This window comes from Anarhichas minor, unplaced genomic scaffold (assembly GCF_050575085.1).
Source record: "Anarhichas minor isolate MPS153535 unplaced genomic scaffold, ASM5057508v1 ptg000026l, whole genome shotgun sequence".
Classification (NCBI taxonomy): Eukaryota; Metazoa; Chordata; class Actinopteri; order Perciformes; family Anarhichadidae; genus Anarhichas; species Anarhichas minor.
The window spans coordinates 12100130-12155740 of record NW_027466472.1 but is presented as its reverse complement, the minus strand read 5'-3'; the positions used below and the strand labels follow the sequence as shown (position 1 = coordinate 12155740).

The following is a 55611-nucleotide window of genomic DNA, read 5'->3' as shown; positions in this document are numbered from 1 at the left end:
TTATTGTATTTCATCACTAATGAATACATGTAAGAGCATTTTAATGTTGTAGTTCATGAACCAGTTTTAGACGCATTATACTGGGTAGATTAGTAGTGTAGTACTGCATTACATCACATAAGCATATCATACGTTTACCTCTTTATGTAAAAAGAAAGTAACTATAAGTGTCAAATAAATGTAGGGGAGTAAAGAGTGCAGTATTTCCTTTTGAAATGTTGTAGAGATATACGTAGCATTCAATGGAAATACTCAAGCACAAGTACCTCAAAACTGTACTTAAGTACAATACTTGAGTAAACGTATTAAATTCCATTCCACCACTAATTGTACCTCAATATGTTATATTTTAACTCTATTCTGTGTCAGAAATGTGTATGTTTACTGTTTTAATGTTTAAAAATGAATCTACAATCTGTCACTGTCAACCCTCTGCCTCCGTTTGCATGAACGAAACAAAAAAGGACAACGCAATTCCAGAGTCCAGGAGTCCATTGATGTTGAGGCTATCATCATGAGTGCTCAAATGCCTGGTCAGGATAAGATAAGACAAGATAAGATAAGATAATCCTTTAGTGGTCCCGCAGTGGGGAAATTTACAGGATCACAGCAGCAAAGTGGACAGCGCACACAAGGTACAGAGTAAAAAACAAGAGCAACAAGTAATATAAATAAGTAATAAACAGTAAAGAATATTAACTAAGTAAAAAAGTACAAAAATCCACAAAAACTCAAAATAAAATAATATCTTATAATTTTCTTGATAATTCTCTGACTCTTGTATGTCCCAATATTGTTTGTGTGTATGTGTTTTGTTTCACACAAATTTATACAAACATTGAAAAGGAGACTTCAATCTCATAAAACAGTTTTGGTAAAGAATTTCAACACATTGTCACAATTTACAGGGACAGCGAGATGCGCTAAACATATGTAGTGGACTACAAATAGTTTTCCATTAGGAAAGTAAAAAAAACTATAGTTGTAGTACATTATTAACTTTAAAGTACAAGTCACGTTTAAGTAAAAAGCATGACTTCAAATACATGTGAATTAAATCAGTCTACGTGTAGCTGTTGAACTTTACATTCCAGCAGATGGCGCTATGACCTAAATCAACTGCTGCAAGATCTCAATGCATCTACTTTACTCACATATTGCAGTTGTCAGGTCAAAACCCCGTATCTTCAAATTTTGGTATACAACAGTAACCATGCTTTAGCTAGATGATAATTCATTTTTCAAAATTCTCCGGCGGGGGATCGATCATAAGCTTAGAATAATGGAAAAAGACAAATCATGTCATAAAATCTCTATCTACCTGACAATTATGTCTCCAGTATCTAATTCCCCAAAACATGCACTCTATATCAAATGTTAGGCTCAATGAGACCCACGCATTTATACCCAAACAGAGAATAGCTAACTCAGCCAATGTAATGTCATGATTTTCAAAAATAGAAATTTTGAGAGCTTCTACATTATTTAACCTACAGATAGAGCAGCGGTTTGATAGTTTTGTTACACACATCCAGACTTCCTGGTCTGTAGCTTCCCTCTGTTAAAATCACCTAAAAGGTCCCTAAAGTTGCTTCGGTGTGAGGTGAGGTGTGTTGCTTTGCTGACACCTAGAGGTGAAAGGTCAAAGGTGTGTAAATCGCCCCCAAACACTGTGGCTCACATATCACACATCCACACACACAGATGTACTATGAGCAGTAGTGGTCAGATGGTTGGGAAATTGTGCAGAGATTTAAAATGAGTAATCACACACATACATACAATACACAAATAAAAAGCACCGGCAATTGGTCCCAAAGTAAAAACAGATGGTGTGAGTGATGGAGGAGGCATGCAGGACAGATGCAGTGACACACAGGTTAGTCACCATTAATGACTATACCATACCATATAACATACATTTGCCCCTTGACACTTCTCTTTCACCTTTAAATGTTCACTTGAAACATTGCCTACTACTCAGTATAGACTTCCGCAGTCTGGTTCTCTGTCTGAGTTGGGCAGATGGAAAAAACAGAGTCATGATACTGGAGAGCTGAGACGAATTGAATCAGACACACCTACATGTGTAACACAACTGTGGCTATTGATGGCGTAGTCACTTTTAGCTTGATAATTATGTTATTTTTCAGTTTCTTTCAATAAAACATTTCCCAGAATGGACCAAATTATTGGAAAGTATAAGCAGAGTGATGTATACTATTTACTGTAAAAAAAGAAATCCACAAATAATGTAGTTTGATAGGTCCATGGCTTCCAGTATTACACTTAAAATGTGCTATAGCACTGCGCTAGGGCGGCCAATTGGGCTTGTTTGAGTCGACATGCAAGCCATAACAGAGGAGTTGAATCACAGTGATTTAGATAATCGCTCCCTTGAGACAAGTTGCCATCCTTCCTCTGCGCACGGTACATGGAAAGAATAACTGGACACATTCAACCCCATAACATGCTTTCAATCCTTTCATCATCTCTTTTCTTTACTCACCAGGTTCTAACAACAAATTGCCATCCAGGCAAAATGAAGAAAGTTTAGTGCAGGGTTGCTATAGCTCTCAACTTTATGAACTTTAACAAAAAGCGTATAAATAGATACCAACAGTATGTACAGCATTTCTTAAATTGTTGTAATCTTGGAGGTTAATAATGATCTCCAATATTTTAAGCCAAAACATGATGCAACAGCCAAGCAGGTTTTACAGACACCACTGAGGCTGCTCTGATGAGACTAATGGTTGCTGGCTGCTCTCAGACTCGCTTGGTTTTCCTTTCTTGTTTTGTTTCTGCTCTTTAATCTACTACCTATGTCTTGTAGGTTAAGTGCAGTACAATATGTCAGTTTCCCTCATCTGAAATGCCCCCCAAACTAATCATCAAAAAAGGGGAGGTTTTGTCTTTGCCTCCCTCACGTGAGGGTGGAAACGTGAAAGCTTGCCTTTGCTGTTCATTGCTGTCTTTTGTATCACTACCTGAGATGAACAATATGAGCAGAGAGAGACTGTTTTTGTTCAGTAAGAAATAAGGTCATAGAGAATATCAGGCTGACTCATCTCTCCCTCCTTTTGGACTTCTGTGACTTTTAAATTTAGAGGTTACGGATGATAGAAAAAGACTTGTAAAGCACTCAGATTTGTTGTTGTGACAGAAGTCTTGGCCTGCTCTGAGGACAGAGAGAAACTGGAAGGCCTGCTGGGTCTGAATGAGATAAATTAGCCACATGTTTGATTTTGAGGGCCGTTTGGCATCATCTGAGACATTGAGACCATTACAGTCTCACTGACTGTGTGAGGATGATCTGATTACCAGGTCCTTCATCCACAGAAAATATTTGAGCAGTGTCCGTAAGGACCTTTGCAAGGAGTCTGCACTAAATTAACATCACAGCTTCATTTGTTAGCTGTGAACAGTCTAAATTCAGTTATCATGCTGATGGGATATTTGGTGAGTCGTTATTGGTTTTTCAAGGGCTTTGGGGGCCTTTTCTAAGTTATTTCGGGGGAACAATTAGTTAAAATAGCAACATGATTCAATTGTTTTCACAACTAAACATGGTAATAAATGTCTGTTTGTAATGTATTTCCCCTGTGTTTCTGACTATGAGGAAGTGCTGTGTTGAGTGTGAAGTTGTTTGTATGAGCGGTTCTAAAAAATACAGTATGCAAACATCAATTTCTTGCACATTTGCTGACTGTATTGATATATATCATCATCAAATTTGATTTAGCCTGGCCATCAATAAGAAGAATACAATCCTGCCATTTTGCTGTTACTTTTACCTGCTGCATCATGTGACACACACTCATGTCTGCATATGCGCTGCAGAGGTGGATTCGATTTCCTGGAAACCATTCACTGTTTAGTGCAACAAGAAAGATCAGTCGCATATCTTCTGTCATTCAAGCCTACAATTTATGTTGGTCAGGAAGCCCACATCTTTCTTGTTATTCCATTAGCAATGAAATGATTATCGCAATGTCATTTTTTGCAAAACATTTTTAATGATCTACTTTTACTACTATAGCTTTATTAAATTCTTATTCGTGTTTATGAAATTCTGACACAATCACGTTCTTTATTTCATGCATCTAAGGGAGAGCCGGTTTTCATTCTCCTTCAACAAATGAACTACAGGTGTGTTCAATGTGGTGATTTTATGTATGTGCAGATGAAAGAGAATGGTGATAAACAGAGAGCAGGACTTCCAGCAGGACCTTGATATCCTCTACTGGCTCTAATGGAATGCACTGTTTTTACTGGGGCCATTAGGGCCCAAAGGACCACGAGGCATGGAAATAAATTGGTATAAAGAAAGGCAGCAGGGGACTCTTTTATTTTCACGGTCCTGGGTCACCCAGATCAGAAACACATGTTGTCATGTTTTCTTCGTGTTCAGTCAGTGGCGCCTATGGCTGCAACCTCTGGAATCACTAAACATGACAGGAAGCTGAGAGCACAGCGGTGGGCTGAGTGATTCTGTGACGTACAGAAGCACAGACGCATGGGCGCAGTGCTTCTGTACGTCAGAATCACTGAGCCCTTAACAAAAAGAGGCAGAAAATGTGCACCGCCTTGTCCTGCTCCACCAGCCAGGTCACAAGCCTGCAGGGTATTTGCACTGGGAAATATCTTCATCAAATGATCTTTTTGAATGCAGGTTTCTTTTATTGATGTTAGTGCAATGTATTGTTCAGCCGGTCTTGCTTCGCGATGATGCTAAATTGTACTACTAAACAATGTTTAAAAACAGACTCACTTGCTCTGAGAACGTCAATTTACAGCCAAATTTGACATTTCAGTGATATTTCTATCAGTAGATTTGCAACTTGTAACATTGCATGTCTTTTCAGAGTGTGTGTTGTGGTTGTCTTGGCAGAATTATGACACTGTTGAACAATGTTACCGTGTTAACCCGATCACTGCAATCAGAGGGATAAACAAAACAGTAAACAAATGAGTTTACAACTCCCTAGAATGACACTGTGTTTTCCTGGCATGTTTGTACATACCAAGAGTGAGCTCAGATTCACATGCGCTAAACACGCGCTTGTGCATACAACTGCACCTCAACCGATGGACACAGACACAAATATATATATATATATCCTCTTTCACAAGTCTCAAACAACAACATCAAAATGAATAAAGATGTGACAGACACGGGTAGAAACAATGGTCAGAATCAAAGATAAAGTAAAGCAGGTGAATGGAAAATATGAAAGAGTTGCTGGTCTGTTTTCTTCTCCCTGCAGTAAAAATAAATTGCAGTTGATCAGAAACTGACTCACAAGTTCCAGGCGGCAGTAAAGAAGGGATGCATGAAAAAAGATATGGGGGAAAGAACAAATTGTTACTACGTGGGAGAGTTTGAGCCTTGCACTCCGTCATTGTGTCGTGTTTTGTTGCATGTGGACCGTAAAGAGAGTAGGTTGAGCATGTTAAGCCGGTGCATTTATTTACGAGCTAGATTGAAAGAAGATGTACACAGATCAGCATGCATGCACCAAAAATACACATACAAAGCAGTGGGTGCATTGCCGCTGAGGGCTTAATTGACTTCATATGTTCAACCACATTGTGCACAGAAGTTATAACCTCCCCCTGTCTTTATTGGGAGTTACAGGCTATTTGTGCACACACACAGTACACACAACACAACACAGATTATTTATTGTTTCTCATCATCAGATTACACAGAACAAATTTAGCAGATGTCTCACAACCTGACTGATAATGTGTGACAGATCTGACACCTTCTTGGCATTGACAGAAGAAGAAGAATTTGAATGTCCAACTACAATGTGCCATTTAATAATGCATTTAACATGCCTGAATTATTTGGTTTAGCAAAAACCTCTTCTCACTCTGTCTGGTTTTCCTTTACTCTCTTTGTATTTTCATACACAAAGATCACATTGTCTATATGACACAACCTGGGACAGATCAGACTTAAGGATGGACCTGCTCCAGAGCTGAGGCCAGTCCGTGTGAAACCACAGTGCAGCATTCAATGCCAGTAACCAATATACCAGAGTTACAGACGTTTTTCATTGCACTCAAGAACCATGAAATATTTTGTCATAGTGATGTCACAGTTCAAATGTCAGACTCAGTGCTTCCTCAGAGAGCTTTTGTTCTCGGAGTAGTTCTGGTTTAGCCAGTGAGCTGACAACATGTATGTACTCTGTAGAGTTGTGCAATAGTGCCGAAATATGAAAAGACTGATGGTAGTGAGAATTAATAGCATATCTCCAATCAAATGCACAACCCCATTAAAAAAATGTTGATCTCTCAGTTTATCATTCCAGTGTGGAAATAGTCTAAATCCCACAAACAACGTTGGGCACTTACACCAGTTACATTATAATACATAGACTATGTTTCTCAGGCGTACAAGTAGGAATAACAATCATAGGTCTTACACCTTGGAGGTTTATAAGCAGACTTTATGTGGAAGGCAAAATGATAGTTTAGCAACGCATACCGGGGTAAAAGTATTGTTTACAACTTTCTGTGTTGTTTACAACAGCGTGCTGGATTATTATCTGTCCTGACTGATAAATACACACACATACGTGCAAACTGTAATTAGTCCACTGACTGCTGCTGCCAGTCTACGCTGCAGACTCAGTGCCAGATTAAGGAAGGGTTGGGTGAGGGACATTGGAAACATGGCAAAGTTCAGCACAGTTCAGCAGAGAACTCTTCTGAGGGAGCAAGTAAATTAATTCCCCCCCCCCCCCACACTGAGTAGCAAAACCCTGTTTAATTATTTGATAAGCTCTGTTCTTTTGTATAGTCTTATGGCCAAAATCCAACCATCTGCTTTTGTTTTGTCTTGGTCTTGAAGACTATAATATGCACTGGCCCTCAAACACACACACATTGACATTACAGTCATTAAAATGAGAATATCCCGCTGATCTCAGAGCTGGAAAACAAAGATCCATCATAAACTCATCGAGCAGCCTGCACAGAATCTCCAGCATTTGTTTACTATCGTGAGCATCCTCTGTGTAGCCAAAACTATTTTTCACCATCGCTGTGATTTAAATGCTCACTCACACAGATGACAGTCAGGGATATATTTGTAAATCAGCAATGACTAGGTCAATGCCAAACAGCCATGTGAAACTATGGCTAAGCAGATAGCCCTGAGTTAGACTCAAGCTGTGAAAGGGTAACCATACACACTGCAAGACATACTACAGTATACCATGGCCATTGACTGATGTGTGAGTCCATGATACAAAAGATAGATATGAGACTCATAAAGTAATCCTGCAGCGATGTATTAAGGGGATATATATATATATATATATATATATATATATATATATATATATATATATAGCTGGCGCGTATCTAAGTTGGATGTAGTAGTGGAACTAATTCAAGCAAACAAGTGAGGCATTAAATAGATCCACTCACACACCAACAGAAGGACTTGACCACAGAAATGATCACACATGTTTCTGATCAGAGCATCCGAAGCCAACTGAGAGCAGAGGCTTACGCTCTCTAACAAAAGGTCAGTGTGCTACAGATACAGCAGGTATGGAGGCCTGGTCCAAATAACATTTGTTTGTTTGATTCCAAACTGTCGTATGAAAGCATTTTTTAGATTAAACAGAAGTTCACTTGCTCTGTTGTGAGGGTAACAACCATTGGAAATGAAGGGTAGGTATTTAAAACTCATTCATTCATCAGTACTTTGTTGTGAAATAAGTTCTTATTATATTATATTGTGAGCTTCCAGCCTACCAGTCTCACAATAGTCATGGCATGACCTTAAAAGGCCAAAGGTCACAACAGACTCACGACAAACAGCTGTTAACATGTTTGACTAATGTCACATTGTTCAGACGTGTAAACTGGGCTCCTTTTCATCAGTACTTTTGAGAGTTTATGAAACCTGACTGTGTGCCGGAGTGAAGTCACAGAACTAAATTCCATTAACTAGATTGCTCTAAAACTCACACAACACACACACACACACACACACACACACTACTGATAAAAACAAAGACAAAATATATCTGATTATATTCCAAACATAAACACATGCAGTCCTTTTTTTGTTAATGCAGTGTCATCGAGAGCCATTGCATTAGTTTAGGACTTCATACCCATTTTACCGATTTGACACGTGGCTACAAGCACAAACAACAATCACATGTTTTCATGCTAGTGTGGATTTTTGCATGTTACTTGACCAAATCAGGTATTACATCATCAAATGAAATAGTTACCTTGCTAATGTATAATGCATCGTGTGCAAAACAGGCAAATAAACTTGAATTTAGGATGAAATGGCTGAGGGACCGCTTCCAGCCCAGGCCTGGAATTGTTTACTGAACAGTTAATAAACCAAATTGTTGCTGGCATTTTCTCCTGCATCTTTCGTAGAACGACTTTCATAGTAAAGAAAAAAAAACTACCCAAATGTGGGCTTACAAAACAAATCTTCTAACTCCCTTCATGTACTGTATATACAAAGTTAGTTTGATGCTTGCGTCCCTATCCAAACTGTTAAAGATGTTTTCTCTGTTTGTTTACCACTCTGTGAAACATGCTGCTGACCTAAAACTGATGATTGGATGTTTAAACTTCCGTGACGTGTCAGTTTAGATACTTAGTTGCTTGGTTACTTTTTTACAGCCACAAAAGTAGTTTAAATTAAACTTTAACCATGAGTTTACATAAAGGGAAATGAGTTTCTGTAGATCACAAATACGTATATATGTGTCGAATCAGAAATATCAATACATGTGAAGCAAATAAACAGAGGTGTGCTGAATTTTTAAGAGAGAATTCCACACGTGAGGAAAAACATGTCAAGGATGTTGAAAGAGGGTCTCATGTAAGACGATATTTTTTCCAAACCACACTATTCCTGTCATTCGCCTCCCACAGAGGTGGGCCCCCGGTGTTAACCGAGTGTGAGGAGCTGAGGCCAATGGTGTATGTGTCTACAGATTCCTCAGAGCCTACCAGCTAGCTGTGACTTTTAACAGCCGACCTGTTCCTCCACACGCCCTTTTAGACAACACTGAGAGTAGAGAAGAAGAGAGAAATATCAGTTCATCATTTCCCACTATCAAACAGCAAGCTGCAGAATCAAAGACATTTAAAAACCACCAGGAATCACAATTTTACCTCCAGAAACTTTTAAGCATTGTAGCTTGAAGAATAATACAGCTGCCCTTATAGTAGTCCGTCATCTGGAGAAAATTAAAGAAGGGAAACAGTTTCCTTGGCATGAAAAACAACGGCTCTGATTCAACTTTGTGATCTGCAGAATCACAAACAAGCAAATCATTTTGTAGAGGCCACATATGCACATGCAAACACACACACACAGAACTTGCTGCAAACTATGCTCGTCCCACCGTCTCCTTGACCCTCTGAGCCTCTTGTCTCTGTCAATTTGACATCTCTAAGAAGAGGTTTAACTCTTCTTTCAATGAGGACTTGGATCAAGACATAATCAACTCTACCATGTGCCGTCCTCACAAAAATGATGCTCTATTAGCAGAACAAATCCACTTTGATTGGGACTTATAAATAAGCATGAAATCCTGCATAATCGAATTAGGTCCTGTTTGTATTAAGATTATCTTGGCGAGGAGAATTGAAAATCCCTAACACCGACATTCATGAAAGTTGGTAACTGTATCGTGTGTGGCTGTCAAAAAGTCTCTGTCAACATAGGATTAATAGTCTTCTCTCGTCACTGTTGGTAAATCAAGAGCAACACGTTTACGAGAATGTCTTACCCCCAGTGACTGTTGCAGTACTCTTCACTAGTAAGAGTAACAACAGCTAGAGCTAACCAATTGTACTTCTTGGTTTCTGGGTGAAAAACATGACACGACATCTGATTCAGGCATCAGTGACAAAGAGAAGCGAGGAGGTGTTGTTGTCCACATGTGGTGGTGTGTTGTCCAGATGTTCAAGTGAACAAGCCTGTGACCCTAAATAACTGATCAAGGGATCCCTGTAAACCCCATTCTATGCAAATTATTAGTCTACCGACACATGTTTTTATCAGTAGTGTCTGTGTGTGTGTGGATGCATGCATTAGTGTCCAAAGTGTGTGTATGTTTGTTGATGTTTAATGGTGTGGATGCAGGATGTGGTGAACCAGCAGCTTTGAGAGAATGAATGTAGTATTTGGAGGCTAAAACACACATTGTATGATTTACCGACAGCTTCTTCATGAATACTGTTTACAAGTGAATGACTCAGATATGTTGATGGAAACACTCACAGTGAGTCACCCACATTGGAGGACATGCAGAATTTAAACTGGAGATCATTGTTGTTCAAATTGTAACATTTTATCTGCCAATTTAAGAATGTGGGGTGCTTTATGACACTATATCAAAAGAATGTACCCTAGTCTGTGTTTCAGATTTCCTGCTTAGAATTTATCATTATTTATACAAACTGACTTAAAGGTTTCGGATGTAAAAGTCAAAAAGAGACAGACTTGCCCTCTAACATATCTGAGACGGTTACTTTACCACTAACAGCAGCATGCAAAGGAAAAGTCTTCGCCTCCAGATATGTGGATTCAGGGACTCAGGGGGACTCTTGGAATTCTGCAAACCAGTCAGAAGGATTGGATTTTGAAAAAGACAAAGAAACTGTTTTTTTTTTTTCATAAACTAAACACAGATATAAACAAGGGAATAAAATGGCCCATTTTGTGGGAAAGAAGAAAGTAAAATGCTTATTGACCTAATCTGTTACACATGTCCCTGACCATCGTGTACTGAATGGTGCTTTCACCTGACACAAACAATATTAACAGTTTGTGGCGTAGACAATCTTGTGGCACTTTTCATACCATGTCCAAATGAAATCATGTATTATTACGATAGAGAGCCAAGATCAAGCATGCATTATCTTCTTCTAAGAAGATATTATATTTTATAATTGCAATTAATAAGCTTGTCACCAGCAATTAAGTCGAGGAAGGACTTTGTTTTGTTTTTTATGACGTTTAACTGCCAATCAGATGAGTGGTATTTCCATCATCAACACCTGCCTGAGTATTTCATGGTTGCAGTTACTGTAGGAGTGCATGAGAGCAGATTACAGGGGGGCGGAGGAGACCAACGTGTGCGCTCAACTGCAGGCGCTCACACAGAAATGACTCCCGTCCCTCTGCGCCTCAGACACAGACTCGTTGAGGAATCGAACTGAAGAAATACTGAAACTGAATGTGATCCTGACAAGCTTCCATCCAGATTTTTACGCCATTACAAGTGCAGCAGTTTTCTACAGATGTCCAAGAGCAGTGAAGGAACACGTAGGTATATTTTTTTCTCCCCTCTTATCAATACGGTAGTTATTAGCCTACTATTGGTAAAGCCTAGTAAGAGAATATTTGTCATATTTGCATACAATTTAGCATATGTAATTTCTTGTTTGACGTAAATACCACCTTAACTATGTGTGCTCTGTATCAAAAGACCTGTTTAATTCATATGAATAATTATATATTAATATGCAAATATTACGAGCTGTAAAAAAAAGTTGAGTGACATAATGCAAAGTTACAGAAATAAATCTATCTATCTGTTATTATATTCATATTTGGAGTAAGTTAATGCTGTGCGTTTTTTTCCAGGTGGGTTTCATTAATGTTTCAGGACAAAATCGAATCCCCCCTGTCCGTGCAGCCGAAGCCCCATCCCCGTGAACAATGAGTGCGTGTGGCTGCGGCGCTCCATACCAGCGGAGGTGGCTGCTGAAGGCTCTGTTGTTCTTGGCTGCTGTGCTGCCGACGAGCGGCGACTGCCCCAAATCATGCGTCTGCAACGTTCCTACTGAAGTGCATTGCACCTTCAGATACCTGACCGCAGTACCTGACCACATCCAGCCAGCTGTGGAAAGAATTAACCTCGGGTGAGCTTTCGCTTTATTTTCCAGCTTTTAACAGAGTGAAGAATGCAGGTAATTTACTCGAGAGGAGGATTGTATCGAGGGATTTAAACCGCTGACTGTACAAGCAGGAACAACATTGCAATTAAACTAATGGCAGGTACTGCCTTTTCAGAGGCATTACCATAGCTAGACCACAACATTTACATTTGTACCTTTAGCTTGCTTCTGTGATATACGTTTTTATAATTTGTATTTGTTCTTTAACTGTGGAGACCTCACCTAAATCCCAATGTAACTCCACCCAAATTAAACCTGAGGGGAAGTGTAATCCATCAATTCAACTCAAAACACCTATGTGGGAGTGCAATGAGTGTATCTCCTTATACTACAAACCAAATCCTCGTAGAAGCATTGTTACTAACACACTATTATAATTACTAGTTAGATACTAGTAATGATGGATCCTTATACACAAAAAAGTTGACATAAATATGAATAAATATATTATTAATAAAAAAGTATGTTATAATAATATCCTGTCTAAGGAAGTGATGATTCATTTAACAAATTGCTTCCCTGGAATCAGTAACAATTATACAAATCTGCATTATACCCAATATTAAAGGTAATACATAAATATGATTTTCCCACAAAGGTGTTTTCTTTTAATAATCTGAGTTGACCTCTCATGACTGTATATATGTGTATATGTGTATATAGAATGTGCTTAATTGACGTCTCCCAAACTTTTTTCACATGTTAGGGCTGAAAAGCTTGACGTTGTTAATGTTTCTTGTAAGAACATGCATTACGCTGACATCATCAATTATGTACCAGCATAGCTCTCTCGTCTTTAACCTGAGCAGAGGTCGAATCTGGAAGAGTAATTAAAAACACTTGTGTGGGTGTAGAGGGATTTAAATGTTTGCTTTAAATCAAACATGTTCCATAAAATAGTATGTGGTATATTTGATCTGATAAACTGAAATCTGTTTTTCGTTTCTCTGCTTTTAGGTACAACAGTATATCTGTCTTGAGAGAAAATGATGTTTCAGGACTTGAGAACTTAGAATTGTTGATGCTGCATAGCAACACCATCCACAGTATTTACGACAGAGCCTTCCAAGACCTCAAGTCCTTACAGGTAAAATCATGTGTTTGTCAGTCTCTTATGTACAGACTTCAGCCTTTCTTGTAATATTGGAATATACAAGTTTGCTGTACTGGAATATCAAAAGCATGTAATGGTGTGAAAAACCTGCCAGTATACAATGGTTCAGTTCAATACTTGTACATGCATGACACACAAATATCAACAATGTGCAACTTTACTTCCACTGATAACAAATAACTGAAAAATCAACTGATGGACAAATCATGAGTACAATATAACAGCAGTGACATCACATCAGTACCACAAACTACAAACTCAGATATTTTGGAGCTGCTTCAACTTTTGTCTTGCAAAGTCCTCAAAGTCCTTGCAAACACCACAAGCTTCACAATGAGAGAATTATTGTGGACTTTATATAAAGGAAGCTCTCCAATAACTGTTTGGTCGAACTTTTACATACTAAATTAACCATTTTCAAATTATTCTTCTGGTCATCATTTCATTGTATAAATAATGTGCTGTTGGGTGTTATGATAATATATGATAAATACTATTTAATAAACCCAAGTCACCAGTCTTTTGAAACTATCTCCAACTTGTCAATCACGTTCTCACAGGTCCTGAAGATGTCCTTTAATAAAGTAAAGGAAATCAAGAAAGAGACATTTAAAGGCCTGGACAATCTGCTCAGAATCCACATGGACCACAACCACATTGAGTTCATCAGCCCAGAGGCTTTCTATGGCCTAACCAAACTACAGATGGTCCACCTGGAGGGTAACCACCTCCAGCAGCTCCACCCAGACACGTTCATCACACTGAGACACAGTCAAGTATTCAAGGTGTCCTCTGTGAGAACCATCCACCTGTCGGAAAACCTTCTCACCACTCTGCCTGAAGACATCTTCTTGGGCTGCAGCCAGTTAGAGAGCCTCTTCCTTCATGGCAACCCATGGACATGTGATTGTCGTATGAAGTGGTTCTCAGTGTGGGCACAGAGGAATACAGGTGAGGAGTGTGTGTTGAAAGAACCAACTTTTTGTCAATCTAAACATTTTCGTGTGCGTGAAGCTGCATTTATTAGCAGCTTTAGTAAGCCACATCTGGTAACTGGTTGGTAACTGCAATAGTACTTTAATAGGTTATTGTGCTCAGACTTAAAGTGGCATGTTTTTCTCCTGTGAGGTAATAGTGTTTGGATTTGTATCCAAAGCACGAAAGGCACATCCAAGAAGGGAAACATAAATCTTTGCAAAGATGTCACTGGAGGCAGGGGTTTTCTCATATTACAGAAAACACTAAAGACACAGAGGAACGAAAGTTATATCCTCGATTCATGACTTGGCTAATGTAAAAGTCAACTCCTAAATTACACTTCTGGATGATGGTGTTCTTTTCTGGATCACAAGTTTTACTGATCAGTTTTGGTTTGGCTGGCCCATAATGTGGAAACTGTAAATAATCTTTTCTTACATGCAACCAACTAAACGTGACACCACTTTATTGAAATGTTTCCAGGTGTGCTGAAATGCAAGCGAGACAGGAGATATCCCAGAGGCCAGCTGTGTCCTGTTTGTGAAAATCCTGCCCCTTACCACAACAAACCTCTATTCCTCCTCTCCGGTGATGCCTTCACTTGTATCAAACCCTGGATCCAACCCCATCTAAAGCAGAAAAACATCAGCCTGGATGAGGGGGACTTTACTCCAGTTTCCCCCAAGGATTTCATTGCCCCATTAGGATCCATACAAATGAACCTGACCGACCATTTTCACAATGATGCCAGCCTATCCTGCACTGTCCAGAGGCCCTCTACTTTTGAAAACCTAACACAAACCTTGGAGGAGGAGGAGGGAAACAATGCCACTGTGTTTACTGCTGGCATAATTGCATACTTGGTGTGTAACATTGACTATGAGCACGTACAGCAGCTGTGGCATATACTGGCCACCTACAGTGACTCTCCCATGACACTTGAGAGAGGCTTAATGCTGGCTAGAAGACCAGAAATGGTGTACAGGTATAGTCAGATAAAAACAAAGGAAGGAGAGGAAGGAATTTACACAAACATTGTGGCTGAGATTAAAGCCTCCCCTGAATGGTTGATGCAGGGAGAGATGAGCTTCCAGCTTGACCGCACTACTACCACTTTCTCTACTCTGCACATTAAGTACCAGTCTGTGATCAACCTACGTGTGGAAAACACTTCACCTAAGAGGGGTCGCTATTCCTGGACCATGATCAAGCGAGATAATCAAACCAAGACTGAGCATACTGTACTTACAGGTGGGAGTTAGAGATCAATGCTTATTTGACCTTCACTTCAGTCTTCATTCATACCTATAATTAAACTCTTAACTGATGATACAAATCTACTGACAAGAATTACTGTAATAACATATATTTTTTATTTTTAACATAGGTGGTGTGGTGCAATTGGACTGTCAAATCTGGGGTGAGCCAAAGCCTTTGTTGGAGTGGATTTTACCAGATGGAAATAAGGTCAGAGCTCCTTATTCCAGTGAGGACGGAAGGCTCATAATCACTGCTGAAGGGAAGCTCACTTTACGGGGTGCAGATGCTTCAGAAACTGGTCTCTACCGGTGCATCACCACAAACTACCTGGATGCAGATATCCTTGCCTTTCGAGTGACAGTCCTGTCACCTGATGTGGAAGAAGCTGAGGTCAACGGTGTCCAACTCTCACAGCCACTGGGTGAAAATCTGTTTTTAGACTGTAGCTCCACAGGAAGTCCTGAGGTATCAGTCCAGTGGGTACTCCCTGACCACTCAGTACTTGACAAGTCTCATGGGAAAAGGAAAGTGTTTGACAATGGAACCTTGCTGATTCAGGGTCTCACAGCGAGGGACAGGGGATTTTATAGGTGTTTGGTCTCTAATTACCTGGGAGTTGATCTGCTTGTGTCTCAGGTGACAGTGACTGGAGAAACATCAAAGGTGACAGTTTCGGACAGTGACGGATCAGGGGTAGAAATGGAAGACACGTTTGACCCTAGCTTGACTGAAAACACAATCACCCTCAATGAGATCCCCTCTTCCAGTCCCTCTGACAGAACTAGTCAGGAATCTAAGACCATAACCTCAGATCGACCTTACCCTAGAATTGGGTCAAAGGGTAGAGTAGGTGTTGGAGGTAGACTGGGACAGAGAAGGAGGGGGCCAATCACCAACAGACGCATCTGGAGTAGTAGGGTGTTTGATAAAGCTTCCAGGAAAGTGGACCCACTGCAGTTTGCTGCATTTATGAAAAAGGCTCAAGATGGATCAAGAATAAAGACTGGCACAGAGAAAGAGGGGGTAAAATATGAAAACTCAAACACTGCTCTTTCTGGTGATAGTGAAATCGGCTCTGGTGAGGATCATCGTGAAGATCAGCTCAACATTGTGCCAATAATGGTCAAACCAACAACAGACAATCCACAGAAAGGTGGACTATTTGGACAAGAGAACAGGCAACCTGAAACTATAACAACCACACAGACAGCTCATGGTAGTAATGTAGCAACAATAGGGGCACATCAAACTGTTGGCTTGGAAACCACAGTCAGTAATCATTTTGAATTAAATCAAGTGACAAAAAACACAAATACACCTACAACAGAGTCATATATGCAGTCAGATTCTACACCAATCAAGTCCACATTCACACACCATCCAACAGAAAAAAAGGAAAGTCAAAATGATGCAGTAACACCATACCACACAATTTCACACAACACGGGACTCTCTAGTTTTGATGAGACAAATGATTTTTATGCCCTGGAAAGAACTACTAAGCCGGGCTCAAACAGGCGCCCAGTCACTCTCCAACTTACTGTAACAAACACGTCACAAGAAACTAAGCTCCAATTCTCAGGTGAACAACCTGGAGAGCCAGAGACGTCCACTGGGGGGGCGCTATCATTTCACACAGACCCCTATGTCACTCCAATGAGGGATGGCCCAAGCCCAGGGGAGCTAGTTGTTTACACATCCACAGACCCAGAAAGCCAGACGACATTCACAGCCGTCACCACCACCGAGAGACAAGAAGATGAGATAACCTTCCACACTACCCAAACAATCAAATCCCCACATCTGCCTGCAGGATCCACCATCATCTCCAGGCAGCAGATACATATTATCCCGCGAAAAAACAGCAGAGGAGGGGGGCGCAGAAGAACCTTCCACGGCCGCAGGAGAATCATTAAACCCAACAGGATCACTGACATAAAGTCTTTCATCAATAAACTTCAAAAGCCCTCATCGATGAAGGAAGGGAATGCCACGGTGCCTTATAGAATTGAACTGACCACAGGTAAGCCAGTTTGTTTTGTAAGCAAATAGAGCCATTGTTAATTTTTTTATTGCTTCATTAGTTTGTGCTTCTTTACGTGATATTTTGTACTATCTGTGTCTACTTTTCCTTTTGTTCTTTATTTTTCACTTCAGACTGTGATTGGGATGAAGACAAAAAGAAGACAGCAAAGAAGACAGCAACCACTGATCTGCAGCCGGTCACACCTACAGTTTCCTCCAGTTCATCTTTACACAGAACAGAGAGACCTGCCTCTACTCAAAATACTGCAGCTTCTACCACAACATATTACATCACTTCAAATGCTGCCTTCATCCATACAGAGTCAAGGCAAGAGGTTTCCAGTGGCTTCATAACATCTGCTGATGCCCCTGAGTTTGACCCTACAATTGATCCACTTTTGACCTCGAATAAAGAACCATCAATCTCCACCACGACCACGACTACAACCGTCTCTAAGGTTATTAGAGGAAGAATTCCATGGAACAGGCTGTTTGGTGGCAGAGAAAGAGAAAAGATAATTGGCAGACTGAGGGAGCCTTCTATCACCCAAAAACACTCAACTACAGCTGAGACAACAACAATGACCCCAACCACCACCCCGGCAGCTATTCCCACCACCACCGCAAACTTACTTTCTGAACCTAGGACTCTGGCCCCACCCAGACACACAGGGAGCAAGGAGGGTTCATTAGATGATGACTATGGATATTTTTCCTCTGCAGATTTAGAGTTCACAACACTGCGACCCAGCTTTCACCATTTAACTCCTACCAGCCCATCCTATTACTCCAAGTCTGCTACCACTGCTGAAACACCACCAGAATCACAGACTCTCCCTTCCCCACCTACTGTCCAACCACCCTCAATTGAAAATCCCGATGAAGCATTATCATCTGGGTCTGGGGGACTACCTGATAATTGGTCTATAATCAGACAGAGGCCTGATGGGTCAAGAGGACGACAAGGGCGGAGAAGGAGGCCCTTTAATGGTAGGAGACCCTTCAACAAACCTGCAATCACTAGATTACGCCCTGCTACCACAACTGAGGCTTCAACCACAACTATGGAAACTGTAATGAGGACAACCACACTATCACAAAGGACTGTTTCACTCTCCAAGCCCATTTACACACAATCTAGGCAAGAGGACAGAACTCCGGTAGTTGTTTCCACTGACGAAACGTCAAAGGAAGAGAATGACTTATATGAGGAATTTGACTGGAACACATCTAGTGGTTTACAAGCCTATACCACAACCAAGACACCTTTGATCTATTCAACCACATTTAACCCCACCACCACATTCATACCAATCACCACAAAAGAGCCTTACACAACAGCTCGGACCAAAGTCCACAGCAACATCAGACCACCAACACAGAGGAACAGTGATCACACCACTCGTGGGCCACCAGTGAGGAGAATCAGACCTACTGCGCAGATAAGTAGTGCCAGAAACAGTGCAGGTAAAGGCCTTCACACAGTGACCATTGTTTCAGCTGTGCAGAGATACACCAATACCCCTGCCCCATACAACAACATAGGCACACAAAAGGCCATCTCTAGTGTCTATAATCATGTGGCTGGCAATGAAGCTACAAGTGCCAATATTGCTGGCTTCGAACCCACTGCAAATGTCAAGACAAGTAAACCAAAGATAGTTGGGGGCATTGCAGCCAGCTTCACTGTGTTATCCAATTCAGATGCTTTCCTGCCATGTGAGGCTGTTGGAAACCCTCAGCCAGCTATAACCTGGAAGCGCTTCCCCTCAACCACAGGTACAAAAACAATTTCATTCACTTTCATCATTTAGAAAAACAAAACAAAAACAACTCAAAAGCCATGTGAAAACTGCATCCTTTCATTTTTACATTTAAATATAGGAATGAAATGAAATATCAGGCAACTGTCATGTTTTTTCAGAGGTTCTGAAATGGTAAAACATCATTCAAACTCGAAAACAGGCGATGATGTATTCAGGCAATCGGCTTGAAGTTGGTGTTTAAGACATTTAACACAATCTTGAGAGGTACTCAGCAGTGTGTGTACTGGTAGTTTTGTAAGCTGTGATAGCCAAACACAACATCCAAAACATTAAAAGCTGTGATATCAGTAGCGGCCCATACTGGCCGGGGGCCAATTAAAAATAGTGAGTCAGGGGTCAGCAAGTAGTCAAAGGCAGCATACAGTAAATCAGGCAATAAAAGGTGTTTTTAGAAAGGGTGAGTCACCGCAATCATAAGAGTTCATTAAGCATGCAGCCATAATTCGCCACCCAAAATATTCTGCAGTTTGCTGCAGCAGAATGTGAGATATGGACAGACACAGGGGTGCAACATTTTTCTGACATGAAATTCCTTTTCTCTCTCCCTCAGGTACCACCGTTACCATCAAGGGGAGGATGGGAAAGTTTGAGGTGTTGAGCAATGGCACACTGTCGATCCAGAATGCCAACATAAAGGACCGTGGGCAGTACCTCTGTCTAGCTGAGAATGATTATGGATCAGATAAACTTCTTGTCACCCTCTCTGTGGTGACCTACCCCTCACGCATCTTGGAACCAACAATGCGTGACATAAAGTCTCATGCAGGAAACAATGTTGAGATGACATGTAAAGCAGAGGGTCGGCCGACACCCATAATATCCTGGATCCTGGCCAACCAAACCCAGGTCAGGGGTCAAAACACAGAGAAAGGAAGGGTATCAGTATCTACTGATGGGACTCTGGTTATTGAGCAGGTGTCTGTTTATGACAGAGGTCATTACAAATGCATCGCCAGCAATCCAGCTGGAGCCGATACTGCTACAGTCCGTCTGCAGGTGGTGGCAGCTCCCCCAGGTATCGTGGAGGAGAAACGGCAGCAGGTTAAAGTGGGTGTAAGCCAAAACTTGTGGCTACCCTGCACTGGCCATGGCAGCCCTCAGCCTACTATTCACTGGGTCCTCCATGATGGGTCAACGGTACGATATAACAGACCTGCCAGTGACACAAGGATATCAGTGTATAGGAATGGAACCCTCCGCATTAAGGATGTGACTCAAGAAGACAGCGGCAAGTATGAATGTATTGCTACCAGCTCGACTGGCTCAGAGAGAATGGTTGTGACTCTGACAGTAGAGAGGCAAGAGTCTGCACCTCAAATAATGGAGACATCAAAGCGTGTAACAGCGTTGTTCTTTGAGGACCAGCTGAGACTAAACTGTTCAGCTACAGGAGACCCTAAGCCCAGGATCATCTGGAGGCTGCCTTCTAAAGCTGTAGTGGACCAGTGGCACAGGTAAAAAAGCTTCAATCAGTGGCAGAAATGCAGACCTGGCAGTCATGTGAGTGTATTTTCTGTGGCACTGCCAAGATGTGGATGCAATGTCAGACGAGCAGAGCAATACATGATTAAAAAAATGTAGACTTATCCGACTGTAATAGGGTCCAGGGGGATTCTCCCCCGTGAATTATTTTGATAAACAAACTCTATTTTTATCCAGTAATATGAAAATGATTTCCTATTATTATGGAGATGACTGTGATTTGTGACAGCAAAATTCTTGCCATCGGACCATTATTTTTATAAGATACATTAGTAACAACACACAAACAGAGATACTACTATATGAACTCTGCAGTGGATATATTACGGTAAGTACTAGCATAGCTCTCAAAAAGTATCGCCCAGGAATTAAAGTATTTTCAGAATTATCTAAATAACAATTGTATAACAGTTAAGAGACTCATACAATGACAATATGTACATCATTTGTCCTTGTCATGCACTATAGTGAATGGTGCTCACTTGTTTTTGATCAGGCATTTTTCCTGTCCTCTCCAACTACTAAGTCTCTTTACTGTTCTGTCATGTATCTTTGCAGGATGGGCAGCAGAATTCAGGTCCTGGATAATGGCACTCTTATTATTGGCCTTGTGAGTGATAAAGATGCTGGAGACTATCTCTGTGTGGCACGAAACAAAATTGGTGATGATCTCCAACTCATGAAGGTCAGTGTGTCAATGAAGCCAGCCAAGATAGAGCCAAAGCTCTATGGAAAGAAGCAGGTACCCTATGGTAAAGACTTTAAGGTTGACTGTAAAGCCTCAGGAGCACCAAAGCCAGAGATCTCCTGGGGATTACCAGACGGAACAGTGGTCAACAGTGCTCTTCAGTCTGATGCCAGCAGTGGAGGAGGACGACCACGGCGCTATACACTTTTTGACAATGGAACTCTCCACCTAAACCAGGTACGCAATGGCATGTGATCTTCCTTAATGAAACATAAAAACCTTTTTTTTTAAGTTTTACGTGACTGTTATGTTTCTCCAGGTTGGTATGTCAGAGGAAGGAGACTACACCTGCTATGCTGAGAACCAGGTGGGCAAGGATGAGATGCATTTTCATATCACTGTGGTCACTGCTGCCGCCAGGATACGTCCAACTAGCCAGACATATGTCAGGGTGAAGCCTGGAGGGAAGATCCGCTTTGACTGTGAAGCACTTGGGGAGCCCAAACCGAAGATCTTGTGGATGCTGCCTACTAACGATGTCATTGCAGCATCTAATGAACGGTACCTAATGCACGTCAATGGCTCTCTGGATATCAGGGATGTGAAGCTTATCGATGCTGGGGAGTATGTTTGTATGGCTCGAAACCCTGCTGGAGAAAACAGAAAAGTCTACAAGCTTGATATTGAAGGGAACCCACCAGTGATCAATGGCTACTGGCAGAACAGGACTGTTATCAAAGATGTAGCTGCTAAATACTCCAGGAAATTTATAGACTGTAAGGCTGAGGGCGATCCCATGCCTAGTATCACTTGGATTATGCCTGATAACATCTTTCTGAAAGCACCATACTATGGCAGCAGGATTAATGTCCACCGTAATGGGACATTAGAGATTCGCAACGTGCGGCCGACTGATACAGCTGAGTTCATCTGCATGGCAAGGAATGATGGAGGAGAGGCAGTAATGGTAGTGCAGCTGGAGGTGAGCAGTATACTCAGGAGGCCGATCTTCAAGAACCCCTTCAATGAACGTATTGTGTCTCGGATTGGGAAAACCACAGTTCTAAACTGCTCTGCTGATGGATACCCAGTGCCGGAGATCACTTGGACTTTGCCTAATGGGACACGGATCACTAGTGGCCACCACCTAGTTAGAAGTGGGACTTTAGTCATCTACAACTCTGGTAATGAAGATGCTGGGAAGTACCGCTGTGGTGCAAAGAATTTCATTGGTTATATAGAGAAGCTAATCATTTTGGATGTCGGTCAGAAGCCTTACATCCTGACAAGGCCTAGGGGCATCATACGCAGTGTATCTGGAGAACCTCTTTTCCTTCATTGTTTATCTGATGGGAGTCCTAGACCCAAAATCCACTGGACTATTCCCAGTGGCCACACTCTTACTCGGCCTCAAGTCCTCGGGCGCTACCAGTTACTAGAGAATGGTACTTTGGTTGTTCAGGATACAACTCTCTACGATCGAGGGAACTACATTTGCAGGGCTCGGAGCGATGCTGGAGAGGCTGTGCTCACTGTCCCTGTTATTATCATTGCATACCCTCCACGGATCACATTAGGGCCACCTCCAAGTGTAAGAGCACTGACCGGGACACCTATCCAGCTCAACTGTGCCGCCATTGGGATTCCCAAGCCTGCGATCACCTGGGAGTTGCCCAATCGTTCAGTTCTGTCAGCGGCAGAACAGGGCCGCCCTATGGGTAGTGAACTGCTCCACCCTCAGGGCACACTTATCATTCAGAGGCCCAAAGCATCAGACTCTGGCACATACAAATGCCTGGCCAAGAACCAGCTGGGTACAGACTCAAAGATCACATATGTACATATATTCTGAGAAAAAGGCAAAACTGAGAGAGGACGGTGGCATATCCTAACATAAATATTAACTAACACTGAGTCACTTGTGTTTGGGAGTCACAGTGTATGTTTTCTCACATGTGGATTTGTGAGGATCACGGCTTGTGGAATATTATTAAAAAAGTGATATATGTGGAGTTGAAAAACAAACAAGAAGAGAAAGGAAACAGACATTTTATAGGGAAAGTCATGTTTTTCTTAGCTGGAAAACCCAGCCTGGGGCAAGAAAGTTGTTATTGTAACTTTGGAACTTGGGGTCTGGAAAAGGTGGTTCTCATTTAGGGTGGTTCTCATGGGAGCAAAAGCACCAGTGCATACTGTCAAACTTAATGTAATTTCTCTGACCAGGCGTTGCTGGCCGCATATAGGTATACTATTACATCACATACAGAGAAAGAAAATCGATTGTTTTAGCAGATTAAAAGAAAGAAAGAAAAGGCTCCCAAGAGGCTTTTAATTGCCTTCTACATTGGCCAGTGGTTGTTGCTGTCATGACACATTGCTTTGTCCTCTTAGAGCAAATGGAAACAACATCAGGCAGAATAGATAGTAAATATTTTTCATGAGCAATTTATTTAATTTTACTGTGGAAGAAAATTGATATGACAAAAAATCTATGAGGCTTGTTTTACACTGGATACATATCTGCATGGACAGTACAGTGCTTTATATCACATCTGATGTCTTTATTATACTTTATTTTAACAGTTTAAAGCTGATTCTTTTATGTCTATATGCAGTGCAGTTCATTGGTCAGAAACACACTATCAATTTATTGTGTTGTACACAAGAATTTACAGTAATGTTATACATTATGGTAATCTGTAATAATACAGTATATGTATATCTATTTGTAGTATCTACTTTATCAAAGTATGGGTGACAAAAGGAAATTAAAAAGACATTGTTCATGAATTCTTTATGTTTTTATTGTACTATGTGATACAGCAAATCCTTTTAAATTAGACATGCAGCATATGAAACGAAACATCACTGTTAAAAGTATACAAAACTGGCTGTTATATTGCTGTTGAAATGAAGGCCATCGGGATTATCCAGTTGTTCCTCACTCTACAGGAGGATGTTTTGGCTCCGACTGCAGTAGAAATCTTCCAGACACAGTTTTAACTCTACAGCTGTGAAAATATCTCTTTGTGCAAGACCCACAGGGGAGCCTTTGATTTTTGTTTGTGATTGAGTGCTGACTTAACTGCCCTCCTGCAAATTAAACAGAGGGATGGGGGGGGGGGGGGGGGGGATTTAGAGAAATTTCCAAAGTTATATTTTCAGAAAAGATACGAATACATTACATGCCACACTTTAATTAAACTTTAATTATTAATGTATAATGAAAGAGAGTAAGAGTGAAACGGTCGACTATATACTGTAGCGATGATGGTTCCTTAACCTCTAAAGTAATTTTAAGGGGCACTCATTAAGACAAATACCCTCCCTATGCCTTAAGGGCAACAACTGGAACCAATTTCTCAGTAAATTGCACCAATTGTGAATCACCTATATAATGATGCACATTTCAAATAGGCTAAAAATTCCTTTTTACAAGGCCTCATAAATAATGCTGTCACTCTGAGAATTACATCAAATAAAGCAATTGTATATGTGTCCCATGAAAATGAATTGTAGGTTGATATAGAGTTACAGTTTTAAATGAAGCACATTGTATGGGATTGAGGTAGAGACTTCAAATGAATTCTCTGAATATTCTTTCTATACTTGGCTATGGGCCATAGTATAAAATGTTTCTCATTAAGAGGTATCAAAGTCTTTAAAGTGTCTTCCAATAAGTTAATAGCTGCATCTTAAGCTGTAGACACATAAAAGAGGAATGTGCAAGTTTCAATAAATCAATTTTTGACGTCTCAGAAAAAATACACATTTTTCCAAAGTTTAGAGCCAGTCTACAGCAATGTGTTATGACCCAGACAGATATGGGGAAAGAGGGAATTGTCTTCCATAAACTTTGGAATGCAGGTTACTTGCTCCATGATTTGAATGAAAACTGCATTCATATGTGAGCTGGGCGACAACCATACATAAATAAAACTAATTAAGTGTTGTCTTTAAAAAACACCACATATTTGTATGTTTGCCTCTTTAATGTGAAAGACAGTTTATCATTCGCACCATGTGCCTTCTGTGGATGATGAAAAGTTTATTTGTTCAGTTCTGGTTTTTATGTATTTTTCTGGTTCATGTTTGGAGAACGCTAGAGTTCACGTCCTCTAACTTGGATATTTATGATGATTTATGGGAATTGTATCTTTACCAGGTCGAATAGACTACCTCTGAACCCAATTTCTGGTTACAGCTGTTAAAGTGATACATCTCAACATGGAGAGCTGCACAACCACAACCATTTCACAAGATGAATAAACAAAACCTGTTTTTACACCAGATGAGTAAGGTAAAAGTATAGCCACTCATTGGCCAGATTGTGAAAAAAAATTGAAAGAAATCTGCACTAAATCAAATTACTTCTTACTGGGAGGTTTGTCCTCACTACCTCTCAGGTCACATCCCTAAGAGACTCACAGTACAAACAATTTAAGTTACATTTCCTGGATGCAAATTGTTGATTTTTCACATTTATGTCCCTTTACTTTTTAAACTGGATTCAGCTGCCAATTTAGTGCTTAATATTTGATTACCAAGACAGTCTTTACCTCAACAAAGTCTCTAAATTAGGCTAAAACTGCAGGGAATATTTAACAATGGAGGCTTTGTTCAACCAGCTATTCTAACCTTAGTATTCCCCATGTTTCCATCCAGCAGCAAGGCTGTCCATCTGCACTCAAGGGACCAATGGGAGACCAGATCTATTTAGTCACTCAATAGGTCAGTATTTCTACTTGCTTCTCAGCTGCTGAAACATAAGTCTCATGAATATTTCCCTGTCTAGCTTTTCATGTTTTTTTTATCTTAAATATACACTTCATACAGTAAAGGCCCTTATATTTCAGTGAGTATTACTTCTCAATATGATAGTAGATTGTTCAGGTCAAGACTGATATTGATTGATATAGGAGTTCCAATACAATATATCAGGAAATAGTCATTTTGTTTGATGTACACACATATTCAAAAAATACTGATATATCTATTATAAGCTAATAATGGCTGATATATCTTTCTATTTTTTTAAAATAGATGTGAAAGTAGAGTGATTATGGACTTAACTTGACCAGGTGGCTAGAAACATGTCTCCAAATGAATGCTATCACATTCGCCATATCAATATTAAAAGGTGAAAATATGTCAGCGTTTCCACAAGTTGACAAAAAAAACAGTTATTGCACATTTAAAGAGGAAATTGCTCGGTAGAAAAATGTTTGCAATGACAGACAGTTAAAAAAAGAAAAAACTTAGAGCTGAGTGAGAAAATTTGTAAAGGAAGAACAAAGTCCACAGAGTCGGTACGAGGGAAACCAGGGAAGGGTGAGACATATTTTGGTCTGTGGTATGAATTCCATACTTAAACTAGAATGCTAGCAGCCTAAACATGGAACCTGAGAGCTCAAGAGAGGACTGCTGGGAGCCGACCAACAGCAGTCTGAGAGTTCTTCTCTGTTAGCTCAGAGAGTCTGTCTTATTTCTTTGATGCTGCAAACTTGGCAACAAGTACAGTCCTCAGGAGAATGAAGTGGAGCACGTGGTTGATTTTTGCTGCTATCCAAACCTATAGGTGGGAAAGTCTTTTCAAACAGTCAAAGGATCTCTTTCCGTTACACACTCGGCCGTGTGGATGCACACACGCGCTTGCTTGTACGGTAGATCGGCGTCTCTCTCAGTACCTGTGGCGATGCTGGAATTTCACACCAACATTGCAGAATCCTCACATCCACCTTCTAGCCACAAGTAAGACAGATTCATATTTGCACCTCTCTCGGTAGGATCTGTCATGCTGTGATGGTGGGTCCAGGTTTCTCGGACCAGTGCTTCTCAGGAAATGACTCAATTTTGCTGGCGGGAGCTTATACCATTAGTAAGGGAAAGGACAGTAAGCAGGTATCAGTTGTCGTCTTTCATCTGCGATTGCATTTAAAGCAATAGTTGATTTACAGTGAGACTCTATGAAAGCTCTCAAGGCCTTTCTTTTCCTCAGGTATTGCCAGAAAGTGTTAAAAGTGAGCCTTCAAGTACTTAGGCCAGGTATAGGAGCCAGGTTCCGGGGCAAAGGGCCACTCATAAATCAACTGACTTTATCAATAAATTGTCCAAACCTTCCAGTAAGTTGATACTGCAACCCCCAAATGTAAGAGGGATCTAATAAATGCAATAACAAAAAAGATCCAACATGGCACACATATAGCCTCAGTCTCTGTCCTAAGGGCAATGGAAGTACATCAGCGGGAGTTCTCCGATCTGATCGGGTGCAGATGTGGTCCTTTGGTCCCCAGAGAATAACCAGGTGGACTGGTGAAGCCCGCTACCGTATACCTAACCTTCCTCACTTCAGTTACACAAACACCAAACTAAAAACATCAAAGCACTTCTAATTTATTGAGTCCCAAAGGGGGGGAAAGCTTTTAAACAAGCCAGCTCACCCAATTAGGCTGCATCAACAATGTGGCACTGCTACTTTACAGCAGAGGTTGATGTTCCTGTCTGACAAGTTTAGCTTTTCCAGGAAACTTTTCAGGTTCAGTGATGAATTAATAAAGATGTATGTCACATCACAAATGTCACTGACACAAGTCAGAAGGCCGTGAAGGGTAAATAAACGTCTAGGGGCAGAACCTCACTGGGAACTTAGTATTAATGTAATTCAGCTTTAACATCACCACATTAGCTTTCATTGAGGCCCACGTCTTTATTGAGACGAGGGAACCATTTTATATTCCTCTCTGTGCCCCTGGTTGTGGAGATGAGGTTGTCTGTTTTTCTCCTGTTTGACTGGTTTCCCATATTTCCTTTTTAAATCTCATTGCTTCCAGCGCAAGAAGACAAAGCTCAAGATGAAGGGCTGTTGTGAAAGATAAGTCAAGAGTTCACAAATAGCATTCCTTCACTGATACACTTTCACTGTCAGCATTTTTACTGTGCTTCTGGAAAATGAATTCCCATCTCTGAAGTAAAGCCAATGTGTAATTTAGATGCAGTCTGGAGGAGCTGTAACACGTCTGGGGAAACACTAAACACCTATGAATAACAAAGGAGACAGCAGGAGTCTGACAGCTCTAAAAAAAAAAGAGCCTTCTCATCCTATATGCATGCTCTTTAGAGAGACATTCTGGTAGAAATGTATTTCCCATCACTGCTATAAATATGTAACCTGTAGCTGTCAATCTAAGTATCTGTTTACTTTAAATTACAATATATTAACCATTTATTGACATATTCACACTTCATCTTTGAACTTGTATATATCTAGAACAAAGTAAAAATCTGCGACAACTCAGATTTTGTTTGTCAACTTCATCTTCATAATAATACTCAGTCAAATCAGCAATTATGAGCCCGCATTTTGTCATCCTGAAATGCTACCAATAGATGGCATCAGCAGCTCTAATCATGGTATCTGTTATGATATTCTAAAAAACTCAAAAGATTAAATAACATTTCTGATTTAAATATGAGAATCTATGCTGATAATACCCCAGTGTCGAATTGACTAAAACAGACTCACTTGCGTCAGTCTGTTAAACTTGAAAACAGACTCACAGGTTTAGTTTCACACCAAGTGAAGTCAATCAATTTACATGACATCATTTAGACCACCTGCTGCAGCTTTTCTGCTCTACATAAATGTCTTCATGGCACCTAGCAACCTCAGATACCACGATGACATCATAGGAAAAACAGACCCTCATCATTGCTTTGAGTTGGTTGCTACTGAAGTCATGTTTGCTGCTCGGATCATGAAAGTTCGTCGAGATATTCCCTAAAGTTTTCAGTCTTCGTTTTCTGGCATATCACTTTATATCCAGTGACCAGAAAAAGTTTAGGATATCTTTGTTTCAAGAGACACACGTGTTTCCAGCATGTAAGACATTTCTTCTTCAGGGCTTTTTAGAATTCCGTTAGCAAGGCATAGCCCTTACTTGCACATGAAGAAAGCAGGTTTTATGTTTAGGCCATTTGCATCAAGAGCAGCACATTCTTTCCTTGTTTGTACATGACATTGACCTTTTTAAACATATATTCCCCACCATTGTGGTTAACAACTGAAGCTGACACTTTCTGCCGTGTTCTTTGACCTATCTACTGCCCTCTATGTGCACACAGGTCTCTGCTGCGCACACAGAGATATCCTGTCAAATATGCCTGGTATCCCAGACTGGCCAGCCTCTCAAAGGTGTCTGTTGATCCCCTTTTTTCTAATTCTCATGCCACAGCTCTGCATCCTGCTTTCTCATGCAGCAGTTCGAGGGAGTATCAAACAAATATCAACACCCTGGATGAGAATTTAAAGAAAGAATGCTGACAAGAGTTCCCACTTTGGTTTTATTGAAGTCGCAGATGGAGTTTTTCCCTATTACCAAGCTGATATCTTCCTGCCTCATCACTGTATAGTAGAGCTTTGAGTTGATTTGCCACTGAAAAAGTTTAGTGCGTATGCACACAAATTACCATGACAATTGTCACACCGTTACAGATTTATTTACCTGTGTTAACTGATTTTTGGGCTACTTGGAAGCATAACATGGTGCAAACACAAATATGCTCATGTTATGAAGTTGATATGGTGAATTTGTTTGGAAACAGTTGCCTAGTTACACATCTAACAGACACAGATTAACATTAATTTGAAATCGTGTTTTTATCCATCTCACAAATTTAAATCCAATGTTTGTCCAATGCTCTATTTTTGTCTCCTCCAAATCCTGAGGGAAATATCTGGCTCTTTAGATGCTAAATACTCCACTATGTTCAACCAGCGAATCACTAACTTTGTCTGTCTGACATTTGGAGCTGGGCAGCTAGCGTAGAGTGGGTTCATCAAAACATTTTAGCTGAAAAGAGCAACTTCCTGCAGCCAAAAACGACACTGATAGTGAGCCAAAACAATAAAGTTATAGGCTGTAAAACCAAAACAATAAGCGGAAAGACAATAAAAAAAATCCTGAGGAGAACTGTAAAATTGGGTGATAGATGTGGGACACTTTTCATATTACATTGATTCAAAATACAGTGCAACTTCAATTGTTTTTCAAAATGACAAAATTTTGTATTCAACGTGGATGCATAAGGTAAACACAATTACCATTAAATGTTATGTTAGTCTTAAGGGATGCATTTGTGAAACCATCCCTTGTGTAAGCCAGGTAGTGTTTAGTAGGTCATTGATGCATATGCCAGACCCAAGAGATGAGCAATGATTTGTAATACCTAAACAAGAGCAGTTGCTAGGAAAACATCTATGTGAGCAACAAACTGGAGCTCATGGAATCAATCAACAACATTATTCACCGGTAACTAAAGTCCAGGAGCCAGCTGGACCCACTGATGTTCGTGTGTGTGTGTGTGTGTGTGTGTGTGTGTGTGTGTGCGTGCGTGCGTGTGTGTGTGTGTGTGTGTGCAGTTTTGGTGCAATACGTCAACACATCCATCCTGGACACATGGGACTCATGAGAAATGACGGAATGAACTTTAGTCAGAAGCTACCAATTTAGAGCCCTCACAAAGCTCCAAAAGAAATAAAACAGCTATAGTAGGACAAATTAACCATTTCAATACATTTTTATTTATCATCAGCGTGGAAGGATGCTTTACACCCTAATGGTGCATGACAGCAAATGTGGTTTCATCCTCAATAAAGGCTAGAAATACTGTAGCTCTCACTATTTTTTATTTATAGCCATCTCTCTCCTCACCTCCATATGAGCTGCTTTAGATTTGTCGGTGTGGATAACCATATGGGAGGCAGACCTGCTGGAATCTAGACAGAACAGCACACCAGCAGCAGTAGCCAAAGAAACCTTACACTGTCAAAACAAAGTGTGGCCCACACATTTCGTATATGCTAGTAGAAGCTAATGTTAGAGCATGCCAATGGAAATGTATACATGTAAACATTTCTACTTAAAGACAAAGACAGTCACAAACAACCCACAAGGTAGGACCACCCTGCATATGTATATATTTCTTTTTTCTCTCTCTCTCTCTATGTGGTAAGAAGTTCCTGTCTTCCGTCTTCCTGTCAGGATGGCAACATGATCAACCACTGTTTCTAAAGTTCAGGGGTCACAGTTCAGCCGCATCAACCAGGCTTTTCAGACCACAGCTGTTACAGCTCTGTGTCTGTTATTAGCTTGATGTTTGGCCTCAAACACCGAGCTTTATTTCCGTTACATTTCCTCAAACCTCGCACTTACTGCTGTGATAACAGACCCTCCAAAGGCCACTTAAAGCAGGGCATTTTTGCTCAAAGCAGGGCTACTTATAGCAATACCTCACGCACAGAGAGGCTATTACGTTTACCCCCTTCACTCTCCAGCTTCATCATCACCACAGGATGAGAAAAAGTCGGTAGCTGTCTTAAAGCAGGCTTGTGGTCTGGGATTGGTAGAAAGTAAGAGTGATGACTTAAAGGTCGAGGGATGACCTGGGAGGTGAGAATAGTAGCGCAGCTACAGAGAAGAAAAAGCATAGGAGGAAGTGTTGGGGAGGCTTAGAGGGGTTTAACTGGTAATTCAGTCAAGTCTCAGTTATGTTCTTTTTATTTCCTTCCCTCATTCCCTTCGCCCTGTCCGTTCGAGAAGGAGCTGACGAGGATTACTGTGTGTGTGTGTGTATGTGTGTGTGAATATATGTGTGAATAGAGTCTGCAACTCTGCATTCACACACTATTTGATTATGCATTTGTAAAATCCTTCATGAACGTTTTGAAAATCAATACAAGAGGTAGGAGAACAAGGAGTTGAATGCCTGTGGCAACCAGTCAAGTTACGGTTTACATCCATGTCTGTCCAGACTGTCATCACTTTGTTGGATTCTGACCATGTGTACTTAAACAAAGGGAAAGACCCTGACCTGGTGTTCAACAAAAGGCCTGATCCTCATAGATAGGACGGACACTCATGGCCCAAGGAATGTGCCACACCTCAGAGGTCCAGCCACACTTAATACTGGTCCCTCATTGGCCAAAAGGGTTTTTATGTCCTGAGGGCACGCATTTGATAAAACCAAAAGCGCGAGCTTCAAATCAGCCCCTTTCTGTCCGAGCTCGCTTGCTGCCAGGAGGTCCCCAAGGAAACGTTTGCTTCTCAAGAAATCCTATAGGTCATAAGTAAAATTCGCTAGAAGAACATAGACTGTGTTTTTATATTTTTGTTTTTCGTCCTGCTACGACCAGTTCTCTCATCATTAATGTTTACAGCGCCGGCCAAAGGAAGACGATTCCCTTTTTCGCCGAAGAGCCCCCTCTCTGCCGAGACAGAGGCTGATTGCGCAACGCTGAAGACGCGCAGCTGAGTTTCACTTTAAACTCAAACGACCAAACTAACCGCAACTAAATCATCTCATAGTAAGAGTTTATTCGGTGTCTGGGCATAATTAGGTCATAGTGTGTTTCATTCCTTAGCGTGTTTTGTTTAAGTTACTGTAGTGTTTATAACGTGTTATTGTTTGGGCATCCCGTTAGACTCTGCATTTCTACTCCTGTAACCGTGCCGTACTAGATCAGTCACTGCTGGTGGAGGTGGAGATTGTGATCTTATCACTTGGCATACACAGCAGAGAGGCACTGATGATGCAACCACCAGTATAGTGCATCTAGTGACTAAACACCTTGAGAATCCGAGGGCCTATGTTGGACTGTTGTTCGTAGATTTCAGCTCAGCCTCAGCCCTTGACCATCAGCACCGGAGCCCCCCAGGGGTGCGTCAGTTCACCAGTCCTGTTCACCCTGTACACTAATGAATGCACATGTAGCACTGCTAACATTTACATGATAAAGTTTTCTGGTGATACAGCGATCCTGGGTCTCATGTCTGACACATCAGATACAGCTGCATACAAACATGAGATTCAGAACTTTGTCCAGTGGTGCGACAAACACTTCCTCATCCTCAACGTCAAGAAAACAGAGGAGATGGTATTCGACCCCAAATACATTGGAGACCACTCACCAGTGGTTATCCATGACCAGAACATAGCACAGGTTGACTCCTACAGATACCTGGGCATACACATTGACAATTAACTGACATGGAGTGTTCAGGTAGAAAATGTCTGCACTAGGGTCCAACAGCGGCTACACTTCCTTCGTAGGCTGAGGGTCTTTGGTGTCAACCAGAAAGTGTTGCTCCTCTTCTACCACGCCGTAGTTGAGAGCGTCCTGTGGTTTGGCATCTCAGTGTACAGCTGAAAGTCCAGCTTACCCGGCTAACACAAAGAGCCATGAAAATCGTGGGAGTCAGACAGCATCCCACACTCCAGGCTGTCTTTGATGAAACTATCATCAGACAGGCCCAGAAGATTATTTTAGACCCCGCCCATGTCTTCCACCCTGAATACCAGCCTTTTCCCTCAGCCAGACGCTTCAGAGTCCCCCAGTGCAGGCTCAACCTCTTTAAGAACTCCTTTGTCCCCCTGTCCATCAAAGCCCTAAATGCCAAGCTAGCCGGAGCCTAACCCCTGTAAGGCTGATTTTTATCTTAACTGTAAACATGTACTTTCTATGATGATTCTATGTTGATGAGGCTGCTCTACTCCTACTGTACATATTATGTACACTATTACGATGACTACAGGTGTGTTGTACGATGGGCAGTGTGCAATTTATTTGTTGGCTGGTGGCAGTCTGTGCCTGTACTGTAGGTACTGTGTGTGATTGTGGACATTTTGAGTAAACACCAATTTTGAGACTCAATTTATAGTTTGGTTATTGGTCCCTGTTCTCAGGGTGGTTCCCTGTTATTATTAGTAATTGTTAATAAGCTTATTGATATTAATAACTCCATTGATGTTAATAGTTTAGTTTTCATATTTGCTGATAACCCAACACGCTCCTGATAGATCCCAACAACTTCATAATTTTATCCTTTTCGACATTCGTGTGAATTTGTCGTGATCAGCATATGAATTACCGAGTTATGGCCAAAAACGTGTTCCTTGCGGTGACAGTGATCCTTTGACCGTCAAATTCTAATCAGTTCATCTAGTCCAGGTAGACATTTGTGCCAAAATTGTTTCCAAGACAGTGCATGCTTGACGCAGGCCTGATCAGACCCAAATGTGCAGATCACAGCTGTGGGAAACATGACTGCATGTAAATATGGAGGACTGGGAAATTGACCTCACGTAAGGTGTATATGAATAAATTTAGCCTGAGCTATATGTGACAACAACCACAAGAGCATGCAAATGTACAGACTAGTCATTTAGATAAGCATTTATTTAGGAAGTGAATGCTGCTGACTTTGCCATTCCTGCTTCAGACACAGGAAGTTGCAGCATTGCCATGTTAACTGTTGGCACTCAATAGAATTAAGGGCAGGCCATCGGGGTCATGTGGTATACTGAGGCAACATAACACTTGACTTTCCAGCCACATTTTAGCAGCAATTTTGCACTCACCGTGATGGTTGACGTGACGTCCACTGTGTGTCTTTACAAGATCATACACAAAGTTGCCTTTGTCTTCACTTCAGGTCTGTCTCCAAGAGAGGATGGTCGGAGTGTGAAACCACTTTGAATTGGAACATATGTTTTAGAGACCCCTTGATAGAAGACGTTACAACCAGCATGACCTGGGAAGGCAAAAAGTAAAAAATCTGAATGGTAATGGGAGCAAGGGGAACGTTTTAGATCAGTGCAGCATCTGCCAAAATCCGTTTCATATTTTTTTCCACCAAATTAACCAAATTAGTTTGATTGCAATGCATCCAATAATAAGAAACATTCAAAGATGACCAAATGATTTTACTCAGGTTGTACATGTCTTTAGGTAGATGCCTTTGAGTATAGTATAACATAAGAACATAAAAAAATGAATATAAAGGGTATTTAGACACCATGTAAAACAATGCAGAAGTGCAGATTACAAAATAATGCTTTCAAAAGTAGAGGAAGTGAATAAGAGGAAACACATTAACTTAAAATAGATAATGTGGCCTTTAAAGTAGCTCGATGCTGTAGGTTTGTGCCTTGTTGCTGTTTCTAATATGTAGGTTTAACTTTGTGTTTATCTGCTACACATTAATACAGTAAACTCTGCTGAAGTCTTCGTGCCAGTTAAAATAGATCTGGAAAAGTTGTCTTCAGCCTTTCCTCGTGACAGGAAGCAGAAATGGGAAGGAAAAGAGAAAGTCTTCCTGTGACTTATGTATGTATCACTACCCTACACACAGACACACAGACACACGCACACACACACACACACACACACACACACACACACACACTTGTTTGAAACATTGAAACTGTCTGGACAAGACAGATGGTCAGTGTCACAGTATCACATATAAAAGATAGAGGAACTCAAGAACTGCACTGGGATTTTGATTCGACTCCACTGACATATCAGCATAATTAACAGGTCAGTTAATTCTTAAATTGTATTTATTATATTAAAGCGGGATAAATTACATATTGAGCAAATGTTGTACCGTTTACATAAAGACATGAAAACCAGGTATAGTGTAAATGTAATCAAACAGCTATAAATACTGCTTTATAATGTTATATTGTTGGGTCTTTTTTACATTATGAGACATCTTAACACAAATTGAACATAACTGTAATGAAGGACTCACTTTTTCATGAGCGTACCAGACTTAACTTCAAGGTTCATGTGGCTTTTTTCTGTGTTTTGTTTTTAAGAAGAACTTTCTCTTGTATTTTTTTAGATAACATGGAGGGAAATACAACGTATCCCCTGTTCCCTGGCAATCAAAGCCACACCAACAACACTTGTTCCCGGGACAACGTGTTGAAGACGGTGGTTTTCCCTGTTCTCTACTCCTGTCTCTTCCTGCTGGGGCTTTTACTCAACGGCGTGGCTGCGTGGGTGTTTTTTCGCATCCCGTCGAAGTCTCACTTCATAATATACCTGAAGAATATTGTGGTTGCCGATGTCATCATGACCTTCACTTTCCCTTTCAAGGTGTGGTTTAACTTATAAGGCACATTTTTACTTTAAATCGTATCTAAGTTGTAACTAATGGCTTTAATAATGGTTATCAAACTATTTGTAATAAATTAGTAATAGTTAATTCATAAGAGCATCATTTTGGTTGCTAGGTTGTGAAACGTCTCTGTTGAGTAATTTATTAAAAGGTCATGAGTTTCTCAATTTCTCATAAGGAATCAAGTCTGTAGTTATGAATGTTAATAGCTAAATAATAAGGAGTATTAAACGTATATTTTCAAGTTATACGATAATTGTCATTTATTAAGGGTCAGACGTTTCTCAACTCTATAAGCCATTAGCAAAACTATGTAAGTCATCTGCAGTTGTATATGTTAAGAAGTGTTTTTTTTTTCAATAATTCATCCATTCTGCTGTTGTAAATGTTGATAATCAATTAATAAATTGATTGTGTACCAAATGCCCTGCTGCTAAAAAGATAAAGTAAGTGTCCTGTGAGAGATGGATTAACACCAGTCAGAAAGATGTCTCACTACTTAGCAACCCTTGTTCTAATTATTAACTTTTAATTGAGCAATAGAGCATTATCAGATTAATTACCAAAAACAAAGTCATTAGTTACAAAGAATTTAAAAATAGTGGCTAATAAGAAACTTGTAAATAAAATATACTGTTCTGCTTTACTTTCTAGCGCTTAGTGTTCAGTCTTTTACATGAAACTCTTGTGTTTCGGCAGGTGTTATCAGACTCCAACATGGCTTCCACTGGGCTGCGTATATTCGTGTGCCGGGTCTCCTCGGTGCTCTTCTACCTCACCATGTATATCAGCATCCTCTTCTTCGGCCTCATCAGCATAGATCGCTGCATAAAGACCCTCAAGCCCTTCAGGGGGACTAATGCGGCCCGCTTGGCCCGTCGCAAACTCCTTTCAGGCGCCATATGGACCTTCCTGCTGGTTCTCTGTCTGCCCAATGTGATCCTGACACGTAAGACCCCACCGTCTTCATATTTCAGGTGCAGTGACCTGAAGACAGCGGCTGGGCTGTACTGGCATGAGGCGGTAAATCACGTCTGTCAAGTTATTTTCTGGGGCAACCTGGTGACTGTGATAGTATGCTACACTCTCATCACCAAAGAGCTGTACAAATCCTACGCCCGCACTCAGGCCCGCAGCAGTGGAGGGACTATATGTCGAGCACCAGGTGGGGCGTCAACTCGCAAACCCCACCAGGCCAAAAGAAAAATGAATGCAAACGTGTTCCTGGTTCTGGCTGTGTTCTTTGTGTGCTTTGTGCCGTTTCACTTTGCCCGTGTGCCGTACACCATGAGCCAGACCCGAGTGGTTCCCTTTGACTGTCAACTCAAACTCTTCTTTTTTCAGCTGAAGGAAAGTACGCTCTTCCTCTCATCCTTAAACTCTCTTCTGGACCCTCTCATCTACTTCTTCCTCTGTAAGTCCTTCAGGGACACCCTGTTCAAAACCCTGCAGCTGCCTTCTGGCTCCTGTAGCAGGCTAACAGGGAGGGGGTCAGACACAGATACAGGCAGCGCCGCTCTTAACGACTCTTCTGTCTGTGCATGAAACCACTGGACACGATGAAGACTTATCTGAATGTACACATTCTGTAATGATGACAACAATATTGCCACAAAGACGAAATAATGTGCGGCTGTCGGTTTAACTGTGTCAAAGCTGAAGAACCGACGCTGGCATGTTGTCTTTGCTGTTCTTTCAGTTCTCTGTTCCATTTAACAACAACATGAAGATCCTCTTCTGTTTTCAACCTCATGAAAAGGAGAAACGTGATGCATTAATTCACAAACTGAAAATTAATCGACAGCCACAGGTTTCCTCTAAAATAGTTTACCTGTATAACAAGTCTGAGAAATAATCTCCTGTCAATACACGGTGATCTTTTATTGTTGCATGTACATGCTGTTTAGCTGTGTTAGCATTGCTTTTTCAGGATAATCATATAGCAGGCAAATGTGTCAAACTGTTACGTCTGCAGATATTTGTGATGTATTCTAGTTTTGCTTTCTAACAATGATCTCCATCTATATAAGTAAGTAAGTATTTCTAAGGAATATGGGGGGCTTTCCAAATGACTGGGTTGTGTGCCTTCTGTTGCAACCGCACAGCTGAAAGACTGGGAACTACCACTTTTACAGAAATGCATAAAAGAAGCAACAATTAAGGAAATAAAGATGAAATACTTTCATTATTTGTTGTGTGTGTGATTTGTGCCATATTATGAGGTTGGTGCTCTTCACAAAGCCAAATGTCAAACCCCATATTGCTTACTCAGCAACAATATATGATTCAGTTCACTTACAGTATCTACTTCTTGCAGGGAAAGTACTTGGAGGACAAATGCACTGTTACATTAATATTTGAGCTTGCTATTGTCAAATGTATAAATCCACCGTGGGCATGCATGAGGTAAAAGAAGATAACGAACACGAGCTACATCGCTACTAAATGATCACTATTTCACTGTTTAAAAGAAATGGGGGCTTTCATCACATCTTTCAATGTTGAGACCAGTAGAAATAAAGTAACCATCAGTGGATGTTTAAAGACCAATACCTCAGCCTGAAAACACATAGCTTACCGCAACCTATGTTATTTGAATCCTCTGTGTCGTCCACAGCAGCTCATTGTTCATGGATTTGCATCTTTCTGGTTGAAAAGGCTGATACACTTTGGTAAAATATCTTGTGTAAGGTGTTAATCTCCCAGGCTTCACAGTGTGGAGTGACGGACATAAACATTGCTGGTGAGTGAATTAATATTATGTTTTGTTTCACAAAGATTATATTTTTTTAAAGATTAAATTGAGAGGTGATTGGAGAAATCAAGCTTTCTAATTGATTAGAAGTATATTCTGTGTGATCACTTTGATATGATTTAATCAACTGTGGGTGAACTTTCTGAAAATGTTGAGGGGGAGAAAAATCTTCAAATTAAGCTGTTTTGTAGTATTTGTAATAATTAGAGGAGTAAAATAACAGTCACATAAAATGTTAGAGAAAGGCGTATTGCTGAAAAGCTTTAATCCATCTTTCTCTATCAGATCTATTAAAATCAGTACACACTAAATACACATTTAAGGTTAAGGATTACAAATATTAATTCTTAAACAATTACAAAATAAAAAAACAAAAAGAAGCAGACACATTAAAGAAGCTTTGAAGCAACTAAAATCTATTGTACAGAAGGGACTGTGACTACATACCCGTCTCTAAATGTTGGTAGCTATTGTGTAGGCCTGTATGTAAATTTGATCTAAAAAATAATAAAATCAATTTATTTGATTTTGTTTTTGGCATGGTGAAAACAAATCCTACAATTGCATAACTTCCTTCAGTCAGTGTCAACAGTGGAGTCAGGTTCTGCATCCAGAATGCATTCAAATCCTCAGGTTGAGCATTCAAAACCAAATCATTGTAACAAATTGTCTTTTAAACTATAATGACAAATGCAAATCAGGTCCAACTGGGCAAGAAGGAAGCTTTTGCAGTCGTCTCAAACGAGTCAGGGGCCAATTCCAGTAAATCTCAGCCCTCTGGTCCTCACCTCATCATCATCATTTACTCAGAAACCCCTCTTCCCTAAAACTGGACGTTATTTTCTCGCATCACTAAATTCATGCCAATGCACTCTTGATAAAATCTGAACGTTTCACTTTCAAATTTGTTAAAATGTAATTAAGAAATATGAATCAAAAGCAAAAAATGGGGAAGTGGGTCTGGTCTACAGCGCTTACAGAACTGCCTGCTATTCCCATCCCACGAGCTGTTCACAGGTGTAAACCAGTTCAGGAGTAGAAGGACAAAGCATGTTGAGTTTCTCTTTGATGACTGTATGTTGTTGTTTTTATTTCAGATTGCATGATGGTGTCCAAAAACACAGAACCCTTCTCCTCTGATTGTGCTTCTACTAGCCATGCGACCGTAGATCTGGCCATCTCGTGCCTCTACCTCTTGTTGTTCCCCATTGCGTTACTGCTAAACGGGGTAGCCGCATGGGTGTCTTTGCACCTCAGGTCCACCTCTACCTTCATAGTGTATCTCAAAAACCTGGTGGCGGCTGACCTGCTCATGACGCTGACACTCCTGCCGATGGCAGCTAGCATGCTACCTGGAGCCTCACTGGAGTTAAGGGCGTTCACTTGCCGTTACTCCACTGTCCTTTTCTACTGCTGCTTGTACACAAGTATCACTTTGATGGGTCTTATCAGCCTTGACCGCTTCTTCAAAATTGTTAGACCATACGGAATGGTGTTGGGACAAAAAGTGGTCTTCAGTCTTGTAATGTCCTCCTCGGTTTGGGTGGTGTTATTTGGCGGTACAGTCATCCCAACTTTCCTTCTAACAGACCAGGATCCTGTTAATGTAACAGGAGATTTCTGTATGTCCCTGAAAAGTCCAGCCGGTGTGACTTTTCACAAGTTTGTGGTGTTATCTATGGAGAGTCTGTTCTGGTACGTCAGCATAGTGATTGTGTTTTGCTACATGTGCATCACCCTGAAGGTCCTGCAGTCCTTCAGAAACTCTGGGAGCAACAACAGCGACGGAAAGAAGAAGACCAAGCTACGAGTCTTCCTGATCCTTCTTGTGTTTTTCGTGTGTTTTGTGCCCCTCCACGTGATGCGTGTTCCAGACACACTCTATGAAATATTTGACATTGATGTCTGCAATCAATTGTGGGTCAAGATAATCCATAAATTAGTCCTGTGGATCTCTACCACTAATACCTGCCTGGACCCTCTTCTTTACATCTACCTGTGCAGGGAGTACAGAGACAAACTGGTTGATATGATGAAAGCTAAAGGGGTCTGTGTTGGGTTATATTCCGGTGAAAATAAGGATGTTTCACAGTAGAAATAAGTACCTTTTAGAAGTTAGAGATAGATTAGATGTCCTTAGTCACAAATTAGGCTGTTGTTTAATATTATGGCAGCAAGAGAACCTGAGTAGCCCAACTTTTGATCTTTAAATTCTGTGTTGTACTGCCCTTTAGTGGCCTAATGAGGATTAGCATCTATAAAACAAGATACAACCATATATGATATACAAAGATACATCAGCAAATGAATTATTCTATTCTAAATGAAAAGGGTTTAACAATTTGAACACACATATACAATGTTAAATCTCACTGGTAAGAGCTGTGTGTCTTTTATGCACATACAGTGTGTACTGTATACGTGTAGATCTATTTAAGTATATTCTTTCTTTCAAGTTTTCACAATGCAACACTGTTTAAATTCCATATTGAGGTGTTATTGTGTATTTGAGTGTGATGTCTTCCTTTTATTAATTTTTCTGTGAAGGGTCAACACAGATACAGCCTAAGCCAATCATCTCTACTATGGGTTTTTAAGAGGGAATTTAAATGATAACATATTATAGGAGGAAAGATGAGAATTTGTAGATCATTCCCATCATCATTAATACTTGTATTGACATTAAACAATTATTCGTGAATGGAAATGGGGACTAAGCTTAAAGTTTATTTTTCTGCTGCACAAAAGAACATCCTGTTGTGGCCTAATATTTCACAGGCTGAAATAAATGGTCACATAAATCTTTTTCTCTTCGGTTCTTGTAAATCCAAATGTAATAGATTCCTTACAAAAGAGCTTTGCTGAGTTACAATTTTATTTGAATGAATTTCTTGTATTTTGTTTTTCATTGTTTCAATAAATGACGTCATTACGTTGAATTAATGAAATATGGTACATGTGTATTGCTGTATTGTAAATATCAAGTGCTAAGAAGTGAAATTAAATATTACCAATGCACCACCGCAATATTCTAGACTACACTCCAAGAATAATTTCGGTCACTATTACCATATAACAAAGATTTTCAATTAGTTTGAGTGAAAAGGAATTGAAACACACCCCCTATACAATAAATCTCCTTGGCAGCTATTGCACTCCCTTTGTTTAAACTGGAGAAAAGGCTCCAGTGTGGCCTGTGGGACTGTTTTGTTGGCTTTAACAGCCGAGGCCCCCCTTTGGTTAGATGATGCCACTGCACCTCTTGCTACAGAATCAGCTCTATCATTATTGCAGAAAAGTGTACAATCCATCAAGCAAGCAACCAGTCAACCAGGCAATCAAAAAGCTAAATTACCTAAGTAACAAACATGAAGACATGAGGAGCACAAAAAGGGAGAAAATCACCTGTCCGCTTAGCTTTTTTAATCAAAGAATCATCACCTGCACTCATAGATATTATATAAGTGTATTTTCCTCTGCCAGCAATAAACAACACAAGGTTGGTGAGTGGGGAAACAAATGATGTGTATTTAACCCTCCAAATGATGCTCAGAGTCAAAGGCATGTCAGTACCAGGGACATTTGCTGTGCTTAATGAGTCAGAGGATGGTGACTGGTGATACACATGTAGGAGAGTTCAGGTAAAAGATTGTAAAATAATATTAAACAAACAAACATGCTTGCAGCTTCATCTTAAAGGTGAGACAGAGATGGTGATGTGTGTCTGAGAATTATGTGTGGGCCAAAGGAAGCATGGGGCCCCCTGAATACGAACCTGCACCCAATCAAATCTGCTCTAAGTCGTGTTTACACTGCAGCAGTGTTGTATGACGTCTGCTTTGCTTTTGTCCAAAGACCAGTAGTTTTTCCTATTTTTGCATATGTCCTGGTAAATTGGCAATTCTATCACAGCTGAAACGATGATGTGTTTGCTAGGAAAATCCAACAGTGTTTCTTAAACACCTACCATCTCAGTACATTGTCACACAGGTCCATGTTGCAGCTTCGTGTTTGAGAAGAGTCAAGTCATCAACTGTAAGTTATCATCGACATTTTATTGACATAATTAGTTAATAATATAGTAATAATGTATTTATCAATGATAGATTCATTTGTGATGACAAAGATAACCACGATGATAATTATTTTCTTTCTGAAAGAAAAACACCTAATACAATGTATAATGATACAAGACAAGCATAGCATGTTTACATGGTGTCAAATATATTGTTTCATTAGTTGAATTAGTTACATCTTTATCCACGCTACCTTGTAAAGTAAAGAATTAAAAAAGAGCAAAAGCAGTCCTGCCAGAAGAATGAAACTCATAATCCCTCCTTATTAAATGTATGTGTATTCACACTAATTCATTTATTTACTTTTTTGGTAGGAAAATTAGTGACACCGATGTATATATACATAATGGAAAATATTGTATAGAAATATGCTACAAATGTCTTTTTTTACCCTTCTATGTACATAAACAACAAGCTTGTTCCTTTGCTTTGCTTCGCCTGCAGCCTTGACTGGAATAAGTGACAGATAATGGATGACTGCATGGTTCCTCCATTTGACAGTAACCAGAGTAAGTGGAGAAAGTGAAAAAAAAATACCAAATGAACCCCAATGATATGCTGTGGAATTATTTCTATGTATCGGACACTATTAAAATCCCCAACTGTCAAATGATATTACACATATTCAGCAGGACTGCTTGTTTTATTCGTATAATAAAATATAAAAGCATAATGAAGATGATGTTTCTTAACAGGATGAACTGTTGCTTCTAAAATCCAACTTTCCATTCTCCATCAGGTGCAGCGACGCCAATGAATCAAACACCTCACAATGACGCGGACATTGACGGCTTCATTTACAACCCAACTTTTGTCGCTGTTCTCTACTTTTTGATGTTCCCCATAGCTTTGCTGCTGAATGGTGTTGCCGCCTGGGTTTCTCTGCACATCAAGACCACCTCCAACTTTGTGGTGTACCTAAAAAATATAGTAGCTGCTGACATTATTATGACCTTGATCATCCCAATCAAAGCTGCAAGAGACTTGCCAGGTGCGTCAAACGCAATACACATACTCTCATGTTATCTCAGTGCCATTTTCTACAGTACACAGTACACATGTATCGCTCTGCTGGGCTTAATCAGTCTGGACCGTTTCTTCAAGATCATGATGCCCCAAAGCAAGTTGTTTGGTCAGAATCTGACCTTTAGCAAGCTGATATCCGGCTCAGTCTGGGTAATACTGCTTGGAGGCACAGCTTTACCAAATATCATTCTAAGTAACAAATCAGTGGCCAATATAACGGAGATCTCTTGTATGAAGCTGAAAGGACCGGCTGGACTTATAATCCATGAGAAGATAATTATTTATCTAAATGTTTTCTTCTGGTTTGTCAGTGTGGTCATTGCGGTTTGCTACATTTGCATTGCAAACAAGGTTATCCAGTCTTTTCGAAAATCTGGCAGCAGCAACAACCAGGGAAAGCGGAAGATCAAACTACGTGTTTTCCTAGTTGTCGTCGTGTTTTTTGGGTCATTCGGACCGTATCACATCTTTAGGATCCCATACACGTTTCAACAAGTCAACTCTTATTCCTACACTGGCTGCTCTATTTTAAGCAGCAGGTTGGCTATAGACCTCAGCCACTGGCTTGCCTGCACAAACATCTGCATGGACCCACTTCTCTACGTCTTTCTGTGTCGGGAGTTTAAGGAGAAACTGATGTCTATGATGAAAAACGTGTCCGTCTTGTTCCAAGAAGCCTTCGCAGACAAAGTAGAAGGCACTTTGCCACAGAGTGGAGTCCGACAAAGGTCATGAAGATGCTTTGTCGTGGCCTAAGCTCAGATGTTACTGATTTTGTAGACTAAAAGTCAGATTATTGTTATATTGTTTTTGTGTTTGTGTTGTGAAGTGTATATCACCATGAAGTTGTTCTGTGCTGTTTCGTGTCTTCTCAACGAGTCGCTGTAAATAGCTTGAAAACCATTAACAGGAAGCACAATAAGGATGGATGAGATAAACAGCATGAGACAAGAGGATGCTGTTATTATGCTGTTTTTAGTCAATAAAACACAGTTTTACAGTAGAGTTCTAGGAGGGAGACTGTAAATGAGGCTTCCATGCAAAGCAAGAAAAGTTAAGTTAGATAACATTTGCATCTCACACTGAAGTCATATGTTTGTTGTGATAGTAAAAATGGGACATACAAACAAGTAAAGTCTGCTCTTTATATAGGGAGTTGCTATAATCAATATAAAATAAACACTAAACAGAGGTATTATCTGTTCAGTGTTGCATATTTCAAACACATTTTAGGATCAACACATTTTCCATTTGAATGCCACTTCTTGTAAATGCCAGTTGAGAAACCCCTTGAGCAAACAGCTGAGCTTACAGCCTGTGTGGGTCTAGAAACCGCAGGTTTCTGTGTACGTCTGATGAAACAACTATGGTCAGAGAAGCTGGTAGTTCACTCGAGGACCTGTAGTAAACACATGCAAGTCATTTCTCAGCTAATGTTTTTCCCATGGGACATAATTCTTGGCACAGATCCAAGCAAAATCTCACAGGAAATTATGTTGAATAGTTCTCAGAATGCACTATTTTTATCAAAACAGCACAAAAGGGGAATAAAGAAAGCAAAACTTTTGAAGTGGAATGGAATGTTCAATCACTTGTTATGTACTCGTAGTGTGTTTTGCATTGTTAGAGAAAATACGTGCAATCTCAAAAAACACTCTGATGTATGGACATGTGGGATTAGTAGTAAATAAAAATCATACAAAATTACATTTTTCACAAATACTTTGTTAATAACTCTGCTGTCATGGCATAGCTTGTATTTATGCCATGGTAAAATAGTTCAAGGGATACTGTATGCACATCTTTTCTTTGTTTTTTGCGGTGTCTGTGGTTAGTGCTGCTAAGTTGAGAAAAGACAGACAGATAGAGGTGGGGTAAATAAGCTGCAGGGGGGAGGGTGGAGTGGTGAGATGCAGGAGGTCTGTCGAGAAATAAGTCCATGGCTTTGGCGTTCGCCTGTCAACTACTACTGAGACTGACGCAAGCTAGCGGAGGCAGGGGGACTGGCACGGAGCAGAACAAGCCTCTGAGCAGACAATTGGAACAGGAAGCAAGGAAGGAAAGGGTCTTTCAGAAAGGAAGGAAGACTGGCAAACTCATTGGGATTGTGACAAGACAGCCACACAGTAGCTCCAGAGACCACCCATTGTAAGAGCATCACACATACACACAGGGAGACAGAAATACAGAGAAAGGAAGAGAGACCGACGGAAAACGTTTTGAGTCAGAAGTACTTAAAATGAAAGTAACAGTAAGAGATTTGCAATTGTGGAGTTCTTCTTTCTTTGGAGCTACATTTCCTCCCTGTTGATAAGAAGAGGAAAGAAGAATATTTCACTTCTTCCTTTTTTTTTATGAATGCTATCGATTTTCTTTGCTTAAATCATAATTCTTCACATGCCCGGCAGTCACAGACGATAAGGACACAATAAGAAGGTAAGACTTAATGACTGACTTTAGTACATCTTCTACATAGATTACCACTCTAAGCTGGGCACAAACATATCATTTGTTGTTACAGACCTAATTAACATTACCATACGCATTAAAACAGACAAAAGTTTAGAGCATTGTATATCTCAGTTGCCATGGCACTTGCTCCTGGCCTCAGTGTTATTCTAAGCCGTTAAAGTTTTCAATGTGAAGACAGCACACTAGGCAGATATACTGTCAGACAGGAGGAGAATTCAGAATTAGTCAGTTAAAAGGCGCCTTCATCACTGTATATTAAGAGTATCTCTAACTGTAAAACTGAATAAGTAGTCATACCATTATGAATGAACTGTGGTCAAATGTAGAAGTTACTAAGTACCTAGCGTTTGTATAAAAATAAGTATTTGTATGCTTCTTAAAGTGGCAGAAAGTGGCGTTTAGTTGTTGAATTCAGGCAAAAAGAAACTTAGATAATGTCGTTGTGAAAGAAAACATTAAAAATGAACACATAATCATACACAGTAAGTCAGCTACAGTTGTTTTTGAGGAATTTCTAGAAAGAAATTGCATAGACATCTGGAAACATCTTGTTACACTGTTCCCTCTTTTCATTATTCCTATGTATCAATCTTACTCTCAATATCACTCCTCCTCCTCCTCACCCCCCGAAGGTCCACTGAAGATCAGAAGATGAACAACAGCCTGTCAAACACTTCTATCAAGTGTGTTCGGGATACCAGTGTGACAGCTGTGGTGTTCCCCTGTCTATACAGCATCCTCTTTATAGTTGCCCTGATACTGAATTCCCTGGCTGCATGGATCTTCTTCAGCATCCCCAGCTCCTCAACATTTGTGGTCTTTCTAAAAAATGTGGTAAGACATAGGAGAGGGGGGGGGGGGGGGTTGCTTTATACATTTAGTTGTCAGTGCAGAGCAACAAAAAATACCTTTCTTCATTAACAGGTGGTGGCTGACCTGCTGATGACCCTGACCATACCTCTGAGAGTCTTAAGTGATGCAGGCGTGGGCTCCTGGCGACTACGCGCCTTCCACTGCCAATACTCTGCAGTTTTATTCTACATCACCATGTACATCAGCATCCTCCTGCTGGGCCTCATCAGCCTGGACCGCTACCTGAAGATAGTAAGGCCATTTGGGAAGTGTGCCCTGCAGCGGGTTCGTGTTGGTCAAGTGCTGAGTGCCACTGTCTGGGCAGTCATGTTATCTTTGGCATTACCGAATGTTATTCTAAGTGACCAGCCGCCACGGATCTATGGAGGCAGACTGAAGTGCTCCTCCATGAAGAGCAAAGCCGGCTTGCTTTGGCATGAAGGTTTCAACTATTTCTGCCAGGTAGCTATTAAAAAAATTAATTGTTTTTAAATTCTGGGAAATCTGCTCATTAGAAAGAATGTGTCGCATACTGTCAATTACTTAAATATCACTGAATTTAAATACACTGCACTATACTACATGATGAATAAAATGCCAGATTTGACATTTAACTACAGCTGGTAAAAATGAGTGGTGAGAAATGCTGTGAGTCTTGCCTAACATGTGACATTTGTGTTTACAGGTGGTTTTCTGGGGCACGCTGGCCTTGATGGTGGTTTGCTACACGTTCATAAGCAGGAAGGTTTATGAGTCATACAAAGCCTCCAAGAGCAGATCTCAAGCAGTCACTCGCAGAACCAAAGCAAAGGTCTTTGTGGTAGTGGGGGTGTTTTTCATCTGCTTTGCCCCTTTTCACTTTGCCCGCGTTCCTTACACTCTGACCCAAACTCGCAGCTCGGCGAGTCATTGCCAGGCACAGAACGCTCTCTACATCGCAAAGGAAACCACCCTGTGGCTGTCGGCCACTAACGTGTGTCTGGACCCGCTTATCTACGTGTTCCTGTGTAAGGTGTTCAGGAAAAGACTGACAGCCTCAATCTGCCGAAAGCAAGTCCACATAGGTGCCACGGAGTCCACCACAGCGACATTAACTCAACAGGAAATGTCACAGATCCCTCTAAATAACAGGCTGTCATATAATGGGATGCCACAGGAACACACTGGACAATTTCCAAAGGGAAATCAATAACTGTTAACTGTCAAGGCATGATGAGACACTGCCTGAAAGGTTATTTTACTTTTTATTAAAAAAAAAGCATTTATCACGATGACAGTAGTTGTAAAAATTCTAAAATAATGCAAGGGGATCAAAATCTGCTGAATGTGACAGAAAATAGTTTTTATTACAGGGCGTCGACTAACCACGCTTCTGACCCATGTTTGCTAAGTCATCCAACATGTTTCCTTAATTGTGCTTACTGTCATTTTCTACTTCCGTCTCTTCGCTAATCTCATTCAAACTGCACTTTCCCTTTACAAAACTTTGGCAAAAGCGTAAACATCTTAACAGCACATGTTCTCCAATGATTACAGCACACGCAAAATGTGACCAGGGGCCGAGTGATAACAAAATGAGGCCCGCAATAGACACTGCTGACAGCTATAACTTCTGAGCGATAAAAAATAACAATATTAATAAAATTTATATTTTTCAATTGCATGGTGTTCAACTTTCATGCTAGAGGTTCGATTATTTACATGTGGATGAGGTTCAAAATGTATTTTAAGGGGGAAGGACATGAGTCTAAAACATGTGGTATTTCTGATTACAACCAAAACAAAGACAAAGTCTTAGCCAGGCTAAGATGGCTGTGCAACAAAGGTAGCAAATTAACCCAGTTCTTCCCCAGTAGTGCCGACACAGACGTTGATGATATGGAACATACAGACCATAACGCGCTCAAACGGATGTTGAATACCAGCAGAAGGAACGAAAGCATAGTTCATTGGTTTGTTTAAAATGGGGGCTGTTTGTGGTTGCTGACCTTATTCTATGCACTGAATGTAGATGTTTATCTTTTTCGCACCACTGGTGTTGATCAGTATCTCAGGCACTTTTGGTAATTATTCAGCGGCTGACTAACAGGAACTGCATGCAGACTCACATTGCTCTGGTTCAGATGTGGTGTTTGATGAAACCAAATATATCATTGCCGAGCAAAGCTGCAAGCATTTGCAAGTAGGGCATACTCTTTCACAGTGTCACAGTAGCATCACTGCATCATTCATTTTTGAATTGAACAAGAGGAGAAAAGAATATATAGAACTGGAATAAATTGACTTTTTCTAATACTGCAACGCCCAGAAGACAGGTTTCAGGACATTCACGAACTGGTTCTGCAGGATTAATGTCACCTCCCACCTGATTTACAATTGTGTCTGCATGCGGGTCTGATTAATGTAACAATGAAATATGATCTTCTTCCATCCCACCCTCTGTCGGCTTCGACATAATCTGATATTTGGGCAGGAAATTAATGAGCTACAGAGCGGTCGGAGAGGCGACTGCAGCCAGAGAAAGGACCGTTTGTCACCCTTAGATTAAATCCTCTGACAGATGACCTCGCAGTGGTGAATTATGCGAAATTCTAAATGACATTCATGGAAATTAAGTAAACCCTGCAGATAATGTTGCCTTCCAGTATGCACAGACACAAGTCGGGGACCGAAAAGAGCCAGACAAATAGGGGGCAGGTAGGTGGGGGCTGACAGTTTAGTGAGTCTTGATGAAACAAGGTGGTACAGTTTTCATGTCAAACCTGTCATGTCTATGCCGGTCCTGCCAATCAGCAGAAGTTCATAAACTGTAGTGTGTCTTGGCTCGAAGCCCCAGAGAAATTACTTATAGGCAGCTTATTAAAGCTTGGACTTTTTTTTTAACACATTGTTCAATTGTTCAAACTTCCAGTGAGTGAAAATAATGAAATTGAAAAAGGCTTGATTTACTCTACGACTTTGAAATGGGGAATGTTGGTTTTGTGTCATTGCAGACATATTTATCGTTTAACTCAGAAACAGAGCTAGAACTCAACAACATGCAAGACTTTTACATTCTTAAGGCAAAGAGGACAGAAAAACCAGCCATGTCTTAAAATATGCAATAATCAATTTTGGCCACTGGGGGGTGTATATATCTATATATATATATATATAGATATATATATATATGTGTGTATACATTTCATTTTGGGTAACATCTCTGTGGGTTTTTATTTCATTTTATTACACGTAACCAAAGTTGGTGACAGAATAAATTCTTCCTTTGTGCTTTAAAATAAAATAAAAACTGTTTATCTGCCCTAAAGCAAGCTAAACGTTGTCAAAGTGTGTCTAGATGGTACCCCACAATGCTAGATGGTTAAGGATAGGCATTAACCTTGAATAGTTAAGGATCAGGCACTGACCTAGAATGGTTAAGGTCAGGATAAGTCCAAGGGCTGTGATTTTCGCAATTGGTGGATTGGCATCTAGACTAGTGCGAAGATATGGCTTTTTCCTAGATCAGCTGCACGTAGAAGAAGTTTTCTGTAAGAAATCTCCTAAGGTCTAGGCAATAAACTAATTGGCTAGGTTTAGGAAACGATAATGTTTGGGGTTAAAATTAAAATAATTCTGCCAGAGACTTCTGTGTTAGTATGCACTATGATCTCGATAAGCATCAGTGGAAAATATTTGTTTGTTCATTTTTGGCCAGCACCTGATGGCTTTATCAAACTTTGTTCATGTTTCTAAATCCCCTTTTCTCTGTTCCAAAGGTAATGTGTAATCGTTTACAAAAAAGTAAAAAATAAACCTTTTTGAGAAACTTTTCTCAGAATTAGGAGATAAAGGTACTTTTACCTTGTACTTCATCATAATACGATATAGTCTAATCTACAATATACTGATAAGTCATTTTTAAAACTAACTTTCCTGGTAAATGCAATGCGCCTCTGCAAGAAATGGGTTAGGTAAAGTTCGAAAGATATTGACAGATTCGGACTTCCCGGTTCAATACATCGTTAACGAAACGTTGCTAAAATACAAACGATACCTCCCTGTAACCGTAGTGATTTACTGAACCGGGAAGTCCGAATCTGTTAATATCTTTCGAACTTTACCTAAGTCAAGAAATGCACCTTAGCCCTTTCAATGTACATGACATAAGATACGACTAACCGCCTGTCTACAGTCCAATTACAATGTCCCCCCTAAAGCCATAAACCCTGAATCCTCAGGGATTTACTGGTGTCACCTGGTAAGTGGTTGCGTGTGAGAGACTGAAAGGGCTTGAAATGGTGTAAATACAAATACAAATACAGCCCTTTGCTGCAACATATTACGTACCGTGACAACGTCAAAATATGTGTACAATTGTGGGTATTTATTTTATACTTTGCACTCCCTGATTTGAACTTCTTCCAGGCTCTTTCCTCACAAGATGAGAGGTCATTTTAAATAGTCTTCAATGACTAAATTAAATGTTTGATTAATACATCTGTTATGTATAGTCTCGGCTTCCGTTCCTCTGATTTCAAGCTTTTATGTTCCATCTTTAATCCTTAATGTTTCCGAGCAAATGTAACACCCACGTGCCGTCCTCTTTGTTTACGTCTCCATGCTTCCACTGGTAACCCCGTGTTTAACGTCACAATGCAACGAATTGTGGGTAATTCGCCTGGACAAAGTCTGCAGACATGTGTTCTTACGGAAAGGGTTCATGAAGGACTCGCAATATCTGCGAGAGAACCGTCAAACACTCGATGACTTGACGGCGGGACAATCCTAAAACTCTCACGGATTTTACGGGAGCGCGCTTCAAACTCCGTTAAATGTGGAGATTGTGCCTATGGTTTGAACGTGTCGGCACCCACACGTTCGCGCCCACCCAAAACAGCTGACCGTTGATGCTACAAGCTACACGGCTAACATCCACGTGACTTTCCTGCCGGATCATGTGATCGATCTACATCCTGCACACTCCCGTCGACAACTTTTTTTTCCCCGCCAGCGAATCCCAAACAAACGATCATGGCGGATTATGAAGAGCGGCAGAGCCTGCTGGGAGATGGCGACGAGGGGTCGTCCGCGGACGGACGTACAGTCGGAGGACCCGGCAGACCGATGCGGGCCATCTGCGACCCCAGCCACATACTGCACCGAGTGGTTGTCCTGATGTTCATGTGCCTCCTGGGATTCGGTGAGCAGTAAAGAGCCCTTAACTTCCCCCCCAAGCTGACTAGTTATTGTGGCGATGTGTGAATAAGTTCTGTAAAGTACATTCAGTTCAGTGTCGTTTCTCAGCACGTGCAGTTGTGTAAATGCAGTAGCATTGTTTCTGTCGTCTGTTTTTTAATTATAGTTCATTTGTTCCAGGAAGCTACTTCTGTTATGACAACCCGGCTGCTCTTCAATCTGAAGTCACCCAGGTAGTTCATCCTCTGTAGACGCAACGTTTATCTTTCACCATAAATTCAACATAACTATGCACAGCTGTGCGAAGAGTGAAATCTGCATAATAATCCAGCCAGAACAGTCAAATAAACCTGCTGCCATTAGAGGGGTTTATTTGTCCACACACACACACACACACACACACACACACCCGTGCTTCAGAACTATATTTTAATGGTTGAAATGACAAGAATCTGATGAGCTTCCCTCCCTGGATTTACTAGGACCTGAACCTGAACACTGCAAAGTTCATGCAGCTGTACGCCTGGTACTCGTGGCCCAATGTGGTGCTCTGCTTCTTTGGGGGCTTCCTGCTCGACCGAGTTTTTGGCATCAGGTACCAAGGACAAAAAGTCGCGTTCATTTTGACTTAAGTATATTCAGCATAAGTGAAAGTGAAAGAGTTGTGTAGCTTTTGTGCTCGTCATCTTTAATTTGTTTTTTTTTTTATAGGCTGGGGACCATCATCTTTTCACTCTTCGTCTGTGTTGGACAGGTGGGTTCACTCTGAAATCTTGATTATTGTTCAATAAATATTATTATTTATTATCTATCTAAATAGAAATCGATCGGTACAGAAAAGTGATGACAACTGGATCATTTCCTTTGTTGTAATTGAACTTCCCCTCTACTCTGCACAGGTAATATTTGCTACTGGAGCTTTACTGAATCGTTTCTGGCTGATGGAAGCTGGACGTTTCGTGTTTGGGTGAGCAAGTCATTTTAACGTTGTGTTAAAAGCTATTCATTTCCCAACATAATCTAACAACTTTACATACCAGGGGCTAGTTTTCTGCGCCCTCGAGTATGATGCCATCCGGTATCTTTCACCAGAGCAGTCTCAGAAAATCTGAATTTAAATGTCCAAAAGTCAGCCGAGTGTGTCCCTAAATGAGTCGAGGACCTTCTACAGAGAAAAGAAAATCTCAGCCTCAGGTTGGCCTCGTACTATCAAGTATCTGACGCTCCCTGTTTTCTTTTCCTGGGCAGTATTGGAGGAGAGTCCTTGGCCGTGGCCCAGAACACCTATGCAGTCAACTGGTTTAAAGGAAAAGAGCTCAATCTGGTGTTTGGCCTTCAGCTGAGCATGGCTCGCCTGGTAAGGACACGACCAATGCAGCATAACGTTAAACATGCGTTCAAATAACATATTAATGCTTTTTTGTTTGTTTTTGTGCTGTAGTGAAGGAGCCCTGCTTTACAAAATCCCATGTCATTAATGCGTCGAGTGCATCCCCCCCCCCCCCCCCTCTCTCTCGTCTCAAGGGCAGCACAGTGAACATGAACATCATGGGCTGGGTGTACACCAAAGTGGCAGACCTGGTCGGCTCTCCTGGATACACCACGCTAGGCATTTCGCTCATGATAGGTGAATATCGTACGCTTTTGCTTTTACCCAGAGGTACGCGCATCACTCGAAGGGGAAGACTTTAAATTGGCAAGTGTTGAACATGAAGACTCGGGTTACGTGTGCTTCGTCTCTTGTCTCCGCTGGAGATACTAGATCCCGTCTCTGTAACTAATGATCTCGGGTAACACGGCCAGCAGAGACGAGGGAGAAGTGGTATGGAGAACTAAAAGTGCTGCTGCAGATGAGTCACATGAGTTAGAAGAAGTGTCACTATAGTTTTATCTGGAGGGACATCTTAGCTGTGCTAAAAGTGCTTCCGCTTTTGCACAGTATGCAGTTGTGCGCTTTCTTTTTAAAGTGTCTCCACCGCAGCCGGCAACGTGACATTTGAGATTCATATGAACAATAGAATCAATCGGCAGTCGTCAGGCATCCTAATTTGAACTCCTTGATAATCGAATCACCGAGTATAAGTCTCTTCAATATGTATTTCATTTCTTTCTTTTCTTCCTCCTCAGCTGGTGTGACCTGCCTGTTTTCACTCATATGTGCCTTGGTGTTGGGATTCCTTGACAAAAGAGCAGAGAGAATCCTCCACAAAGAAAAAGGCGAAACAAGTAATGCATTCTGAGATTGTCTTTCTTATCTCTTGTTTTTCCTCTTTGGCCTCGTCTGTCAATAACTAAAGAATGCTTTAATCAGTGTGGACCATGACATACTCTACGGTGGATGTACCTCTTGTTTTTGTTTTTATGTACGTTTCAACATCTTGTCTTCGCAGACTACAAACAGTTTGTCCAATGCCAGGGAACATGAGTTTTAAAATTGAGTAACGTAAAAAAAAAATCTAATCTTTAGTTTTGAGTAATTATAGTAATTCAATTAATTTGCTAAAGAAATACTATGTGCCTGTTAATCCCAATTAAGACTATAAAAACCTGTGGGAGGATCTTGCGCCTCAGAGGTAGAGTGTGTCTCCCTCTAATGGGAAGATCTGCTGGGATGCTTAAGAATATTGGCTGCATCTTGAGTTGACTTCTCTTGTTTTCCCTTTACAGAAAATGTAAAGAAACTATAAGAGAGGGTTGTTGCATGAGGCCCAATGTTATGTATAATTTCCCCTTCGAACTAATTTTGTCAGAGAAGCCACTCTTCTTCTTCTTCTTCTTCTTCTTTTACAGTTGTTGAGAGCAAACAATGCTCACAAGCTGATCTGCACATGTGTTCATCTTGCATATTAGGTGAGGTGATCAAGCTGACAGACGTGAAAGACTTCCCCTTCCACCTGTGGCTCATCTTCATCATTTGCGTGTGCTACTATGTTGCTATTT

The 55611-nt window shown here is 40.6% G+C and overlaps 6 protein-coding genes across 6 annotated transcripts in view; all 6 read left to right on the top strand.

The window, feature by feature from the left end:
* The first annotated feature begins 11734 nt into the window (after nucleotides 1-11734).
* Nucleotides 11735-23198, top strand: igsf10 (immunoglobulin superfamily, member 10). The gene is made up of 10 exons (XM_076100605.1): nucleotides 11735-11937; nucleotides 12931-13060; nucleotides 13648-14038; nucleotides 14549-15316; nucleotides 15453-16541; nucleotides 16623-17348; nucleotides 17483-19129; nucleotides 19727-20630; nucleotides 21217-21583; nucleotides 21666-23198. Exons 1-10 carry the CDS (start codon nucleotides 11735-11737, stop codon nucleotides 23196-23198), a joined length of 7758 nt encoding a protein of 2585 aa, XP_075956720.1.
* A 12720-nt stretch (nucleotides 23199-35918) lies between these two features.
* LOC142959243 (P2Y purinoceptor 12-like) lies at nucleotides 35919-38500 on the top strand. The gene is made up of 2 exons (XM_076100473.1): nucleotides 35919-36290; nucleotides 37012-38500. Exons 1-2 carry the CDS (start codon nucleotides 35928-35930, stop codon nucleotides 37855-37857), a joined length of 1209 nt encoding a protein of 402 aa, XP_075956588.1. The 5' UTR covers nucleotides 35919-35927; the 3' UTR covers nucleotides 37858-38500.
* Nucleotides 38501-40172: 1672 nt separating this feature from the next.
* LOC142959349 (P2Y purinoceptor 13-like) lies at nucleotides 40173-41162 on the top strand. Its single transcript, XM_076100603.1, has one exon. It carries the CDS (start codon nucleotides 40173-40175, stop codon nucleotides 41160-41162), a length of 990 nt encoding a protein of 329 aa, XP_075956718.1.
* A 2450-nt stretch (nucleotides 41163-43612) lies between these two features.
* On the top strand, nucleotides 43613-44904 carry LOC142959348 (P2Y purinoceptor 13-like). Its single transcript, XM_076100602.1, has 2 exons — nucleotides 43613-43652; nucleotides 43883-44904. Exons 1-2 carry the CDS (start codon nucleotides 43613-43615, stop codon nucleotides 44902-44904), a joined length of 1062 nt encoding a protein of 353 aa, XP_075956717.1.
* A 1604-nt stretch (nucleotides 44905-46508) lies between these two features.
* Nucleotides 46509-49154, top strand: LOC142958894 (P2Y purinoceptor 12-like). The gene is given in 5 exon segments (XM_076099906.1): nucleotides 46509-46556; nucleotides 46559-46605; nucleotides 47274-47475; nucleotides 47566-47955; nucleotides 48179-49154. Coding segments are annotated over 5 exon segments (1179 nt in total). The 5' UTR covers nucleotides 46509-46523; the 3' UTR covers nucleotides 48686-49154.
* Nucleotides 49155-52173: 3019 nt separating this feature from the next.
* mfsd1 (major facilitator superfamily domain containing 1) overlaps nucleotides 52174-55611 on the top strand; it is a 9419-nt gene continuing 5981 nt past the window's right edge. The window contains exons 1-9 of the mRNA XM_076099905.1: nucleotides 52174-52675; nucleotides 52852-52904; nucleotides 53154-53266; nucleotides 53383-53425; nucleotides 53571-53638; nucleotides 53920-54028; nucleotides 54196-54298; nucleotides 54799-54897; nucleotides 55522-55611. The exon at nucleotides 55522-55611 is cut by the window's right edge and continues 22 nt beyond it. Coding sequence (XP_075956020.1) covers nucleotides 52507-52675; nucleotides 52852-52904; nucleotides 53154-53266; nucleotides 53383-53425; nucleotides 53571-53638; nucleotides 53920-54028; nucleotides 54196-54298; nucleotides 54799-54897; nucleotides 55522-55611 — 847 coding nt within the window. The 5' untranslated portion in view covers nucleotides 52174-52506. The remainder of the gene's footprint in view (nucleotides 52676-52851; nucleotides 52905-53153; nucleotides 53267-53382; nucleotides 53426-53570; nucleotides 53639-53919; nucleotides 54029-54195; nucleotides 54299-54798; nucleotides 54898-55521) is intronic.

Excerpts from the sequence above, each read along its gene's own strand:
- LOC142959348 (XM_076100602.1), top strand. The coding sequence starts at position 43,613 with ATGGATGACTGCATGGTTCCTCCATTTGACAGTAACCAGA. Across the intron at positions 43,653-43,882 it reads TCCATTTGACAGTAACCAGA|GTGCAGCGACGCCAATGAAT; the intron begins GTAAGTGGAGAA and ends ATTCTCCATCAG.
- LOC142959349 (XM_076100603.1), top strand. The coding sequence starts at position 40,173 with ATGGTGTCCAAAAACACAGAACCCTTCTCCTCTGATTGTGCTTCTACT.
- igsf10 (XM_076100605.1), top strand. The coding sequence starts at position 11,735 with ATGAGTGCGTGTGGCTGCGGCGCTCCATACCAGCGGAGGTGGCTGCTG. Across the intron at positions 14,039-14,548 it reads GTGGGCACAGAGGAATACAG|GTGTGCTGAAATGCAAGCGA; the intron begins GTGAGGAGTGTG and ends AAATGTTTCCAG. Across the intron at positions 21,584-21,665 it reads GAACTCTCCACCTAAACCAG|GTTGGTATGTCAGAGGAAGG; the intron begins GTACGCAATGGC and ends ATGTTTCTCCAG.
- LOC142959243 (XM_076100473.1), top strand. The coding sequence starts at position 35,928 with ATGAAGGACTCACTTTTTCATGAGCGTACCAGACTTAACTTCAAGGTT. Across the intron at positions 36,291-37,011 it reads CCTTCACTTTCCCTTTCAAG|GTGTTATCAGACTCCAACAT; the intron begins GTGTGGTTTAAC and ends GTGTTTCGGCAG.